The following is a 72,089-nucleotide window of genomic DNA, read 5'->3' as shown; positions in this document are numbered from 1 at the left end:
GGGGGAAAAAAAAAAGGAAATATAAAATATTCCTTAGGGAGAGATACTTGAATGAAGTTACTCACTGAGCTAGTTTGGCTTATGTGACTGGAGTTTTCTGGAAACAAAGAAAACAAAACCAAAATCACAGCCACTTTAGATTTAAGAAGTGGGTACAATCCTTTGATCCTATAATCTCACCTGGCATGATTTATCTAAAGAAAATAATCCCATATTCAGAATTATCTTTGTGTACAAATAGATTCATCCCAGTGTTATTTATATAAGTTAAAATAGGGAATAATCGAACATGCTCAGTAGAATAGTTAAATTTTGGTGAGTTCATAAGTAGCTTTTACCCGTAGTGTTTATAGCAGATTTCTATGATATAGAAAAGTGGCATGAAGTCAATAATACACATAATGTATGCAATTTTTTATGCAATACGGTCTCAATTACCTGCAACGTATGCTAAGAACTGAAACATCTCTACATCCACACAGCTAACCATCTACAGTAACATGACAACTATTCCGTGAAGCTCTTGTCCAGGAGGAAAAATGTTTCAAGTAACTTTATTATTTCAGAAATTTACAAAAAATCCATTTAAGTGAGCATCAAATGGTATTATCAGATGGCTGTTTATTACCTAAGGCTCTTCGAAATTTTCACTTCATAACCCTTACCATGCTTTTCCTACCAATCCTTACCCAATGATCCTTACCCAATTCTAATCACTCCTCACACTGAAAGATCATTCTTATAAATATTCCTACCCCTCACACCCCACCCCCCCAAAAAAAATACTATTAAGACTCTGAGAAGGTAGTGATTTTGCCTGCCGTGGTAAGCAAGAAACTCAGCTTTGTCTTATCAACAGGTTTTTTGGGTAAAATGTTATGGGAATCCAGCATTTGCAAATATCAAACAAAAAAGGTAGGAAAGAAATACAACAGACTCTTAACATAACAGTGGTTATATCTTAGGCAGTAGGCTTATATGTGATTTTTCTTTTCTTTTTTAAAATAGTAAAATGATGTTTCACCAGTTTAAAAGAAGTTAGTAGTCAAATGTATAATCCTAATGAACTTCCTGTTCTAGTTTTCTTGCCATCCCTTCCACACCATTAGGGCACAGGGAATTTAAACTTATTTTAAAAGCAATCCAACATGGTGGCTCAGCACACAGACTTTGAAAACACAGTGCTTTCTATCTTCCCTATATAATTTACTTTTGTGACGCTGATAATTATACTCTAAAGCCATCCCTGCAATAATTGATGATGCACAAATATGTATCTCCAGCCCAGACCATCCAATGAACTCCAAACCCATATATCCAACTGTCAACTTGATATCACCAAGTGTCTAGAGCTGAGTCCCTGCTCTTCCCCCAAATCTGTTCCTCCTCCAGGCTTTCACATCTCAGTTACTACTGGCAACCTTGTCCTTCCAGCTGCTCAAGTCAAAGAAGTTGAGGTGATTTCTGAGTGTTCTCTTCCTCTTATACTCATTTTTCATGAACAAATGTTGGCCCCATCTTCAAAATTTATTCAGAACAACACCTGTGCTGCTACCACCCTGGTCTAAGCCACCATCATCTTTCACTTGGATTATTGTTAATAGTCACCTGACTGGTCTCCCTGCTGTGCCCTTGATCCTTTGAGTTTGTCATTTCTTTGCTGGAAAACTTCCAATGGCTTCACATTTTACTCAGAGTAAAAGCCAAAGTTCATACAAGATTTATAAGAGTACACATTCTCCCTCCCTCCCTTCACTGTTATCAGCTTTCAGACCTGATCTTGAACACTGTTTGGCTGGCACACTCCACCCCAGGATCATTGGCTTCTTTGCTATTCCTCAAAAACCCTGATCCTTTCTCAGAGTCTTCACTCTTGTGGTTTTCTCTACTAAAAATGCTCCTCTACCACATACTCACATGGCTCCCTACCTCATCTCCCACAGCCCTTATTCATGTTGTTGTTGTTGCTGTTAGGTGCCCTCAAGTTGATTCTGACTCATAGAGACCCTATGTACAACAGAAAGAAACACTGCTCAGTCCTATGCCATTCTCACAATCATTGTTATGCTTGACCCCATTGTTCCAGCCACTGTGCCAATCCATCTCATTGAGGATCTTCCTCTCTTTTACTGACACCTATGGTCCCCTCCGTCGTCTCCTACAGCCCTTATTCATAACAGAATTAGATTAAGATTAGATTATTCTGGCTTCTTTTAAATAATTTTCTCATTCTATTTGTTAAACACAAGTAAAATTTTGCTGAAGATAATTCAAAAGCAGTTGCACCAGTACATCAAAAGGGAACTGCCAGAAATTCAAGCTGGATTCATAAGAGGATGTGTTACAGGGGATATCATTGCTGATGTCAGATAAATCATAGCTGAAAGCAGAGAATACCAGAAAGATGTTTATCTGTGTTTTATTGACTGTGCAAAGGCATACAACTGTGTGGATCACAGCAAATTATGGATAGCATTGCGGAGAATGGGAATTCCAGAGCACTTAATTGTGCTCATACGGAACTTGTACTTAGACCAAGATGCAGTGGTTCCAACAGAACAAAGGGATACTGTGTCGTTTAAAGTCAGAAAAGGTGTGTGTCAGGTTTGTATCTTTTCACCATACTTACTCAATCTGTATGCTGAGCAAATAATCTGAGATGCTGGACTATATGAAGAAGAATGTGGCATCAGCGTTGGAGGAAGACTCACTAACAACCTATGGTATGCAGAAGACACAACCTTGATTGCTGAAAGTAAAAAGGACTTGAAGCACTGGTGAAGATAAAGGCCACAGCCTTCAGTATGGATTACGCCTCAACATAAAGAAAACAAAAATCCTCACAATAAGCAACATCATGGTAAATGGAGAAACTATTAAAGCTGTAAAGGATTTCATTTTATTTCGATCTATAATCAATGCCCATGGAAGCAGCAATGAAGAAATCAAAGGACACATTGCATTGGGCAAATTGGCTGCAAAAGATCTCTTTAAAGTTTTAAAAAGCAAAGATGTCACCTTCAGGACCAAGGTGCACCTTACCCAAGCCATGCTGTTATGTGAAAGCTGGACAATGAATAAGGAAGACTGAAGAATTGATGCCTTTGAATTAAGGTGTTGGTGAAGAAGACTGAATATACCATGGACTGCCAAAAGAATGAACAAATCTGTCTTAGAAGAAGTACAAGCAGAATGCTCATTAGAAGCTACAATGTTTAGACTTCGTCTCACATACTTTGGACGTGATATCAGAAGAGACCAGTTGCTGGACAAGTAGAGGGCCGGTGAAAAAGAGAAAGATGCTCAATGAGATGGATTGACATAGTGGTTGCAACAATGGGCTAAAGCATAATAATGATTGTGAGGATGGAACAGGACGGGCTGTGTTTCTATTGTACATAGGGTCACTATGAGTCAGAACCAACTCAACGACACTTAACAACAACATTTGTTAAAAATCTCATTCACTTAGAAAAGTCCATGGCACCTCCTCAATGATTTTCCTTCCCAGGCTAAATCAATCAGTCTTTGCAGTAAATAAAAGGAGCGCTTGTTTGTCTTGTTTGTTTTTTCAAGCTCTATCATAGCACTTATCAAGTTCTGCTGCATTATCACAATTAATGCTGTTTGTTTATTTCTCCTACAGAGTGCAAGCTCTTTGCCTTTGGCTGGGTTCTGTAGAGAAACAAAACCAGCGAAGTGCATAAATATAAATAGAGAGATTTACATCAAGGAAACAACTCCCACGATTGTAGGGGTTGGAATGTCCCAAGTCCTTGGATGAGGATAGAGGCCTTTCCCAATTCACAGAGCCACAGAAGCTGGTGAACCCAAGATGAGCAAGTCAGAGAGCAGGGCTCCCGCTCACAGGCTGTGAAGGTCAAGGAATCCCAAGGTCAGCAGGCAAGACTGCAAGGTTTCTCCTGATTCATGTAGCTGCAGGGACTGGCAAACCCAAGATCGGCAGATTGAGGAGCAGGACTCTTGTTCACAGGCCATGAAGATCTACGAATCCCAAGATGGACAGTTGAGCTGCTAGCTCAAGTCCCAAGAACCAGAGGTCAGACAAGAGACAGCTGCTGGATCCAGAACAAGCCAACAACCTTTGCCAGGCAAACAGAAGGAAGTAAGGAGTGAAAGGAGGAGAGAGAAAGGCTGAGGGGGCGGTGGGCCCCCACAGGTCCCACCCTGCCAGTACCACTCAGCAGATTCCATCATGGGGGCAATCACATATCAAATTTCAACAGGGAAGTGATTATAACATTATACAACTGCCAAAACACTGAGAATCACTGTCCAGCCAAGCTGACACATAATCTTAACCATCACACTCTTCTCAAACAGAAAAGTTGTCTTACTTTTCAATGTGCTTCTGTAGGACAAAGTTTAGTACATTTATTAAATGTTTTGAGCAGAAGTATAAGAAGTCATCTCAATGATTCCCACATTTTTGACAGTACAATCTGACATCATTGCATAAATCTGTACTAGGCACTTAGGATTGCAAGTCACTGTTGCAAGAACTTGGGATCTAGTGAAGAAATGGACTGACAAGATCTTTTCCAATTACATGATGTTGTACTTACGTTAAAAAAAAAAAAAAAACAGAAAATTAAGTTTTACAGCTTCTCTCAGGAGTAATCTCATTATGTTTAAAGTCAGGACAAACTACCTTGGTTTCCTAGATTCCTCCTGATATGAGAGAATTCCTAATTCTCTTTTCCAGTGAGAGGTTCTTGTCGAGAATTCTCCATTCAAAACAAATGTATTTGTCACAGGCCTTAAGGAGTTTATGACTTTAAATCACTTAAAACGTTGTACAAGCAATTAAATTAAATGTATAATAAAGTGTATACCCTCGTGGCAAGGGGAAACAACAAAGTGAGATGTTAGCACGTTGACCAAGGAGTTGTTTTAAAAGGCAAAATGAAGAAAACAGAATGGCTTAACATAGGAAAGATGTAGAGAAGGAGGTGAAGTGAATTTTTCCCTCTCTGCCTTCACCAGGGGCTATTCCATCCAGCACCATTTGCTTATTCTGGATGTTTCCATCTCCTCCAACCTCAAATTAGCTCAGGCTCTGGGTTTGGTTAATCTCTCTGGTGTCAAGATTGTGCTTCACAATAGGTGTGTGTGTGTTAGTGTGCTTGCACACATGTGCATACACATGTGAGAGAGAGAGAGAGGAACAGAAATTATGAAGAAGATATCAGGAGTGTGAGGATAAAAGGATTTTGAATTAAAAATCTATTTAATTACCTGCAACATATACTAAGAACTGAAATCTTTCTACATCCATAGAGCTTATTGTCTACATTAATATGACTTTGCTATTCCAGAAAATTCTTGCCCAAAAGGAAAAATGTTTCAAATACCTTTATTGTTTATTTCTGGAATTTTACCAAAAGCCTATTTAAATGAACATCAGATGACAATATAAAGGGACTGTTTACTTTCTAAGACTCTTCAAAATTCTCACCTCATAATCCTTGCCTCCACAAACTGATTCAGGCACACTTCTTACATCCCATCATTTGCCACTTCATGATTGAATATCCTACTCAATAGCTACAGGAAGTTCCTCACACTTCCTTTCTCTCTCTGTGTCTTTCCCATACCTTCATGCCTCTTCCCAGGTTATTGTTTCCACAAGAACTTCTTCCCCAAAATCTTCTGTTAGGAGAATTCCTATTTGGTCTCCCCTAATTACGACCTAGTTCAACCATTCCCAAGCTTTGTTGTTGTTGTGAGGTGCCATCAAGTTCATTCTAACTCATAGTGACCCTATGCACAACCGAACAAAACACTGCCCGGTCCTGTTCCATCCTCACAACTGTTGCTATGCTTGGGCCCATTGTTAAAGGGGTCTTTTGTAGCCAATTTGCCAATGCAGTGCATCTTTTGATTTCTTGACTGCTGCTTCCATGGGTATTGATTGTGGATCCAAATAAAATGAAATCCTTGACAATCTCAATCTTTTCTCCATGTAACATGGTGTTGCTTATTGGTTCAGTTGTGAGGATTTTTGTTTCTAACAATTCTACTGCCAATAATTTTCCCTTTCAGTTGATTGGAGATCCTAGATTCTTCATTAAAAGCACATCCAAAGGAAATAGTTACACAAGAATGAGACAAGGATTTGTGGTAGGAATTGTTCTGCACATATTCAAAGAGGAAAGCCGGTAGCAAAAGCAAGTGTCCTAACTAGGGTAGCTCTGGCTTTTGATTACAAGAGATACTCTCTGTTAGCAAAGAAGACATAAATGTGAGGTTTGGAAAGCCCCATAAATAAAACATTTCTCTTCTTCTCAAGACTCATTTCCAACTACTCCTTTTGTCTTAACCCTTTTGCTTACAGGTTGTGAAACTGCTACATCTTTCTCAACTCTATACATCTATTCTTTCTCCCCAGAATTCCTATTTTCACATTATTGGCCTTCTGGAAGAAACCCTGGTGGCATAGTGGTTAAGAGTTATGGTTGCTAACCAAAAGGTGGGCAGTTTGAATCTACCACGTGCTCCTTGGAACCTCTATGGGGAAATTCTACTCTGTTCTATAGGGTCGCTATGAGTCGGAATCGACTTGATGGCAGTGGGTTTGGTTTGGGCCTTCTGGATAATTTCCAAGGCTCCAAAGGGTCAACTATTCCACAATGCCTTTTCTTATCCTCACTGCAAACCTCTGTGCCTACACTGCACGCTGCACAGATTTCTTGAAGGCACCTGTTTGCACATCTATACATATTTAGACCTATTAGAAAGTTTTGATCTTCTTGAGAGCAGGAATTATGCCTTTACATTCCTGAGCACCCATCTCACCATGTGGCATATGGTAGGTACGTGTGCAATAAATGTTGGCGGCACGAAGAAATGAAGGACTGGTAAACTTTGCCTCTAGGCAATTTGAAACACAACACTTATGGTCCAGACATGAATCAGGAAATATAAAAATTAAGATATAGGTTCTGAAATAGTATTCTGCAAGGGGAGTGGCATCCTTTCCCACATGGAACAGTAATTTTTAAAAAATTAGTGACAATTATTGCAGAACAAGAGGCAGTGAATACCTGGAGGAAAGCCTGGGGGTGGGAAGGACTGAGGTACCCAACGTGGCAGCACAGCTTCATTCTTAAGAAAGAGTTCCATGCCATTCTCTTTGCAAGCAAAGATGATGGCGACCAGTCCCAGCTGAGCTGGGTGGCAGGGGAACGGACAGGGTTTAGGAGGGTCTTTTGAGTAAAACCCTCTTCACTCATTCTGGTCTAATCTAATTTGAGGGGCCCAGCTTGGTTAGGGAGAACAAAACCACTCAGGCAAGAAGAGTCAAATATCCTCAGCAAATATTGGCAATGCTCATTTACTCTTCATTGGCCCAGCACCCCAAAGGTGGGGGAAGACAATTCCAGCCCAGAAAATATAATTAGTCAGCCTGCTGGTTTGGGCTCTAATTTAATCTGGGCAGCTGTGCCAGGAGCCTGTATTAGCATGACACTAGGAGGCGGAGAATATAATTACTGAGCAATAGAGAAGGGGAGGAGAAGTGGGATGGTGACCAGTGTGTGCCTACGCTGGAGGATGGGGGGGCGGTGATGTCATTGAAGGGTGAGGATTCACTTGGGAGAAGGCCATAGGAAAAGGGCTCTGTCAATGGATGGATGGTGACTTTAATCTGGTTTTTGAGAAATTATGTGTGTGGTTTGCGGCTTGTGTGTGTGTGTGTTGGGGGAGGGGGACCTTGTAGCTAGGGGCTAGGCCACTCTGCATGACAAAGGTGACCTTGAAAGTTGATGGATGGGCTTCTTTGGTTACCCTGGAGGGGACGGGTGAGAGGGTGTTGGAGCACGTTATAGCTAAATTCGAGACAACCATTCTTACTTTTTCAGTGGCTTTGTCCAAATGAGGAAAGCAGAAATTTGCACATTCATTATCTCCCTTTTGTCTAAAGCAGAAGAAATATGATTTAAAGAATACTCCTAGTGGTTAAGAGCTCAGCTGCTAATCAAAAGGTTAGCAGTTCAAATCTACCACGCACTCCTTGGAAACCCTATGGGGCAGTTCGACTTGACAGCAATGGGTTTGGTTTCGGTTTTAGATGATTTCATTCACACAGAAAAGCTTCCAGGTACTAATTTACTTCCAGGGTATTTTTTGCTGGACTCTGAGTTAAGCAGTTTATACTTATTGTCTAAAGTAGTTCTTTCAAATCTCAACAAAGTATTTGGTATTATAATCTCCATTTCACAGTTTAGGAGACTGAGGCTCAGAAATGTTAAATAAATTTCCCAAGTTCATATAGCTAGTAAGTATTGAAGGTATAATTCAAATCCAGACCTGTTTGTCACTAAACTCTATCCTATTAGCCAGCAACCCTAAAATAGACACGACCCCTCCATTTACATATGGGGAAACCGAGGCTCCTAGTTGTGAAGTAATTTGCACTTGCTCAAAATGTGAGTTAGTATTAGACTGGAAATAGAATTTAGATCTCACACAATACTATATAGAGAAAATATGGGAGGAAAGAAGAGAATATTTTTTTTCAGGGAAAGAGTCAGATGTCCCGAAATAAATAGAAATAGAAACCAGATTTCTTCATCCTCAATGCTCTTTTCACTGTCAATAATAAGTGAGATAATAACAACTAAATCCTTTGCTCACTCACTACGTACTAGGAGACATAGTAAGGTTTATATATTCTCTTGTTTCATTCCCACAATTCTTTAAGATGGGCACTACTAATAGCCCATGTTACATGAGAAGATTGAGCCTTCAAAGCTACCTGTTGTTGTTAATTGTTGTTGTTGTTATGTGCTTTTGAGTCAATTCAAACTCATAGCAACCCCATACAACACAGTAGAAATGCCCTATAGAGTTTCCTAGGCTATAATCTTTCTGGGAACAGATCACCAGGTCTTTTCTCCCTTAAAGCCCCTGATGGTTGGAACCACCAACCTTTTGGTTAGCAGGTGAGCAGCTAACCATTGTACCACTAGAGCTTCTTTGTTAGTTAGTTGCTCTCAGATAGTCTCCTATTCACAGTAGCTTTACGCTTAACAGAATGAAACGTTGTTTGGTCCTGCACCGTTTTTATGATCCTTGGAGTCCCTGGGTGGTACAAATGATTAATGCAGTTAACAGAAAGATTGTGGAGGTTTGAGTTCACCACAGGCACCTTGGAGGAAAGGCCTGGCAATCTACTTCCAAAAACTCAGCCATTGATTTTAATGAGATGGAGAAACAAATCACCAACTTCATATGGAAGGGAAAGATGCCCCGGAAAAGTGAAGCATAACTGGAAAAGAAGAACAACGTGGGAAACCTCACACTACCTGATTTTAGAACCTATTATACAGCCACAGTAGTCAAAACAGCCTGGTACTGGTACAACAGATACATAGACCAATGGAACAGAATTGAGAATTCAGACATAAATCCATCCACATATGAACAGCTGATATTTGATAAAGGCCCAAAGTCAGTTAAATGGGGAAAAGAAAACTTCTCTTTAACAAATGGTGCTGGCATAACTGAATATTCATCTGCAAAAAAATGAAACAAGACCCATACCTCATACCATGCACAAAAACAAACTCAAAATGAATCAAAGACCTAAATAGAAAATCTAAAGCGATAAAGATCATGGAAGAAAAAATAGGCACAATGCTAGGAGCCCTAATACATGGCATAAACAGCATACAAAACATTACTAACAACGCAGAAGAGAAACTAGATAACTGTGAGCTCCTAAAAATCAAACACCTATGCTCATCCAAAGACTTCACCAAAAAAGTAAAAAGATTACCTACAGACTGGGAAAAAGTTTTTAACTATGACATTTCCGATCAGCGTCTGATCTCTAAAATCTACATGATACGGCAAAAACTCAACAACAAAGAGACAGATAACCCAATTAAAAAATGGGCAAAGGATATGAACAGGCACTTCACTAAAGAAGACATTCATGTGGCCAACAGATATATGAGGAAATGCTCACGATCATTAGCCATTAAAAAAAAAAAAAAGCCATTAGAGAAATGCAAATTAAAACTAAAATGAGGTACGTCTCACTCCAACAAGGCTGGCATTAATCCAAAAAACACAAAATAATAAATGTTGGAGAGGTTGCAGAGAGACTGGAACACTTATGCACTGCTCATGGGAATGTAAAATGGTACCACCACTTTGGAAATCAATTTAGCACTTCCTTAAAAAGCTAAAAATAGAACTACCATACGATCCAGCAATCCCACTCCTTGGAATATATCCCAGAAAAATAAGAGCCTTGGCACAAACAGATATATACACACTGATGTTCATTGCAGCACTGTTTACAATAGCAAAAAGATGGAAGCAACCAAGGTGCCCACCAACAGATGAATGGATAAATAAATTATGGTATATTCGCACAATGGAATACTACGCATCAATAAAGAGCAATGATGAATCCATGAAACATTTAATAACATGGAGGAATCTGGAAGGCATTATGCTGAGTGAAATTAGTCAGTTACAAAAGGACAAATATTGTATGAGACCACCATTATAAGAACTCAAGAAAGAGTTTAAACACAGAAGAAAATATTCTTTGATGGTTACAAGAGGCAGGAGGGAGGGAGAGGAATATTCACTAATTAGGTAGTAGATAAAAACTATCTAAGGTGAAGGAAACGTCCACACAACTAGACTAAACCAAAAGCAAAGAAGTTTCCTGAATAAACTGAATGCTTCGAAGGCCAGGGTAGCAGGGGCGGGGGTTTGAGGACCATGGCTTCAGGGGACATCTAGGTCAATTGGCATAATAAAAATCTATTCAGAAAACATTCTGCGTTCCACTTTGGCGAGTGGCACCTGGGGGCTTAAAAGCTAGCAAGTGGCCATCTGAGATGCATCAGTTGGTCTCAACCCACCTGGAGCAAAGAAGAAAGAGCAACACCAAAGACACAAGGTAATCATGAGCCCAAGAGACAGAAAGGGCCACATAAATCAGAGACTACATCAGCCTGAGACCAGAAGAACTAGATGGTGCCCGGCTACCATCGATGACTGCCCTGACAGGGAACACAACAGAGAATCCCTGATGGAGCAAGAGATACAGACCTCAAATTCTTGTACAAAGACCAGGCTTAATGGTCTGCCTGAAACTGAAAGGACCACAGAGGTCATGGTCCCCAGACCTTCTGTTAGCCCAAGACTGGAACTATTCCCAAAGCCAATTCTTCAGACAGGGATTGGGCTAGACTATAAGATAGAAAATGATACTGGTGAGGTGTGAGCTTCTTGGCTCAAGCAGATGCATAAGACTCTGTGGACAGCTCCTGTCTGGAGGAGGGATGAGAAGGCAGAGGTAGACAGAAGCTGGCTGAACGGACAGGAGGAATACAGGGTGGAAGGGAGGAGTGTGCTATCTCATTAGGGGGAGAGCAACTAGGAGTTGTATATAAATTTTTGTGTAAGACTGACTTGATTTGTAAACTTTCACTTAAAGCACAATAAAAATAAATAAAATTTTTTTAAAACCCTATGGAGCACAGTTCTACTCTGACATATATGGGCTCGCCATGAGTTGGAATCAACTCGAGGGCAACAGTTCCAAGGCTATATGTATTAAAAAAAAAAAAAATATGTATAGCCTGCCCAAAGTCAAAAAGCTGGTTAATGCCAGAAGTATTCAAATCCAGGCAGGCATTTCTCTTAATCACACTGCCTCCCTGTGAAGCTTACCGCTTCTTAGGCATCATCACAGCCTTCCCTCTGTGTCCAAGACGGACCTGAGAGATTCATTTACTCCCAAAACCAAACCAAACCCGTTGCCGCTAAGTGGATCCCGACTCATAGAATTTACCCCATGAAGTGAGGTTAAACCTCACAGATCCACAGAAATCTTTATGTCAAGCCTAAACCAATCTGGTTTAAGTTTCTGTTTGTCGATGGCTTTTGTTTTGTTTTTGGAGATTTTCGGGGGTGCGATGGTGGCAAGAAATGTAAAGATTTATGGGGATCTTTTTCTTTATGCTTAGAGTTAACTTGCCCTTGGCTTTAATCCTTCCCTTCCCCTGCCAGGGCCTGCAAAATTATTCTCTGCCCTGCTCTAGCTGCCTCTGGTCTTATAATAAAAAACTTGAGAAGGAGGAGCCTGGTTCGTCCTGTTCTTTTGTACCTTAAGATCCTGTTACTGCTGTGGCTCTCTTTTTCCCAGGCAAAGACATTTTCGTGGGGCCTGGAGAGCCACAGGGAAGAAGAAGGGAGGATAAAAGCTAGCTTTCTTCCTCCCCAGGGAGGCAGAGAGGGAGGCTGTGCACCCAGGGCCTATGGGGAACAGAGGTAGGCAGAGGAGATGGCCCTCGAGGCTGCCTGTCCTGCTTGCTCAGCTGCTGAGCATCTGCCTTCCACCTGGGAGTGGGTCTTCTCTAGGGTCCCTGCCAATCTCTGGCAAGAAAAGCCAAAAAGGGCACAGATGTGTCCCGAATCCTGAAGCTTGCAGGCACCATGGGGCAGCTCTACAGCCCACGCACAGGAAGCCAGGAGAGGCATCTTGGCATTACACCTCTCCTCACCTACATCCTCCACCCCCACAGCTTGCATTCCCTCTGTTTTTCCCTTACTCCTCCAAATCTTCTTCTATCTCCTTGACCTTCTGAAATTCTATTCAACCCTGGACATCCTTAATTAAAAACTACCCAATCTAGGAAGACTCCCTTGTTTACCTATTTATGTCCTAAATCCATCCAGCATTCTGTGCTCCGAATTAGACAGTCAGGAGTTGTTCAAATACTCCATACCAAAAAAAAAAAAAAAAAAAAAAAAACAGATGCTGTGGAGTTGATTCGGATTTACAGCAACCCTATAGGTCAAAGCAGAACTGCTCCATGGGGTTTCCAAGGACCGGCTGGTGGATTCAAACCGCCGACCTTTTGGTTAACAGCCGACTGCTTAACCACGGCACCATCAGGGCTCCAAATACTCGATAAGTGGGCTAATTTATCAGTTTGCATTAGGCCAACCCTCTGGGCAGTGGCAGTCTCTGATTCCCACCTAAACCACCAGCAGGGTTCAGAGACTGGGTATAGGCTGCCTCCTGGTGGCCTTTTAGAGTGTAGCAGTTTGGATAATTTGAGTACAGCACAGGACTGCAAGGTGGGAAAAGTCAGGAAGCACAGATTCGGCTCTGAGTTTCATTTAATTCGACTGTGGGTCGTAGTGGCCACTTTCTAGATTGTTTTGAGGATTAGAGTTAAGATATATTAATTTTTTTCCACACTGTACTCTCAATAAATTACAAACATAAAATATTACACTGGAAAAATCCTTAAAGACCGTATATTTCCATCTCATCGTTTTATAATTCCAAAAACCAAAAACCGTTGCCGTCGAGTCAATTTCGACTCATAGTAACTCTTTATAATCAGGAATCCAAAATCTACAGGGAGGCAGAGCAAGACCTAGAGACCAAGATTTTTGACTCCTTATCCCTTAAAAAAATTTTTTTTATCCCTTTATCATGCAGTTAGAAACAAGTTCCAATGAGTACAGTAAGAATTAAGGTGTGTACTTGTAGGACACTTTAAAAAACCTGTTGCCATCAGGTCAATTCCAACCCATAGCAACCCTATACAGCAGGGTAGAACTGCCCCACAGGGTTTCCAAAGGGTAGATGATGGATTTGAACTGCCGACCTTTTGGTTAGCAGCCATATCACTTAATCACTGTGCCACCAGGGCTTCTGTAGAACACTCTAAGTAGTTTAAATCTCATTTGTACCCACGTCCTTGTTTGCTTGTACCTTCTGAGGTAGGCAGGGCAAGCTACTAGCTCAAAGTAAGGAAGAGCCAGGAAGGAACTCTGGAGAAGAGAAATACTCCCTGCATGAAGGAAGAGGAGGAGGATGGTTGTGGCAGAGAAGAGATGTTTCCTCAGATGGCGTGGAAGGGAGAAATTTGCTTTTTTGCACTTTGGGGTGGTTAGGCTTCGGTTTCACTTTCTTTTGTATGTGAATCACTTCCTTCTAGATTCTCTGTCTGTGCTTCTCTTAACTTCAGTCTCTTTCCTTTCTCCTCCTTTGCCTCTGCCTCTTCCTCTGTCTCTTTCTAAACCTAACACGGACAGCTCTTCTTGGAGCTGAGACTCCTGGGCAGACCAGGCACTGGGGTTGACACATACACCATCCCGCCTTGCATCTCTCCCTCTGATCAGAGGATGACAGTTATGCCACTTCCTCTGATGAATTGACACAGCACTGACGAAAGATTTTAATGTCTTTCCAGAAATCCTGGTTTATTGCCCTCCGGGGCTTAACTGGGCTCTGCGGGACGCACTTTCCTGCCCCTGTGTCCCCTCTGCCTGCCAGTGTCTCCAGTCTACTGTGGCTTTGTGAATACTGTTTAACTTTGATGGAGTGTCCTCAGACCTTCAGGGCTTCTGTTTTGTAGTGATGAGAGAAATGGCCTAAGCTTAGAAAAAAGCCTCCCTTCCTCCTGTCTGTTATCCCTGCCCGTTTCTCACCATAACCTGAGTTCAGCCTTGAGACGTTAACCTCACACTCACCCTACCTTTTTCTTCTTATAGCAAATCTACAGTGACCTCCAAATTCTGCCTGCCGTTGTGCCTTTCAAAGCCTATAGCTTTTAAGATCTTAGAGTATTGGCCCTAAAGACCTCAGTTTTAAATGTTCCTTAAGCCATTGAGGTCACTACCTCCCTGACCCTTGCTCCATAGGTTCTCCAGGGTTCAACTCACCTGAAATGCTCTTTTACCCTCAAATTTTTATTACTTTTCTCTCCTTTTTTTTCCCCCCCTCACCACCAATTACACCATCTATGAGTGTTTCCTTTTTTTTTTTTTTTTTAAACCAAGTTTCTGGTATAGAAAGGAACCCTGCTAGCAGCCCTTTTTTCTTTTAGGTAGGGATAGATATCAAGTTGAAAACTATCCCCACATTTCTTGTTCCTCAAGTCCTTGAGGGTTTCCTAGACCCAGAAGGCTCCTGATTCCCATAGGCTAAATCCTCACCCCCTTCTTCCTTCACTGCACTTAGACCCACATCCTATGAGCCCCAGGCTCTGTCCTCTTCATGAGTTTGTAAAAAGCTGAGGCTCACTAAGTGAATCACACTTGAGACCACAGTGGGGCGCTGTGCTTCAAAAGTTTCACAGGCTGTCAGAAGGGAGCGGAACACAGGCTAACTGGTAGTCGAGCAATCCTGTGTTCACGGCCATCCGAGTACAATAAAGTTGTAGATGTTATTGCTGAATCTAGAGAAGACAGAACTGAAGGGGATGTAGTGGAGGATGAATTTCCCAAAACTAATTTCCTTGAGATGATCCTCAAAAAATGTAAGTAAAATAAAATAATCGGTAGACTGGATACTTTTGGGAAATAGAATACCCCTTCCTTTCAGGAGAGTCACAATTCATATCAATTTATTAAAAACCCAAGAAATTGTGCCTTAAAAAGCAGGTTTACCCTTCTTTAACCCACTATTTATCAAAATTATTCAATCACATTAGAGAGTAAGATCTCTGATAGTATTTTATCGTGTTCATCTTTATACTGCCCCAGGGTCTAATTTATTTTCTGATACAGAATAAAATGTAATTTGAATTGAATTATAATCTCAGATCTCTGAAGGAATACCCTCTGCAGAGGCCTGTCACAAACTCTTCTTTAATTCCACTGGGCTTACAAATAGGAAAGATAAGATTTAAGACATAGCAAGACGGAAGGAACTTCCCTGCAACTCACTGGAGTGATTCAGAGAACAGGTATGTTAAAAAAAAGTTAGAGAATCTCATTTTTTGAAATCATTTACCTTCAGAATATAGAAGCCAAGAGAAGGTACAAGATAGCCTTGGTAGACCCTTTTATATGCCTGGAGAAAGGTCAGAAAACCTTTCATTATCTTAACCACCGCTTTCTCCCCCTTAATTCCATCCACGCTCTCTCCCCACTAGTCTTTGGTAAGAACTGAGACTCACTCACTCCAACTCCCACATCAACAATCAGGGGGAACAGAATCAGTGAAAAACAGGCTTTTGCAAACCCCAGAATCTGAGGAAGGAGAAGGCTGAGAGCTGAGGTGGAAGCACATAACTTGCATTTGGACCCGGGTAGAGGGGCCCAGCTGCTGGGCCCAGAACAGAAGCTGTGAGCAGCAGCTTCTCCATCACGGGGCAGCCTCTAGTGGCAGCTGTCCTGGCACTGCCCCCAGGTACTGGGCAACCTGCCAGCTGAGCACTCAACTCCTCTGCTTCAGAACTTGTGCCCAACTCTAGCCCAGCTGTTTGATGAACACAAAACTGTTCTTATTTATCAGTGCTACCAGGCTACATATCTGGAGGACAATATCACTTAGTAGCAAATTTTACTTGGCTTTTCAATGCACAAGTTTTTTGTTGTTGTTGTTTATACATTTTCTATTACCTTTACAATGATTTTTGCCAAAGATCTGCTGCTTAATATTTTCATTTTCTATAATACACCACACATAGGTATAAGAGGGTAGAGAAAAATAGATAGTATAGTTATTATAGATTTCTAGAGCCAAAGAGAATATTAGAAAATATCCCCCATTTTGTTAGAAAAGGAAACTGATATTCAAATAAATTAAGAGACTATGATACAGCTAAAGTCTGGCTGCTCTTTTACTCCCAGTTCAGTATTTTTACTAAATGCCATAAAACACAAGGTAGGACACCCTGGAATGACAAACTGACCGTGTGATGAGGCACCAAAGTGCTGAAATACAGAGGCAGTAGAGAGCTAACTCATTATCCCATTTAGCATACGGGTTTTTTGTTTTTGTTTTTGTTTTTGTTTTCTAACCAAGGGAAAAATGAACTAGATAAAAAAAAACCTTCTGAAATCCTGAACTGCATCTAGTACAAAAAGGACAGTTGGCTGTGTTTTCAGGAAGTGTGTGGAATATTTAAAGACGTTGTTATCAGGTGCTGTTGAATAGATTCTGACTCAAAGTGACCCTGTGTGACAGAGTCAAACTGCCCAATAAGGTTTTCTAGACTGTAATCTTTACGGCAGCAGATCACCTGGTCTTTCTCCTGAGGAATCAGTGGGTGGATTCAAACTACCACCCTGTTGGTTAACAGCTGAGTGCTTAACTATTGTACCACCAGAGATCCTTGTCAAAGATATAGAGGCATGTCACATTTTCAGAGGATGGAGCAGGAATAAGATTGGGAGAGAAAACAAGAGATTGGGAGAGAGAGAGAGAGAGAGACTGTAACTAGCGAAGAGGACAAACATAGAAGATTCTCTTCTTCTTAGAATCTTACGCTTCACCCTCGTCCTGCAGCAACTGCTTGCAAATGAAGAAAACCTTTCTTTAAAAAAAAAAAATCACAAATAGTAATTTTCTTTTTTAATATTAACAATCTTCAGAAATTTAATTGTGAAATAGTTCGTTAGTGAATGAGGTAATTTTGACAGATACAGACACATAACAAATACAGATATATAACATGTTGGATAAATTGAAAACTGCTGTACCCAAGAGTCTTTAAAAAAAATAGCTATAATTTGTTGAGCATTTACCATGAGTCAGGCCTGGACTAAATACATACCTCTATTTATACAGCTTTGCAGCTACTCAAGATTTGATTATCCCCATTTTGCAGATGAGGAAACTGAGGCCTGGAGATGTTAATTAATGTGCCCAGGACTACAGAGGTACTCAGTGCCAGAGTCTGATTGCAAAGGCTGCTCTCCTAACCATGAAACTACCGAGGTTTGTCAGTGAGGGTACTATTGACATTTTGGCCAGGACAATTATTTCTCATGCTGAACAATCCCGCGCTTTCAAAGATATTCAGCATCTTTGACCCCCTAATAAGGAGCTAAATATCATAGTGACTTCCCATTGCTCTGAAAATCAAAATGTCCTCACGTATTTCCAAACTTCCTATTCTCAACACATTGAAAACAACTATTAAGAAAAATATTGCAAAATCCCAGAAACTTACAGTTAAAAAGAAGCTTAGAGTCTCAATAGTTTAGTTTCAGCAGTTAATTTGCACCAAAAAAAAAAAAAAAAGGAGAAAGAGAACCAGGGGATGCTGGTTGTTGTCAGGTGCCGATGAGTCATTTCCGACTCATAGCAACCTTATATACAACAGAATGAAGTATTGCCTGGTCCTGTGCCATCCTCACAATCACTGCTAGGTTTGAGCCCATTGTTGCAGCCACTGTGTCAAACCGTGTCATTGGGGGTCTTCCTCTTTTTCACTAACCCTCCACTTTACCAAGCATGAAATCCTTCTCCAGGGACTGGTCCCTCCTGATAACATGTCCAAAGTATGTAAAACAAAGTGTCACCATCCTTGCTTCTAAGGAGCATTCTGGCTGTACTTATTCCAAGACAGACTTGTTTGTTCATCTGACAGTTCATGATATATTCGATATTCTTCAAACATCATAGTTCAAAGGCATCAATTCTTCTTCAGCCTTCCTTATTCATTGTCCAGGTTTTGCATGCATATGAGGTGATTGAAAATACCATAGCTTGAGTCAGGAGCACCTTAGTCCTCCAAGTGATATCTGTGCTTTTTAAAACTTTAAAGAGGTCTTTTGCAGCAGATTTTCCCAGTGCAATACTTTATTCTATTTCTTGACTGCTGTTTCCATGCTCATTGATTGTGAATCCAAGTAAAATGAAATCCTTGACAACTTCAATCTTTTCTCCATTTATCATGATGTTGCTTATTGGTCCCGTTGTAAGGATTTTTGTTTTCTTTATGTTGTGGTGCGATCCATACTGAAGGCTGTAGTCAATCTTCATTAGTAAGTGCTTCAAGTCCTCTTCACTTTCAGCAAGGAAGCTTGTGTCATCTGCATATCGCAGGTTGTTAATTAGCCTTCTTCCAAACCTGATACTTCGTTCTTTTTCACATAGTCCAGCTTCTAGGATTATTTGCTCAGCATACAGATAGAACAAGTATGGTAAAAATACACAACCTGATGCACACCTTATCTTATTTTAAACCATGAAGTATTCCCTTGTTCTGTTTCAATGAATGTCTCTGTTCTATGTTATGGATTGAATTGTGTCCCTCAAAAATATGTGTCAACTTGGCTGGGCCATGATTCCCATATTGAGTGACAGTCCACATTTTTGTCATCTGATGTGATTTTCCTTTATGTTGTAAATCCCACCTCTATGATGTCGATGAGATGGGATTAGCAGCAGTTATGATAATGAGGCAGAACTTAATCTACAAAACTGGATTGTCTCTTGAGCCAATCTCTTTTGCAATATAAAAGGTAGAAGTGAGCAGAAACACATGGTGACCTCATACCACCAAGAAACAAGAGCCAGGAGAATAGTACATCCTTTGGACCCGGGGTCCCTTCACTGAGAAGCTCCTCGACCAGGGGAAGATTGACGATAAGGACCTTGCTCCAGAGCTGACAGAGAGAGAAAGCCTTCCCCTGGAGCTGACACCCTGAATTTCAACTTGTAGCCTACTAGACTGTGAGAGAATAAATTTCTCTTTGTTGAAGCCATCCACTTGTGGTATTTCTGTTATAGCAGCACTAGATGACTAAGGCAGTCTATGTACAGGTTCCTCATGATCACAATTAAGTGTTCTGGAATTTCCATTCTTTGCATTGTTATACATAATTTATTATGAGCCACACAGTCAAATATTTTTGCATAGTCAGTAAAACACAGATATACATCTTTCTGGTATTCTCTGCTTTCAGCCAAGATTCATCTGACGTCAGCAATGATAACCCTACTTCCTCATCCTCTCCTGAATCTGGCTTGAATTTCTGGCAGTTCCTTGTTGATGTACTGCTGCAATCATTTTTTTAATTATCGTCAGCAAAATTTTATTTGCATACGATATTAATGATTTTTTTGTTATAATTTCCACATTCTGTTGGATTGCCTTCCTTTGGAATGGGCACAAATATGGATCTCTTCCAGTCAGTTGGCCAGGTAACTGTCTTCCAAATTTCTTGGCATGGATGAGTGAGTGCTTCCAGCATTGCATCCATTTGTTGAAACATCTCAATTGGTGTTCCATCAATTCCTGGAGCTATGGTTTTTGCCAGTGCCTTCAGAGCACTTGGGTTTCTGTCTTAAATGCCATCAGTTCTTGATCATATGCTACCTCCTGAAACTGTTGGATGTTGACCAATTCTTTTTGGTACAATGACTCTGTATAGTCTTTCCATCATCTTTTGATGCTTCCTGCATCATTCAATATTTTGCTTATAAAATCCCTCAAAATTGCAACTCAAGGCTTGAATTTTTTATTTAGTTCTTTCAGCTTGAGAACTGACAAGTATGTTCTTTCCTTTTGGTTTTCTAACTTCGGGTCTTTGCAGGTTTCATTATAATACTTTACTTTGTCTTTGAAATCTTCTGTTCAGCTGTTTTACTACATCATTTATTCTGTTCATTTTACCTACTCTACATTTAATAGCAAAATTCAAGAGCAACTGAGTTGCATTCACTGTCAAAAAGAACATTTCAAAATCTATCCTGAAGTACAATGCTGTTTAAAAAACTAACAAACAAACAAACCGGTTGCCATTGAGTTCATTCCAACTCATAGCAACCCTACGGGACAGAGTAGAACTGCCCCATAGGGTTTCCAAGAAGCATCTGGTAGATTCGAACTGCTGACCTACTGGTTAACAGCAGAGCTCTTGACCCCGTCGCCACCAGGGCTCCATAATGATGGCATGATAGGATAATATCCATATGCCTACAAGGAAGACCAGTTAATACGACTATTACTCAAATTTATAAACCAACCATTAAGGCCAAAGATGAAGAAAATCAATATTTTTACCAACTTCTGCAATCTGATATTGATCAAACACGCAGTCAAGATGCATTGATAATTACTGGAGATTAGAATGTGAAAGATGGAAACAAAGATGAAGGATCAGTATTTCAAAAATATGGCCTTGGCAGTAGAAATGACACTGGAGATAACCTGATAGAATTCTGCAAAACTAAGGACTTACTCATTGGAAATAGTTTTTTTCAACAACATAAATGGGACTATACACATGGACCTCGACAGATGAAATACACAGTAATTAAATCAGTCACATTTGTAGAAAGAGACAAAGGAGAAGCTCAATATTATCAGTCAGAACAAGGCCAGGGGCAGACTGCAGGACACACCATCAATTGCTCATATGCAAGTTCGAGTTGAAATTGAAGAAAATTAAAACAAGTGCATGAGAGCGAAAGTATGACCTTGTATATATTCCAACTGAATTTAGAGCTATCTCAAGAATAGATTTTACGCATTGAACACTAATGATCAAAGACCAGAAGAGTTGTGTGATGACATCAAGGACATCATACACGAAGAAACAAAAGTTCATTTAAAAGACAGGAAAAAAAGAAAAGATCAAAATGGATGTCAGAAGAGACTCTGAAACTTACTCTTGAATATTGAGTAGTTTCCATTCCTACATGTAAATGAATGTGCTCCCCGTGTGTGTTTGTGTGTGTGTGTGACAGAGAGAAACAATTACTATTTTCCTCATATTATACTTGAATAAAATAATGTTCAAAGAACTTAAAAATTGGCTAAGCCAAAAATTTTATTTAGACTTCTTTCTACCATATTATTATTGGTATATTGTGGATATTCAATGAAGCTCTCCTATTGGCAAAAAAAAAGAATTTAGGAACATGGTAAAGAGAGACCCAACTGTAGTTATAGCTGTAAAATTAGAACAAAGAGAATGAATACGTAAAAATCAGTCACATTTAAGACATTTGTGCACTGTCTTTGACAATAAACATTGTGGTAAATATTTATAATCAAGTGGCTCAGGGAAGGAATCAGAATAAGATCAAGAAAGAGAGATAGGAAAATAACTGGAATCATGCAACTCAAACTAAGAGAGGAAAAAGGATTAGGAGACATTGGAGAAGTGGGGAGAATTATGGTCAATAATACTGAATGCTAACCAAGGATGAAGGTGATTGAGGATTAGAAAAAAACATTTTATAGTTCAATAAGGCTTGTTGGAGCTGAAAGCCAATAAATTGAAGATATTGTCAAGATGTAACAGATTTTTAAAAATGCAACCTTAAAAAACTCCTTGGAAAAACAATGTTTTATTAAAAAAAAGAAAAACTTGAAAGTGGATTGAACATAAAAACCTGTTAAAAAGTCAATACGGAAAAACTTGTTTACAATGGTATGAAGTATTTGAAAACAAGCTTCTAGGAAATTTACTAGAGTGTGAAAGAGTTATAAAAAGGGATCTTCTCTGGCTCAAATCCCTTTCAAATGTGTGATAGAGCTATATACATCTTCTCTGAGATAAATGTGACAAAATTTTTGAGAGAAGGCCTTCCCATTTTTATACACTCCTCAAGGACAGAAAGCTTTATTTACAACAGCAAGGTTTCAAGTATATGTTAGGAAGACTTTCCCATACACACAGCATTTAATGGGCTTTTTTACCTTTTCCTAAATAGGAAGTGATCTGCTGTTTTGTAAAGACCAAGGCAGTGCTCTGATAGGAAGGGCTCCTAGCTTTGAGCTCAGTGAGTTTAGATATTTTGTTCTTCCAGTCAGTCTCCTGAGCTAGAGCAAAGGATGTGGCTTGGGTAAGAGGCGGGGACTGTGCGTATGTGTGTTTATGTGTGTGTGTGTTTTCTCATTTCCGCTTCCCCTTTTCAAACTGGCAACAGCAGTTGAATGAGGACAGAAAGAAAGGCACAATATACAATATGATACTTTCTCACTGCCTTCAACTTTATCCCTATACCTGGGAAGGGGCTTGGCCCAGCTGTGAGAACCACCTCTCCTCAAACTTGGCTCCCTCCCAGTGGACAGGTAAGTACAGCTTTCACCTCAGTTTTAAGGCTGTCTTTTTTGATTTAGAAGGATGCTAGTAGATGGGATAAAATAGGTCAGAGAGAGGACCAGCTGTGCAGAAAAGGGAAAATTGAGAGAAACACTCCCACACCCTTGACCTCAACCTTAAAAAAATTCATAACCATGCCTTTCAGAACAAGGAGGTCCCTTTACTTTTTTCCGTTACCTCTTAACAAAGGAACCCTGGTGGTGCAGTTGTTAAGCACTCGGCTGCTAACCAAAAGGTTGGCAGTTCATACCCCCCAGCGTCTCCATGGAAGAATGACGTGCAGTCTGCTTCCATAAAGATTACAGCCTTGGAAGCCGTATGGGATGGCTCTACTGTCCTATAGGGTCGCTATGAGTTGGCATTAACTTGAAGACAACAGGTTTGGATTTTTTGGTTTTCTTAACAGAGAGGTAATTCTAAAGTCACAAAACATGGGTTCCCCGGATGACCTGAATTAATATTTAGACATTTTTCTCACCTGAGAAGTTTCTTGTTGCACGTGCTTTTGTTGTAATTTCAATCTGATTCTAACTTTGAAAGTTCTTAAGGACTAATGTCTCCTAGTTTCATTGCAGATCCTATTCTAGTGCCCATCACTCTGACAATTGGGAATGCCTAATCTAAATTAATTTTGCTTTCTGTGAATCTGAACTCTTTCTTCAAAAGCTATAGAAGAAAGTTGTTGAGATTAACTTCAGCAAGATACATTGAGTCTAGACATGAGGGAGGATTTGCACAGCTAGGCAATGTCATGCCAAATTAACTGGGAGACTAAAGATATAAAACCACCTGTCAGGATTGATTTTCAGGCTATCTCAGAGATGGATAGATGGATACGTTAACCTTTCAATGACCTGCATAATACTAGGCGTCTGTGCTCATCAAGGGGTCCCTAGGTGGTGCAAATGGTTAACGTGCTTAGCTGCTAACCTTAAGGTTGGCAGTTTGAGTCCACCCAGAGGCACCTTGGAGGAAAGGCCTGGTGATTTACTTTTGAAAAAGCAGCCATTGAAAACCCTATGGAGCACAGTTCTAGTCTAACACACATGGGGTTGCCATGAGTCAGAATCAATTCAACAGCAACTGTTTTGTTTTTTTGTGCTTGTCAAATACCACTTGTCTTAGTGGTAGCCAGGCTGAACACATCACCACCTACATGAGTTTTGGGGAAGGTACAGGAGGTGGAAAAATACTCCACGATGGGGTTTTCCCATGGCCCTGCTATGCTACTGAGCTCACCAGTGGGTGGGGGGAAAGAGGTGTGTCCCCAGGGCAGATCAAGGACAAGATAAGAGAACCCCACAGAAGTAATTTGGCAAGACCCTAAGGGTGTGGAAGAGATACCCAGGAAAGCCCTAATGACTCTGTTTATGACAAACGGTCCCTGAGTAGAAAGGCAAGGGGACTTTCTGGACTGTACAGGGCAGTGCCTAGGATAGGAAGTTGGAAACTTTCATCTTATGTGTCCAAGCTTCAGGCTCAACAGTTGTTACCCTGGAGCGGTTAGAACTAACTAAAGACCTGGTGTGATTCTCCAGTGACATGAGGCATTATTAGGAAGAGGAGGAAAACCCATTGCCATCAAGTTGATTCCGACTCATAGCAACCCTATAGCACAGAGTAGAACTGCTCCATAGGGTTTACAAGACTAGAAATATTTACAGAAGCAGACTGCCACATCTTTCTCCTGCAGAGCAGCTAGTGGGTTCAAACCAAAAGGTTGGCAACAGAGCACTTAACCATCCTAGCACTAGGGCCCCTTCCAAAGGAGGGAAAGCCAGGTTTATTATCTATCTCTGCTAAGAATACTATCAGAGATCACAAGCTAAAGCTATATAACAGGAAGGATGTGAGGAGGTCTAACAAATGATTTCTTATTCACAGGCACCCAAGGGAGTTTAGAAATTCTTTACAACCATACTAATAACACTTTCTCATGTTTCATTTGGTGTTTTGAAAGATGCAATTCTGTAATTAAGAATTACGTAGTGGCCAGGGAAACCCAATGCAGCCATTTTCAGTTCAAGGTTTATAATCTGGACTCTGAAAGAAAATGAAGAGGGTTTGGTCCCAGCACAGACCATGAGTCACAAGGCCCACTCCGGGCTACAGTAAAGGGAAAAAAATCAGACATTTGTTTCCACTTGCTGATTGACAACTGTTCTGTTTTCCACTTAAAGTTTAAGACCAAAGTGGGTTTTCCAGTAACTCTGTGCTCTGCCCACACCCAGGCCTAACAAAGAGTGAATTAAACTCAGATTTTGCATTGAGATTAGAGTTCAATCAAATGAGCTAAGAGATGAGGTTCAGAAGAGGTGGTGCAGATATAGAGAAAGAAAACAGAAAAAAATAAAAATGAGCATATATAGAAAGAGCTTCATTACCAAAGAATTAGCAGTAAAAAATTAAAGATGTAAGTTCACAGCACTAACTCAATGGTCGAAAAATCTGCTCATTCTCTCTCCTGCCTCAAGACTGAACCATCTGTAAACCACCCCAGATGAACGGCTGTTTCTTGTTCTTAATGTCTTTTTAGCCCGTAAAGATGAAAACATTTAGTGTGTCTCAACACTGGGAGCTTACAGTTACTTTTTTCCAAATGCATAAGTTTACTATTTCTTTCAACAGTTTATAAGCCTTCCATTACACTTATTGAACATTGTGAAGGTGGAAGCAAAGAGGAGAGAAAAAGAGATCTCAGATGGTTTTATTTAGATATTTGTTCGGCTAAACTTATTTGTGGGGCAGAAGGTGTGCGCAGAGAGGGGAAAAGGAGTTATATTGATCGATGGGCGTTTATCTTGGTATTATTTATCAGATAACATTCTCCTTCCCTGGATCAATGGAGCACGCTGAATCTCTCTGTCATTGTGCTCCACTGAAAACCTCATGGAGCACAGTTCTACTCTGACACACGTGGGATCACCATGAGTGAGAAGTGAATCAAGGGCAACTGGTTTGGTTTTTGGTTTTCTTTCCTGAAATAGGTTGAACTGTTCCCTTAGACCATAGAAATCTCAAAAACAACTCTTCATCCCTGCTCAAATGGTATACTCAGAGTCATTTTTGTTCTGACGATCTCCCAAAAAACAGCGACATAGAGGAGCGTTAGAAATTAGAAACTTATTTCTAGTCTGTGAAGGAATGTGAGAAACTTTGTGGGTTGGGGATGTGTAAATCAGGGACAATCAATTTGGCTTGATGTTGAATTTGTCCTGTCCACAAACAGAGAAATATAGGTTGTCTAGAGTCCCCCATTGTCCTTTGCAGTAGTCTTGGTGTGTGTGTTGCTCTGAATGTAGATTTTTTGCACCTCATCATGGAAACTCCGTTTCCTTTTTCAGTCCTCCCACACTTGCTCTCATTCTCATCTCCAATTCACAAGCACTGCCTTGGTGTGTAAGCACAATAGTGACCGAGGAGAAAAGAGGTCTTTCTGAGTACATGTCCGTGGAAGGAGTCCCAGAGTGATGAAGACAAACCCCGTTTAAGCCTTGGAAACCAAATGGGATGAGAAAAAAGCCATATAATATAAACAAAGAAAGCACAAGTCTGGGACTCATAACTTGTGTGTTTGGATCCAATTTATACCACTAACTTTCTTTGTGACCTCAGACAAGTCTCTCTCTTCCTCTCTTTTGCTTTCTTATTCTGCCCTTCAGTTTCCTCAACTGCAAAATGAGTGGTCAAAACTCAGATCTCTTTCAGCATCAGGTAAGAATAAAGGACCTGTTTGTTGCTTATTTTTTCATTTCTGCTTAACAGCACCAGCCCCTTTTCATCATCTGAATTTTACATACACTGTGGTACCTTGTTGCTCACCTTTGTTGCTCCTTCTTTCCTTATTTCTGAAAATGTTCCAACTTCAGTCAGACTTAGGCTGAAGGGATATTATTGATAATAATAGTTATCATTTATTAAGTACCTCCTATTTTTTTTTTTTTTATGTATCAGGGGCTTAGTATACATTATTCAATTTTAACTCCCAATAACCCAACAAGTTTGTTACATTATCTGTTTTACATATGAAGAAAGTTTGATATAGATGTTGTTGGTAGTTGCTGTTGAGTTGGTTCCAACTCATGGTGACCCCATATAAAACATAATGAAATGTTGCCCTGTCCTGCGCCATCTTTACGATTGTTTGCATGTTTGAGGGCATCGTTGTGGCTATTGTGGCTGCCTTCCAACATAAGGGACTCATCTTCCAGCACTATATTGGATAATATTCTTGTGATCTGTAGGGTTTTCATTGGCTAATATTTGGAAATAGATCACCAGGCCTTTCTTCCTAACCTGTCTTAGTCTGGAAATTTCACTAAAACCTGTTTACCATGGGTGACTCTGCTGGTATGTGAAACACTGGTGGCATATCTTCACGCCCCACAGAAACATGCAAGCCACCACATTATGATAAATTGACAGATAGGCAGTGGTCAGATATAGAGGGGATAAGTACTTTTACCAAGGACACATAGTCAATAGGTAGACAGAACTGGGATTCCAACCAAGACTTACTCTTATTCCAAGGCCCATGCTCTTTCTACCATTTTACTTTTTATGAACTTATAAATAAAACTCTGGACTTAAGATAATAATAATACTAAGCATAGGCCATTCTTAGTGAGCCCTTTAAAAATATTCCATGGTGAAGCATCTGTAAGCAGAGATGACATTTAGTAGATACAAATCAGTAGGCCCATCCCGTCACTATTGAGTCTATTCTGACTCATAGCAAAGCTATAGGACAGAGTAGAACTGCAGCATAAAGTTTCCAAGGAGTAGCTGGTAGATTCGAACTGCCAACCTTCTGGTTAGCAGCCATAGCTCTTAACCACTTGGCTACCAGGGCTCCATAACCATTGTTAAATAGTGTGAATACCATAACCAATCTGAAAAAAGTATATAATTCCAGGCAGTCTTTCTTCTGTCAACTAGAATCTGGTGGGCCCTTGCTGCTACAACCACTCTGTAAGCTGGAGAAAGCCAAGCTTGCTTCATAATCACCTGCTTGGACTGGAGAAGGAAAACTGTGTTTATAAGACAAACAAAGAAAGTACTTTCTTACTAAGATTATCACGAAGTTAAATATAAATTACATTGGGTATATGCTGCCTTTTCCATACTAAACTATAAGACTGAGAGTTTACATAATCTATAAAATGGAGAATTTGTTAAAATAATTTCTTCTTTCCTTTATCCCAAATTACATTTACCACTGACACTTAGATGGTGATACTAGGTTATTTTCTCATTCTGTTATTAGTGAAAAGACTATACCACGTGGAGTCAGACCAACCTGAGTTTAAATCTCAGCGCTAGAAGGTTCTAAATATGTGACCTTGGACAAGTTGCATAGCTCTCTGCACTCAAGGAACAACAATTAGCTCAAATGTGGTTAACAGGATTAAGTGAGGTAGCTTGTAGGAAGGTTTTATGGATAAATTTTATGTTAGGCATCCTAATTACTTATTGCTGTGACTTTATCTGTCTCTTGTCTGTTGCTTTGACTTGCCCATGTCAACGTGTAGTGTATCTCAGGCTGCATCTCTAAAAAACAGAGGCTGGAAGTATGTGGTGTTCTCAGTGTTGCATTAATGACATACCCCTAAAAGTTCTCTACTGCTACTACAGTTATTGCTGATGATGGTGATTTTTGTTGAAAGATGCTCATTTCGCATGTCTTAAACAACTCCCTAGTACTGAACCACTAAAGATAATTTCTCTTATCCAACCTCAATGCTGTCTACCGTAAATCCTGATTTTCACTATAACATATTCAGAACAAGGAGAATTCGCTCCTCTGCTACCTGGTTGTAGTCAGAGTCCAGAACTCTTGGCAGATTGTATAGGATTTGGAAATTGAACCTCTAAAGAAATATAGGAAAGAGGAAAGGTAGCAGAGAGGAAAAAAATAAGGCTTTGGGGTGATTTAGGCAAGAAGCAAGAGAACTGGTATAGGGTAGGAAAGTAGGGAGAGATGATAGGAGGCTTCAGACTTCACCGAAGATAGATTAAGAACAATATTATAATATAAACCAGAAGCAAGAAAGATGGTAATCAGATTCCAGAAGGGACTTTTGCTTAAGGAAAACTTGAGTGGAAAACTCTGGCGAAAAAATAGAGAGAGAGAGAGATTTATTTATTAGATACGAGAATTTGATAATTTAAGCCTTATAAATTCAGTTAGACTTGGGTGACCCCTATGTTATATCAATAAAGGATTGGCAAGACTATGTCCTAGGCCTTTTCCTATTTAGTGTATGACATACACTAAATATATGCATTAGGATCTGAGACTATGAGGAAAGTGAAGTGCACTTGTCCTAACACACATACTAAAACCAAACCAAACCTCTTGCCATCAAGTCGATTCTGACTAATAGCGACCTTATAGGACACAGTGGAACTGCCCCATAGAGTTTCCAAGGAGAGTCTGGGGGATACGAACTATCGACCTTTTGGTTAGCAGCCATAGTATTTAACCACTACAATCACACACATGCTATCTATCACATGCTAATTTCTAGAGCCAGTGTGATTCTTACTCCTACGCAGGTACAGCATTTACTGGGCCCCTTCTGATGCAAAGTCCTGTGCTAGCCCTGAGATGGGTTGAAAGGAGAGGTTGCAAGGATTGGTGCATAATGATGAGAAAGGTAGCCATTTAACCACCTTATTGAATATGTTGCAGGCTCTTGTGCTAGTTGCTTAAAGTAGGTAAAAGGGAGGAGATGACTTGACTGGAACAAATTTATAACCACTGGTACTGGAGATAAATTTAAACAACTTTGAGTTCCACCAATTAAACTTTCTAAACAGTGAAACTGATGTCCAAATAGAAAATTTAATTGATTTGCCAGAAGTCAGTTAATTGGGAGGAAAGGTTGGAAGAATGTCCAAGTGTCCTGATTCCTAATCAGTACTTTTTTCACTGCACTAAACCCCATCATACTTACATGTATACTTTTGTATAACTTACTCGGAGAGACTTCACCATGCTTTGCTATTATCCTTCACAGCTATCTTGACAGCTGAGCTATTTTGACAGCTGTGTGCACCCGTCCCTGGGTTCTTCCCGACACTCTCACTGCTGAAGTGCTCATCTGATAATCATTTGTCACTTCCTCTAGATTTCCAAAAATACCCAGTTTCTTATCTCCCAGCAGCATAGTTTCCTTCTGTTACCACTAACTAGGCACTCTATTTCTCCCTGCCACCTAATATTTCTGTACGTAGAATATTGCCATCTAATACCCAATAAACAGGTCTCTACAACCCAAGTCCAGTAGAGACAGGGAAAATTAGTTTATTCAATTCCCCAGTCCTGTGTCTAGTACATCACAGTTGTAAAGGTAAGCTTAGATATACCAGGGCTGGCTTTATGGAGGAAGGTGATTAAGATCTGGGCTTTGCAGGTTGAGTGGGGGCAAAGACGGAACAGTAGGTAAGGGGAGAGAAAAAGAATATGAGAAAACCAAAACCAAACCAAACCCATTGCTGTTGAGTTGGCTCCTACTCATAGCGACCCTATAGGACAAAGTAGAACTGCCCCATAAGGTTTCCAAGGAGCAAGTGGTGGATTCGAACTGGCGACCTTTTGGTTAGCAGCCATAGCTCTTAACCACTACGGACTGGGATTAATAAGGAGCTTATGGATTTTCAGGGGAAATTCACTGTATGGGTGTGATATATTTTGAAAGACGTGAGAGGAATGTAGAATAGATTCATATCACAGATGTTGAAAATCTAGTAGAAGCCTTCATCAACTATCTCAGTTACTGAGATTCTGGCACTCTGCTAGGCATTATGGTGGTTCAGCTGTAAAATGCTAAGTCCAGAAATTTATAGCACAGGAAGCATCAAATTTTAGGGCTGTAACATTCTTGTTGGAGACTCTGGGTGTTGCAAACAGAATTTGCTTGGCTACTAACCAGAAGGTTGGAGGCTCAAGTCCAGCTAGAGGTGCCTTGAAATAAAGACCTGGCAATCTGCTTCTGAAAATCCTTTGGAGAACAGTTCTATTCTGCAACACCTAGGGTCACCACAAGTCAGAGTTGATTTGAGGGCAACTGGCTTTTTTTTTTTTTTTTAATATCCTTGTTGAAAAACTGAAATTGGGGAAAAGAATTGAATTTTCAAGGTTATACCATTAGTGAATTGAGGAGTAAGGTGTAAGAGTTAGACCCTTCCTTCTTTCCTTCCTTACAAATGAGGACAGATATTGCCAGCTGAAATTTCCTTTGGTTTGGATGAGGTCCATTTCCTTTGGGCGTTGAAGACAATAGACAAACCTTCTTTGACATTTTCTTCTTTGGCTGACTAGAACATACCCATTAAATAAATTATTTCTAGCGGCAGTTTCATTCTTTATCACCTCCTAACAGCTCTGACCGAAGGACATTAGTCATTTCTGCTGTCCCTGTCCCATTTTCTGGCTTCCCCATGACATAGCTTAATTGAACCATGTAACTTCCCCAGCAGCAATGATGAGAAGACATAGGCAGTGGACAACAGGCCACGTGCCCAGGGTTAATGAGCAAAGTCTCCTAGTGCCAACTGCTGTACCTCCTGGGAGAAAAATACTTCTTGGCCTGGACCTGAAACAAAAGAATTTATATCAGATTATAATTATGTATTAATTTTCTCCTAATATGCTTTATCTGTAGCAAACAGAGACATCTAAAGCAATTTTATTGTTTTAATGCGTTTCATGATCAAGATGTTCTTTTCAAAAAGAGCTTTTTTAATGCCTAAATTGTCGAGTGCCTCACTAATGATTGTGTTTTTAAGTGTTTAAAGAACAGAAATCTTTGGTATCTGGCACTTTTCTTATTTATTTGTTTCCTTTTTATTCTCCCTTACCCCAACAGAGTAAAATTGTAGCTATGAGGATGAAGTCGTTTATAGAAACTCAAAGGAAAAGAAAGTGGAGTGTAATCATCACCTTTTACTTATTCACTTAAGGGGGTGTGAGGGTGACAGATGGGGAGAAGGCAGGAGGACAGAGTTAGACTCCACTGAATATACATTAACCTCAAGACTTTTTAAGCTGTATTTGGACAATTGAATGAGTCTTCCTCTCTTTCTTCCTTCTTGAATAAGTGCCTAGTGCCATCATTATGTATCTTTTGAAGGAATCTTCATACGAATAAGTAAATGAAACAAGACGTAATGCAGAGGTGTTGATTAGGCGCTGTTAAAAGAAACATAAATCTATAGGGTCAGAAGTTGCGCTGATAAACTGAAGGATTAATTAAGTTGATTAATATGGAAAATCTCCCTGGAGAAAATCATCTTGCTCTATGACTTAAAAAGCAAATATGTGTGGTATTGTATGTTTTGGGCAAGAGATTCTCCAAGGTTCAAGCTATGTAACTTTGAGCAAGTTCTCTTAAAAATGAGGAACACTATTTTTTTTTAATTCTTAGAATTAAATGAGATAATGTACGCATAATGCAGAACACTCAGGGGACAAGAGAAACTCATTAAAGGTGAATTAGAGTAACTCATTCAAAATATTTGTTGACTGCACATTGAACTAGGTTTGGATAACCAATAAAATAAAAGGTCTACACTCATTGACCTTACATTTCATTTAAAATTATACAAATCATTTATAACTGCAAATTGTTATGAATATTTGAAGGAAAATGTAGGAGGTTATGAGAGGCTATGACAAGGGACCTAATTTAGACTGGGATTCAGGGAAGCTGTCATAAAGAAATGGCTTTTAGGCTAAGACTTGGAGGATGAGGAACCGTTAGCCAAGTGCCCTGTATGTGTGTACAACAGCGCCAAGGTAGGGAAGTGTATAACATGGAAGAGGAAATGAAAGATGACCTGTCTGTTCATGGTTCTATCAGTATATTACTTCCCAAGCACACTTACTTAGACTAAGGGAAAGGGACCTGGACTTGGTTTGCTAAGAGAGGTGAAAGGCCTAAAGAGAAGTCCTCACAAGGAAATATTTACTTCACCTCTTTTCCTTAATGTTTGAATTTCAGTTTTCATGCTACTGCTAAAAGAAAATCAGATCTTCCCTTTGGGAGTTTGTTGATAAGCCATGGATACCTCTCTTTCTTCCCCTAGAATAAGTGCCTAGTGCCATCATTCTGTATGTGACCTACCGCTAACAGCGTTTCCCATTCCTCTAAATGCAAGACAGAAACCAGAGACATAGTTTGTTATTATTATAAATCAAGGTGGTATGGTGGGCATAAGGGAGTGTTTCAAGCAAGTGGAAGGAGCCGGCTCCTTCCTTCCAGATCTCTCTCCTGCAACAACAGCTCAGGAGAGAGGGGAATGGAAGAGGCTCAGAGGAAGCTGGACCAGTGGGCCTGCCCTAGATAATAGCTTTGTGTATGTATGGAAGCCTGGGGAGGGGCAGAGAGGGTAGTAGCTGCAAGGAGAGAAAGGAATGGGTTGGGCTTAGACCGTGAGAAGGGTTGGTCAGGACTAGCTCTTCATTTAATGAGTATGTTGGAAACAGCCGTCTTTGTTGTCCTCTCCCTTCTTTTAGCGGCTTTCTCCACCTACCTTTATTTCCTAACAGCTACCTCTCATAACTGCCTCATGAATGAGTAAATTAAATAAGAAATACAGACTTTGCTGTTGATTGTTGTTGTTGTTAGCCACCTTCAAGCTGGCCCCTGCCACATGGCAACCCCATGCACCACAGAACAAAATGCTGTCTGAACCTGTACCAATCCCATGAGTGATTGCAGATCGAACCTTTGTGATCCATAGGATTTTCGCTGGCTGATTTTTGGAAGTGGATCACGAGGCCTTTATTCCCAGTCCTCCTTAGTCTGGAAGCTCTGCTGAAACCTGTGCAGCACCATAGCAACACTCAAGCCTCCACTGACAGACAGGTGGTAGCTTTGCACGAGGGGCATCAGCCGGAAATCAAGCTCAGGTCTCCTGAACGGAAGGCAAGGATTATGAAATATAAATCTTTAGGGTCAGAAATTGCATTGATAAACTGGGGAACTGACCAGTTAATAAGTTAGAAAGTGAACATTCTGAGGGTCCTGACTGCTAATTGCTTAAGGCAGTGTCTCTGCCTTGTTTTAACAGTGGGACTTTTTTTTTTTTCCTGAGAGAAATCCTATATGAATTGCTAATGTATAAGGTGTGAAACAAAACAAAACAAATCAGAACTAAAAGAAACAAACGAAATCCAGAACTACTGTGGTTAGAGTGATATCCTGGTGTGGGACCTTAAACAATCTGCTTAACCTTTGAGCTCCTCATTTATCTTTATGAGGATAAAATAGAATGAATTTTATATATTGTAAATTTATAGATATTTTCATTTCAATCGAGGATTCTGAGATGTAAAATTCTCAAAGGTTAAAAAAATTTTTCTAACACATTTCAGCTATCATGAAAAGCAGAGATTCTTTAAGCCAGAAAAGATTTCTCAATGCCCCTTAAATCATGTTTGAAGTTTCCAGACTTACTGATTTGAAAGACTTGCCTTGATATTCAGATTTTTCAGAGCATTCCTTTTTTTTTTTTTGGAAGAAAGAAGATGGGGTAGGCATCTCCTCCCTCCTCCTGAATGGGCGGAGAGGTCAAGCTTTTGCTAAGAGACAGGAAGATTGGGGCGGGGGGGATGGGCAACCCTGACAACAGGTGCTTTCTGAATAGAGGATGAGGGACCTGTCATTGTGTTTCAACTCTCAGGACGTCATCACGGCGGTAGGAGGCCCTGAAGTCTGAGCCAGGGCCATGGAGGGCTCTGTGCTGAGCCCCACGTCCTGGGAGAAACGGCGGGCCTGGCTCCGTCAGAGCCGTCATTGGCAGACCCAGGTGCTGGAAGAGGAGGCTGCAGCTGCCCTTCAGGATGTCTCAGAAGCTGAGCCTTCCAGTCTGGATAATGTTTTTCAGGAAGGTAGGTGGCTGTTAGACATCAGCTGGTCTGCCATGTTGTCTTGTGGTGGAGGAAATGCTACAGCAGACACAGGTCTGCAGAGAGAGGGGCAGTAGGTTCTCTTTGCTGAGGAAAGTGGGCCCACAATAAGGCTCATTTTGATTGTTTTGAATAAGTTTAAGGAAAGAGGCGTCAAATAATACTTATGTGGAAAAGAGACGTAGGATTAGAAAAAAGAGCAGGCCAAGTTTTTAAATCATCCTGAGAAAGTGTCTCTAAGAACTGAGGAAGGAGGAGGGCCTCTAAGAATGGTTTGAGGGTGCTTCTATTCTGTTTCTGTAGCAAGGTTGCACTCCATCTGGATACCTGGACTCTGACCACAACTCTGTCACTAACAAGCTATGTGACATTTGGCAAGTCATTCTCCTGAGCCATAATTGTCCAATTGAAGTAATGGTACCTGTTATTGTTCCTATTCTATTCCTATTACTATAGTACCTCTCAGAGCTTCTTTTAGGTTCAAGTGAGATCACAGACATAAAAGTAAAAAAAAAAAAAAAAATTGTGTACGTAAGGGCTATGCTTTTTGGTTTGTTTGTTTTTAAAGCAGAAGAATCTACCCCCTGCCCCCAAACCTTGGAGAAAGGAGAGCAGTGAGCCTAGCATCCCGGGCATTTTCCAGATTCCTGGGAGGAAAGGGGTAGGGAGGCAGAGAGAGAGGAAATATGTACTATTTTTATATATAGGTATATTACTCTCAGACATTAAAGAAAACTTATATAATAATAAGCTGGGGGTATGGAAGCATTGTAGAATGGGGTGAGTTGCAAGGAGGAGATCTGGCTTCTTTCAGCCCTCACAGTGATCTGGTGTTTGACTTTTCTAGGGAGTCCCATCAATAAGATCGAAGACTGGCTGCAGGATTGTGGGTAAGTACTGGAAAGACAAGGGAATTAGATGAGGTTAATGGTTGGATGTTTTAGTAGGCAGTGGCTCTTTGGAACTTGGAGGCAGGGGAGTGGGTTTGAACTGGGCCTGGGGATTAGAACTGAGGTTGAGACTGGGATGTTGTATGGTTTTGGGGTGAGTGTAGAGGCTCAGGGCTGTAAATCAAGTATGGCTTACCACCCTCCAATCTTTTGGCCAGGGACTTTTGGTACCACCCAGGGGCTCCTTAAAGTCAATTAGAGGTTGTCAATTAGGATGGTGGTAACAGAAATGTTTGTAGGTTTTTGGTGCATAAGAACTGTCCTAGGATATACAATGGTTCACAAGATATGTACTGGAGAACCAATTGGCTCAGTAATGTCTGTATTTCACTAACTGCTCTGAGTCTTTCAACAGTTATTATTTGCACATTTACTAACTGTCTGATTGTCTGAATGGTCAGGAGGGGTGTCAAGTAGCTTAAAATATGCTCCTTGACTTCAAATACACTACATTCTAGTTGGAAAGAATAAGCTCACAGAAATAGAAGATTGTAAGCTCCAGAAAACACCTTTCCTTACCTATCCTCTATAAAGATAAACCCTGAACCAAAACTTATGATGAAAAGACAGTCTGGTGAATAGGAAGGCTCCAAGGTTTGAGCCTAATTCTTGTGCTAACTACCTGTGAAACTTAAGCAATAACTGAAAATCTTTCTGCTGCAGATTTCTCACTGTAAAGTGGAGGGGCCAGATTAATAAATTTTCAGAAGTTTCTTATGATACTTAAATGAGATGATATATGTCCAAGTGCTTTATGCTCTGTAGTAGTGCATGAGCAGTAAGTTTACAAAGGAGGCTCTTTATGCCTACTTTAAAAATTCACAAAATAATTTTACATATCCATCCATCCATCTACCCATCTATCAATCTATCCAAACATCTATCTATCTATCTGAAAAAGTATGCCCTGAAGTGATACACAATAGCTCTAGGAAAGAATGGGAATGAAATGGGATTTTCGTTATGTATTTAATATTTTATTTCTGTTTTTATTAATAGGGGTTTGAAATAAATATAGAAAATGCTTACATGTCTGAAAATAGGGTGGCAGGTGCATGGGTGTCTGCTATAGTTTCTATACTTTTCTCTATGTTAAAAAATCTTCAATATCTAAGATTCTTAAAGGCCACAAGGAAGTATATCAACATCATGTAGGTTCAGAAAATATTTCCAATTTTTTTCCATTTTCTAATTCTCTCTAGTAAGTACATAATACTTTCTAATTGCATGGGAAAAAGAATAAAAATTAGAGAATAACGATGATGACTGATAATAATGAAAGAACATTTGAATTTTGATAATAGACCATAAAGAAGATAGGAGAAAAGGCATTGTAAGTATGAATTCCTGACTTAACACAATCTTTGATTCTCAGGCCACCAAGACCACAGAAGGAGAATAGACAAGGAGCCCACATTCACTGGGTATCTGTCCACGTTCTTGCCAGGTGTTCCTAGAGGCACTTTGCAAACTATTTCAAGAACACATAGCTTCCATTTTTTTTCCAAGGCCAATCTCCATCTAGTAGCAAGTGGGTTTTCTTTTCTGACAAGTTCTCCAGAAACAAGTTCACCAACTTTAGTGTCAATGCCTTTCTAATATTGTGCAATTAGATCTAGTGATAGACCTTCTGCTGCTAGTTTCTTTTCAAACTGTACCTCTCCTTTTTCTTTCTCCTCTTAAACTCTCAGGGAACCTTCTAGGGCCTGAATGTGTTCCTTCTGAATCATCAGAGGCAGAGCTGAAAGCCTAAAATTCATCCGTATGGGATTTTGCTTAAATGTATGCAGAGAGACATCTGTGGAAACTGCTGAGGAAGCGAAAAGCAGAAACATGTTTCTTTTCACAATCCAACTACCCTCTCTATAAATTAGGAACTGGGTGTACAGGAGGAGCAGAACCTTGGTTTTTCTATTTCACACTTGAAATGCTGTTAAAAGACCTTTTAATGCAAAGGCGGAGACAGAGAAGCAACTATGGATCTAGTCCCTTTTCACTGATTTTATGGTATAGGCAATAACAGGTGAAGGGCCTGGACTTTGATGATGACCATGAAGTTTCATGTGATGATGCTTAGCAAGGAGGCATCAGCAGATCCAAACTCCTCTCCACAGTGCTGTGAAGACTGGGTAGATCTCACGTACACATAGAAAAGCCTACTACTCCAAGGCTTATCCTCAGCTAGAACTTCTAAAGACCCAACCAAATCTGTTGCCATCAAGTGGATTGTGACTCATGGCTACCCCATGTGTTATAGAGTAGAGCTGCTTCATAGGATTTTCTTAGCTGTAATCTTTATGGAAGCAGGTCACCAGGCCTCTCTTCATGGCTCCACTGGGTGGGTTTGAACCACTAACCTTTCAGTTAGTAGTTGAATGCAAACCATTTGTGCCACCCAGGGACCTAGCCTTTATTAAAAAAAACTATAGAAATACCCACCAGGGCTCACATGACTAAAGATGAGAGAGGTAGGATGGACACCCAACAAAATACTTGTATTCTTATGAATAGTAGTGAGTTTTGCTTTGGGCAAACCAGGAATTTTATCAGTGGTATTTTTAGTATAAATTTTATTAAAGTGTAACATGCTTATCAGAAAGTTATCAGCAGCAATTTTTTTTCCTTTTAGGATAAGTTATATTGACATATACTTACTGAAAACTGAGCAAATATTAAATAAACAGCTCAATGAATTTTCAGAGGGAATATACCCATGAGACCAGAAGAAGAAGATTACCAGAACTCCAAAAACTCTTTTCCTAATCCCTTCCAGTCACGACCCTGCCTCCACACAAGGTTAAACAATACCCTGACTTTCAACATCATAGATAAAGTTTGGATCTTTTGAGCATTGCGTAAATGGAATCATACAATACGTAACTTTTTTTATGTGCTTCTTTTGTTTGTGAAGTCCATCCTGTTCTTGCATGCAGCAATTCATTCTTTTTCATTGTTGTATTTAATTGTATGCATACCATACTGTTTATCCATTTTTAAATAAATGGATATGTGGAGTATTTCCAATTCTGGGTTATGCTTCTTTTGGGGTGAGCACATATGCAGGCATTTCCTTTGGGCTTATACCTAGGAATGGGATAGCTTTATGTTTTAATTGTAGTTATGGTAATAGTAGACCTTAGTAGCTACATCACTATTTAGCTACAACACAAGAATTAAATGCAGTAGTAAATATCAATATTCTGGCAGTCGATATATATATATATATATATACACGCACACAGTGTTTTTTAGTAGTAATACCCAAAACCAAACCCTAACGTTACATATTATGGTATATTTTATAGTGTTATGTTATAATAAGGAGCCCTGGTGGCACAACGGTTAAGCACTCTGTCGCTAACTGAAAGATTGGTGGTTCAAACCCATCCAGCAGATCTACAGAAGAAAGACCTGGCTGTCTGCTTCCATAAAGATTACAGCCTAGAAAACCCTATGGGGCAGCTCTACTCTGTCACATGAGGTCCCTGTGAGTCAAAATCAGCTTGATGGCACCTAACAACGACAATGTTATAATATCTTTTAACGTAATTATGTATCAGGAAGAGTAATATATATATATATGTGTAGTTCTAGTTGTATTATTAGGATTATCAATTATTACTTAGCTTGGGTATCATTTCACATTTTGTGATGTACATTTTCTCATAAGGACATACAAAAATTCCAATTTTTGGAAACATGGTTAATTTTTTTCATTTGTCAGTGGAAGGTATGAGCAAAAGATGCCTGTATATGTACTGATTCATTTTGTAAAATGTAAGCACTAGATCTGTTGTTGTTGTATGCTGTGGAGGCAGTTAGGGCTCACAGCAACCTTACAAGGCAGAGTAGAGCTGCCCCGTGGGGCTCCCTAGGCTGAAATCTTTACGGAGGCGGATCACCAGGTCTTTTCTCCCACAGAGTGGCTGGTGGTTTTGAACCACCAGCCTTTCCCTTATCAGTCGAGTGCTTAACCGTTGAGCCACACGTATGTTTAATTAGTAAACCCATTCCTATTAATAAACATTTCTTAAAATGATACTGCAGCAGCTTGAGAATTATCTGGAAAGCAGGAGACTGATAAAGGAAAAAAGCCAAGACTGAAATCCAGGGCCTCCAGACTCGGTTCAAAGCTTTTTCGCAGACTACTTCACTCACCTATTTTGAACAGGGTTTTCCTTCTTGTGAACTGAATTGTTGCTCCCTACCATTTATGCTGACTGCTGTTTGTTCTTCTGGCGAAGATGGTAAATGTTCGATAAGATCGTATCTCAAAATCTAAAAACACGATTTCTAACCAGGATGCAGTTTCTGTTATTTCCTGAAAGAAAAAATATTCAGCAAAAGCATGGCTCAGAGAGGAGGAGGAGGGTGTGGGTAGATGAGATAAGTTCCTAAAGCTTTGGAAAAAAACCCTGATATTTACATTCGTGATGTGAAAATTATGGCACCTGAATGCCTGCTTCTATGAATGTATTTCCCCAGTTTTGCGACTATATTTTTTCTACTCTATTTTACCTGGAAAATCATTGATAAATCAACTTTAAATAATGTGATTAGGACAATCTAAAATATCAGTTCTGTCCCCCTTGACAACCTCTATGAATTTGCGCCAAACAAGTAACCCCTCCATATTCGTAAGGTTTTCACTGGCTAATTCTTTTCAGAAGTAGTCTGCCAGGTCCTTCTTCCTGGTCTGTCTTTGTCTGGAAGTTCCGGTGAAACCTGTCCACCATGGGTGACCCTGATGGCATTTGAATACTGGTAGCATAGCTTCCAGCATCACAGCAACACACAAGCTTCTGCGGTATGACAAACTGACAGATTCATGGGGTTGTGCACAGGGTCCCTATGAGTTGGAACCAACTTGATGGCACCTAACAACAACCACAACATTAGTTGTCTTAGTTGTCTCCAGTATAAGAGCAAATGAAATACTTATAAATCCCATTGCAAGGTTATGTGATGTGTGATACATTAGAAGAAAAGTCACTTGCAAAGTGGTATCATTTCAACCTAAGATTAATTTTGGGTCTTAGGTACTCTGAAGAAGGGTTTCCTGAGGAAGCAGGACAGTCGATCTACAATGGTGAGTGTAGTCCCTCATCTTTCTCCTATTCTTCTACCTGGGTAGTAATATGGCTCTGTGTGTGTGTGTGTGTGTGTGTGTGTGCACATGAATGCACATGCATGCCTAACAATGTCCGAGTGGCTTTAAACATCAGCGGTCACAAGAAGGCCCAGAAGATGCCGACAAAAGCCTAAGTGCCTGCTCAGAGTCTACAGGCTCACTGATACTTAAAGGTCATCTTCTGTTACTTGTTTCTCAACTAACAACTATTGCTACAGGAAAAGAACTTCATAAAATGTGTGCATTTATGTGTGTGTGTTTATGTTGATAAGTGCAAACCAAGGTGCTTACTCTTTGAGAGGGGGTTGTGTTCGTGACTGTGTGATATATACGGCAGGTTAGTTACAGGTGAGTGTATGTGTATTCCTTTGGAATCTAAACACGAATGTGATTTCTGAGGTAGTATATTTGTAATCAAGGAGCCGTGGTGGCACAACGGTTAAGAGCTCAGCTGCTACCAGAAAGTTTGGCAGTTCAAACCGCCCAGCAGCTCCACAGGAGAGAAGACTTTTCAATCTGTTCCCATAAAGATTACAGCCTAAGAAACACTATTGGGCAGTTCTACTCTGTCCCATAGGGACACTATGAGTTGGAATCAACTTGACAGCACACAACAAACAATGTATTTGTAGTCAGAGTAGTTTTCAAACATGTGGTTATCTGGTGTCATTGTGGGGTCATACAAGGCTAAAGACATGTGTAAATGTTCATGTATGCAGTTGTGTGTGTGTGAGTATGTATATCCTAGACTGCTTTTCTGTAACCTTTGCCCAATTATTTAACAGGGTGCCCTAGCCATGGGACCAGCTTTGAGGATGACTTGACCCTTGGAGCAGAGGGTAAGAGGCACAAAGTGTAAGAGGGTATACTTTGGATGAATTGAAGATAAGGTGGAAGGAAAGAACTACTGAAAGAAACAGCCCATTCCTGGGGTCTTATATGTAGGGAAAGCCTCATTATGATCTAATGTAAAACACAGAAAGGGTCACATGCCCAGAAACAAATCCTCAGTCTATCATGACACCTGCTGGCCCATCAATGGAGCTTTCCTTTGGCCCCGGAGAAAATAACTTAAAATCATTATTACATTTGTTGCCCAATGTCTTTGAAACTATTTCCGTGTAGGCAGTCCCAAGCACCTTAGAGCACTGCACTGCAGGAGGATAAGGGCTTGAATAAAGGAATGAGGCACAGCAACCTGCCAGTGTCTCCTGGGACATGTAGAGACTCACATGATGGGACAGGAAGGATCACTAGCCTGGAAGGTTGCATAGTCTGTCCTCATTCAGGGACTGTTACCCAGAGCAGCAGTCATGGGTCAGATGTATAGAGGCCCAGGGCCAGCTACTCTCTGCATGCCTCACTCTTTCCAGGGCCATGCTTGGTGATCTTGAGTTGCCCTCAAAAACAGCAAATTTCACAGAGTCCAGCTAGTCTGTAGTAGTGACAGAGGCCAATTTTCCTTCTAACTTGCTCATTACTTTTCTGTTCCTTGTCCAGCCACACTGTTGGCCGCTAATGGCAAACCCTTCTCCAGGTAAGTTCAACCAGTGCCGGATTACTTCTTCAGGAGCCAATGAACTGTGGTAGGTATCAGGGGTAAAGAGATAAGAAACAAAGAGCTAAATAAAAGTAGAGAGATAGATTTTCCAATCAGCAATGAGGGCAGAGATTGAGTTTCCTCAGCAAAGGGTGAAGATATCTAGCAGGAAGTGACTATGCCCAGCAGAGGGTGCCTTGAAGCCAAGGTGCTGGTTTGTGTGACATCAGTTCTGATCCCTGCAGGAGTTTCCTGGAGACAGCCCGGCCCTGCCAACTACACAATCTTGGCTGCAGTTTGGCCTCCAGCAGCATGACTGGTGGAACCAACAAGACTAGTTCAAGGTAGGAACTAAGCTTGTAGCAGGGGTGGGAGGATGGGAAAGGTGAGAAACAGAGGAGAATGCAACCTAGAGCCATTGTCTATTTTTTCTGGGATATCGTATTGGAGCCTTTTATGTAGTCACACCCTTGAGAAGTGTGACTATGTTTACTTCAAGAGTAGTGGGAATGCAGAAAAGTCCACTGCTCAGAGATGGATGCTATGTGTAAAATGCAGGTGTCTCCTTCCACTGAGCCTTGTAGCCCAGGAGGTATAGCACTGGTACCGTGGCAGTTCCTGAACTCATAGTAGGTGCTTAATAAATAATGTGTTGATTAGTTGACTGATTTCTTGATTGAGTGAAGCAAAGAGATATTCATGTATTCAAGCAATTTTGGATACCCTGATGCAGGCCAGACAATGGGTATATGGAATTTGAAAAGATGAAGCAGACAAAGAGCCGGGCCCAGGAACTCAACAGTCTAATGTTGTTGTTAGGTGCCGTCAAGTCGGTTTCCAGCTCATAGCAACCCTAAGTACAGTAGAACGAAATGCCTCCTGGCCCTGCACCATCTTCATGATTGTTATTATGCTTCAGCTCATTGTTGCAGCCTCTGTGTCAAGCCATCTCATTGAGGGTCTTCTGCTTTTTTGCTGATCTTCTACTTTTTTTTCTACTTTACCAAGCATGATGTCCTTCTCTAGTGACTGGCCCCTCCTGATAACATGTCCAAAATACGTGAGATGAAGTCTTGCCATCCTCACTTCTGAGGAACCTTCTGGCTGTACTTCCTCCAAGACAGATTTGTCCGTTCTTTTGGCAGTCCATGATATAGTCAACATTCTTCACCAGCACCCTAATTCAAAGGCATCAATTTTTCTCAATCTTCCTTATTCATTGTCCAGCCTTCACGTGCCTATGAGGCAATTGAAAACAGCATGGTTTGGGTCAGGTGCACCTTACTCCTTAAAGTGACATCTTTGCTTTTGAACACCTTAAAGAGACCTTTTGCAGGAGATTTGCCCAATGCAATGTGTCATTAAATCTGATAGGGTGGACAAAATATACATACAAATAACTCTAAAGTAAGATGGAAAATAATAAAAACCACTGTGGTATAATGAAAAGTGTCCTGGGATTTAGAGTCAAAGTTTGAACTTGATGCCTGGGTCTGAAACTTATTAGTCATATTTAGTGATTTATCCTTACTGAGCCTTAGCTACACCCTAGATCAATTAAAGCATAAGTGGAACTCAGGTATCTAAATTTTTTAAACGGCAGTCCTTCTGTCCTGAAGTGATTCTAATATGCAGCCATCATTGAAACCACTGATCCAGTCCAATGCCTACAATTCAAAGACAGGGTAATTTTGTTCACTTTGGTGGCAAACATAAGAGTAGAGCCAGGGATCCTGACTGTCTAGCTATTAATTAAACAGGATGGCCTCTATTTGGATCAAAAAGTCCAGCACCTTTTCTGAAGAGAGGGACAGTGATTTTCAAAACCTCAAATAAACCACGGCTCTTCTTGCCCCATCGTTGTTTGTAACTCATGGTTATTAAGGGCTAGCATCTCCCAGCTTGATATTCAGATTAGGACGTAGACACAGGTAAGTGCCATAGCAAGAGAGAGAGCTTGATCCTCGGCAACACAAGATTCTGTCCCAAAAAGTGTACTGCAAAGGGGCCTACCTCTTATAATCATGTTTTGAACATACCTATATTGATTAATTGTTACCTCAGGGCACGAATAAAATGAGTTTTATGTTCATTATACACTCATGGATCAGCTGTTCCACACACCCACTGGGACAAGTCCACTGGCAAGTTGCAAACCACCTGGCAAAAGCCAGATACATCACAGAGAGTGCAAACAAGATCTGGCTGGTTAATAAACAACAGCAACCACAAAATTTCTTTGCATATATACTGGTTTTTATTTTTCAAACCCTTCTTGTATTTTCATGCATCGGTAATAAGTTGTTCAAAGTAATACACTAGAATCTCGTGCCGTTTTTATAACCAGGGATGGAGTCTAATTCTCATATTTCAGAGAAAGAATTCAGGTTCTGAGAAGTTAAAGCTTTTCTCAAAGAGTAGAGAAATGACCAGAAAGGAATCTGTCTCCTTACACTTTTTATTAGATGTCCTGGATTACCCTGTGTCTGTTTACCAAACTCCCTCCTTTTCCAGCATCTCAGAGATTCTGGACAAGGTGCAAGAAGATGCAGAAGACGTTCTCTTCAGTCTGGGCTTTGGCCAAGAAGACCACAAAGACAGTTCTCGGATCCCAGCCCGATTTTTCACCACCCCCTCAAAGGCCAAAGGCATTGATTTCCAGCTCTTCCTCAAGGCCCAGGTGCGGAGGATTGAAATGGAAGACCCTTGCCTAATGCTGGCCAGTGAGTGTTATCCAGGCTTTACTTCTCCCCCAACCTCCAGATTCACCAGAACTAGTTGCTGTCGAGTTGATTCCAACTCATGGTGACCCCGTGTGTGTCAGAGTCGAACCGTGCTCCAGAGGGTTTTCAATGGCAGGGTTTTCAATGGCTGGTTTTTCGGAGGTAGATCACCAGGCCTTTCTTCTGAGATGTCTCTGGGTGGACCTGAACTTCCAAGCTTTCAATTAGCAGCTGGTGCATTAACTGTTTGCACTACACAGGGACTCCAGCAGGGCTCAGTGTCCCAAAACCCTACACGTTCTGGTTTGCTACACTGCACGCTTTGTCTCTTGTGTCTATTTCCTTGTATTTTGTCTTCAGTGAAAATGGATAACTTTGGGTTCTGCTTCTTTCTAGAAATAGTCTTCAAGGGGCCTCAGGTCACTATTGCTTCTCTTCAGCCTTCTTTCCTTTAACTGAATCAAATCCGTACAATCTCTTTAAATTTTATTCCTTTTTTTTTTTTTCCTCAGTTGGAATGATAGAACGTTCCCCATTTATAGTCACTACATTCAATTCACTACCACCTGGGGCAGAGGTTCTCAACGTTAAATCTGTTGAGACATCCAAGTTTATAAAGCATTTATATTTATATTTATATTTATATTTATATTTATATTTATATTTATATTTATATTTATAGGCTTTACTTCCAGAGAGGGAGGGGCTCAGGATGTTTATTTTAAACAAGTACTCAGATGATTCTTATATATAATCCTCAGACTGAACCTAGGGAAACAATGCTTTAAGTTTTCTCAATATTATACTAAGGAAAGATATGGGAGGACTGTCTACCCTTATGTAGGAAAGAAAATTCTATTTGATTCTATGTATTAGAATATATTTTAAATTATATTTTGCTCCACCTTCAACATGATGGTATTTCTGACAATGTTGTTTCAGATTCTTTGCATTAGATTCACCTTAAAGGCTTAGGAAAACTGGATTCCTGGGCTCAATCTACCGCATCAAGGACTGGGTTGGAATATTTTTACATATGTTTTAGAGGATTTTTATGCACGCTAAAGTTTGATAATGATTTATTGAAATTATTTTGTGTGCCAGCTACACTATTAGGTGTTAGATTCTGTAAAAATAGCAGGTAGACCAGAGAAATATAGTTCTTGCCTTTAGGAAACTTACAGTTTAAGGGACCTATGGCTTATTACAAGGAGCCCTGGTGACACAACAGTTAAGCTGAAAAGTCGGTGCTAACCAAAAAGTCATTGGTTGGAACCCACAAGCCGCTCCTCGAGAGAACAGCATGGTGGTCTGCTTCCATAGAAATTTACAGCCTAGAAACCTGATGAGGTAGTCCTACTCTGTCCTATAGGGTCACTAAGGGTTGTAATTGACTCAACAGCAGTGAGTTTGGTTTTTTTGGTTATGATTTATTACAATATTTCCTAAGCATGTATGTACCTATGAATCACCAAGAGATATTGTTAGAATGACCGAGATGCAGTCTGAAATTCTGCATTTATAACAAGCTCCCAGGTGATATCAGTACTACTGGACTATGGACCACACTTTGAGAAGCAACAGCCTCATAGAACTGATGGTACTTGCCGTCTTACCAGTTGCCATCGAGTTTACTGTAGCTAACTCATGGTGACCCCGTGTGTGTCAGAGTGGAACTGTGCTCCGTAGGGTTTTCAATGGCTGAATTTTTTTAAGTGGGTCACCAGGACTTTCCTCTAAGGTGTCTCTGGGTGAACTTGAACTATCAATCTTTCTGTTAACAGCCAAGTGCCTTAACCATTTGCAATACCCAGGGACTCCAGAACTGGTGTAATCCATCTAAATTTCTCTACCCACCCCATTGCCCAGTAATTGCTATCTTTAAAATTTGTTGCCACCAAGAAGCCTTTTATAGCTCTAAATCCTTGTCAACTGTCCTGGAAAATGATGTTGGTTTTTCCCTTTGCATATTTGTCATCTAAAACAAACATTGTCATTTTTCATCTAAATCATGACATAGAAAGAAAAATTTTTCATTCCGTATAGAATTAATTTGGGGCTAAAAGAAAATATCTACTTGGGATTCGTATCCAGAAGTCAAAAAAGGGGACCCTGGATGTCAGATGTCTAGATGGGAGAGGCACTAGTAGGGAAATTGGCAGCTTCTCTCTGAATTTTAAGCTTAGGAGGGCCATTGAAGGGAAAATTTTAAGAGACAATTTGCTGATGGTCCCCAGACTAACCAACCACCTTCAACACTTGTACTCAGGCAGGTTTAAGCAAGTGCAAACACTGGCTGTGACTGCTGATGCCTTCTTCTGTCTCTACTCTTACGTATCCAAGACACCTGTCCAAAAATTCACACCATCCCACATGTTCTGGAATTACAACCCAAATGATGCACCATTTATTAGGATTATGGCCCCAGAGCCTGAACCACACTCACCCAGAGAGCGTCTCCGGAAAGCCATCTCCAAGATGTGCCTGTACACAAGCCCCAGAGACAGGCTATCACCGCCTCACAATTCCCCCAAAAGGAACAGTTTGGACCAAGTGGTATGGGAAGTGATGGACAGAGTGAAAGGAGAGAAATTGGTACTCCAGGAAGACCCGGAGTTTGGGCCAGGCCCACAGAAAGAGCCTGTGCCCTCCATCTGGGGTACAAAGCTTCCCACAGTGCTTGCAGCATCACAAACTCTGGATTCTAACCTCGAGGCATCCTGTTACACACATTCTCTGCCCAGAGCATATCTACGGTGGAGCAGTGACCCTGAACAAGCAAGGAGAGAGCTATGGGGCCTACAGACCACCAATGAGGAAGCCCATTCAGCCAAGAATGAGACGCTCTGGAAAAGGAAGAGCAAAGCAAGAAAGAGCCTGTTTCAGAAGAATCTCATGGTCAGGGATGGCAGGAAGGTCAAGTCATTGGACCTGCCCATTACCCAGCAGAAATGGAGGCAGAACCCAGACACACCAGACCTTCACCGATCCCTAACTCTGCAATTGCAGGACTCTTTCGACCTAGAGGAGGTGAGTGGGTTGGGCGTGAGGAAGAGGGTGAGAAAGAAGGGCCCTGGATTCTTGCCCAGAAAACGAAAGGTGAGGGCCCTGGAGCAAGAGGAATCCAGGCTTTCTGTCCTTGCCAGACATACTACTTCTTGAATTAAATTCAGAAATCTTTGAGAGAAAGAGACATGGACCCTGATTCTTAAGATAGGCCAGGTTTCCAAAGCTAATTTTCTAATTCCTCATCCAAACTGATCTTCACTGAAGGTACGCATCAAGCATGCCTGCCTCCATCATTTGTGGGTTCTGCACAAGCGTACAAAAAGACCTGAAAGTCCATGTTTAAATCTAGAATTCTCAGATTCTTAAGACGTCTGTGCTGAAATATGGCAGTGTGGGCAGAGCCACTTCCCAGCCTTGGCCTGCTCCCTTCTCTTCCCATACCCAGATCTGTCCTGCACCCTCAGGGGACTTGCACACACATGTGTAGACACAAAGCCTGCATATTCAAATGACACAGGGCCTAGGGGCATGTGCACATACTAGTGGAAAGGTCTGCCCTTAGGAAAAGAGATACCAGGTAAAACCAGTAGGAAAGATTCCTGAAGGCCACCTGGGCAGCACACTTTAGTACTCTCTAGTCTAGAAGGGGAAATATGGGATCCAAGTGGGCATGATCCCTCACCCCATCAATTCTTCACCCTGTGAACCCTCTAAAACTCAGGGCTCCTCTTGCATGGGTCCATAGATGGTAGGTACTGCCATCAAGTGCTGGGTCTCCTGTAAAAATCCTTGCCACAAAGAGAAGCTGTGATTATTTGCAACATAATTTGCATGTGTGTCACCTCTTATTGAATGTAGGGTGTACTTCAGCTCCTGCCTTCCTTAACTACCTTAGGTCCACAACAGAAGAGGCCAAGTCTTTCAAGTACCCTTAGCCTCCTTCCCCTACAGCTGCCAGCTGTCCTGCGCCTGTCCTTGCTCCCCTAAAACTGGCTCTGATTCAGCCCACTTGTATCTTGGTTACAGGTGCAAAGCAACAATGAGGAAGAGGAGAGCTGCTGGCCCAGCAGACCCAGATACCCCCACCTCTACCAAATTTCTGCTGGCAAAGACTCAAGAGGTAAGTGGGACTCTCTCTAGGGTAGCCAGTAAACCAGTTGCTGTCAATCCCAACTCATGGCAACCCTACATGTGTCAGAGTAGAACTGTGCTTCACAAGGTTTTCAAAGGCTGATTTTTTGGAAGTAGACTGACAGACCTTTCTTCCAAGGTGACTTTGTTCAATCAGTTTCAGGCGGCAGCAGCTGATAAAAATCTATTTCTTCATCTTTGGCCCTAGTGGTTGGTGTGTAAATTTGAATAATAGTCATATTAACTGGTCTTCCTTGTAGGCATATGGGTATCATCCTGTCACTGACAGCGTTGTACTTCAGGATAGATCTTGAAACGTTCTTTCTGATGATGAATGCAACGCCATTCCTCTTTGAGTTTTCATTCCCAGCGTAGTAGACTATATGATTGTCCGATTCAAAATGGCCAATACCAGTCCATTTCAGCTAGCTAATGCCTAGGATATTGATGTTTATGCATTCCATTTAATTTTTGACGATTTCCAATTTTCCTAGATTCATACTTCGTACATTCCAGGTTCCAGTTTTTAATGGATGTTTGCGGCTGTTTATTCTCATTTTGAGTCGTGCCACGTCAGCAAATGAAGTTCCTGAAAGTTTTCTCCATCCGCGTCATTAAGGTCAACTCTACTTTGAGGAGGCAGCTCTTCCCCAGTCATCTTTTGACTGCCTTCCAACCTGGGGGGCTCATCTTCCAGCACTAGATCAAACAATGTCCCGCTGCTATTCATAAGGTTTTCACTGGCTAATGCTTTTCAGAAGTAGGCTGTCAGGTCCTTCTTCCTAGTCTGTCTTAGTCTGGAAGCTCAGCTGAAACCTGTCCTCCATGGGTGACCTTGCTGGTATCTGAATACCAGTGGCATAGCTTCCAACATCACAGCAACATGCAAACCTCCACAGTACGACAAACTGACAGACACGTGGGGGATTCAATCTGTAGGCTGAGCAAATAATCCTAGGTGCTGGACTCTATGAAGAAGAACGGGGCATCAGGAATGGAAGAAGACTCTTTAACAACCTGCATTATGTAGATGACACAACCTTGATTACTAAAAGTGAGGAGGAATTGAAGCACTTACCGATGAAGATCAAAGACCATAACCTTCAGTATGGATTACACCTCAACATAAAAAGAAAACAAAAATCCTCACAACTGGATGAATAACCAACATCATGATAAATGGAGAAAAGATTGAGGTTGTCAAAGGTTTCATTTTGATTGGATACACAGTCAACACCCACGGAACCAGCAGTCAAGAAATGAAAAGACACATTGCGTTGGGCAAATCGGCTGCAAGAGCTCTCCTTAAAGTGTTGAAATGCAAGGATGTCACCCTGAAGACTAAGGTGCACCTGACCCAAGCCATGGTGTTTTCAATCCCCTCATATGTGTGGGAAAGTTGGACAATATATAAGGAAGACCAAAGAAGAATTGATGCCTTTGAATTGTGGTGTTGGCAAAGAATATTGAATATACCATGGACTGCCAAAAGAACGAATAAATCTGTCTTGGAAGAAGTACAACCAGAATGCTCCTTAGAAGAATGGATGGCGGGGCTACATCTCACATACTTTGGACGTGTTGTCAGGAGGGATCAGCCCCTGGAGAAGGACATCATGCTTGGTGAAGTAGAAGGTCAGCGAAAAAGAGGAAGATCCTCAGTGAGATTGATTGACACAGTGACTGCAACAATGGGCTCAAGCATAACAGTGATTGTGAGGATGGCACAGGACTGCGTACTGTTTTGTTCTGTTGTGCATAGGGTCACTATGAGTCAGAACTGTCTGTACAGCACCTAACAACAACAACAACACATGGAAACTTAACACCAGTCTCTGGGGTTGTGACGTTGGCATTGCTGTTTGTTTTCCTTTTAAAGCTTTTCTAGTTACCTATTGCTTTCTCAGCTATCTACTGCTATATAAGAGAGAAGTAAACTCAGAAAGTAGTGGCTTAAAAGAGCAATTATTATTTCTCATGGTTCTGTGGGTTGACTGGAGCAAAGGTTTGCTCAAGTATTATTTGTCCAGCAGATGTCAGCCTCGCACAAGAAAAATGCCAATATGTCAAGCAAAAAAAAAAGCAGCCTGTATATAGGATCTACATGGATATAATGTTCGGGCAAGCTATGCAATGCCCAGGACACCAGTTCCTCACACAGGCCTGACCTATCTTGGGCTAAATGTCAGTATCCAGAAATGTTAGAATCAAATTACCAGGGAGACAGTTTTAGGAGGAGTTGTATACATTTCAAGTAACTAGCTTCTATTTTCTGCCTGGGTGATGGGATTTCATTACAGTAGGAGAGAGACTGTGGTTAGGAATGCTGCATTTTGTTGATTCTAAGACACACATATTTTCACATTCTACCACCTATGAAATCAGCGTATGTCTTACAATTGGTAGTGTGAGCCAATTTAATGATCTTGTTTTGCCTCCTTAGTGGAATAAAAAATAATTATGAATCTTACAAAAGACAGTTTATCAGATTCAATAAAATTCAGTAACTTTAGAAATTAAATGCACTTAGTCTCAAATAAACGAGAAATGGGTGTTATAGATTTTCCTTCTGTGATTACCTGGAAGAATGAGACTGTCTTCTTCGTTGACACTGCCTTTTGGCTGAGGCAGAGAGTCATAATGGTTCCCAAATCCTCCCAATGTTCTAGGCATTTGTTTAATCACCTCTTTACAAAGCTATGAACTCTTCTCTCAACCCATTCCCCTTATCATTCTTTAAGGAGTCACAAGAAAGGGGGACAGCTATGAAAACAAGTCAGCACTGCCAAGATTAAAGCTTGTGTGGTGAATACGGAAGAGGGAGAGTCACCACAATCAAAGGCAGAGCCAAGTGAGGAAGTTCCTCTACTCAGCTCTACTGAGAAGCAATCCCACCTCTCCCTCCTCCAGAGTGTGTAATTATCTTCAAGAGATTAATTATTTCCCAGAATAACACTGTACCAAGTCACAGGTGTTGATCTACTACTCATTATCAGGGCTGAAGGAGTATGGATGTGGGTAGGAAGTGGTAGCAGCACCGAGAAGGAAGGGCCTGTGTGTAGCTGTACAGTCCATGAGTTGCACAAAGACACCCAGCTGAGGGAGTGAATAGGAGTTGGAATCCAGCCTACTTAGCTTGGCATATAAAACTCATGGGCCTTCGTCTTCCAGGAGAGAGCTCCTTTTTCTTTTTTAATTCATCTCCATGAGGGAGTGCCTTTCTATAATTATCACAATGGCACCTTTTTTGTTAAAAGAGGCCTTGGCCCCAATCCATCAGCTTTTTTCCCCTCCCACTCCCTCATTTAGACTCTGCCAAGGAAGAGATCTTAATCTTCCTCCAACTTTCTGGGAAAATAAAATGACTCTTCATGTTACTCATACTTGCCACCATGCCCAGGAATTTTTACTTCACTGCTTTTTCTATTTACACTCTGCTTCTGAAATTCAAACAGTTTGACCTTTGCCACATTTATGAGAGTCAGGGCCAAGGAGAAGGTTTTCATTTCTTGTCATTGTCTGTTTCTTTTACCAAATCTGAGGTAGCAAAGCCCAGCACATGTTCTATTTGTGAAATGACCATACTAGAGGTGGGAAGTTTCATTTTATAGTCAACTCTGTTGATGGCCGTGGGGAGAGACAGGAGAGGGTGAAAAGTCTGGTGCAAAGCACAGAGTAAGGAAGGAAACTAGTCAAATGGTGCATAACTCAAAGCGCTGTTTTTGATTTGTTGGAACCTACCAGGCGCTCCTTGGAAACTCTGTGGGGCAGTTCTACTCTGTCCTGTGGGGGTCGCTATGAGTCAGAATTGACTCGATGGCACTGGGTTTTTTTTTTTTTTTTATGTGAGCCTGGTAGTTACAGTTCAGCTCCCGGATGTAAGATTTTTCCTATGTGATAATATTAACAATAATAAGAAACGCATATATAGTGTTTATTACACATCAAGCACTGTCCTAAGCAAACTAACTCAGTTGATTAAACGAAGTAAGTCCTTTTTTTATTCTCTATTTTACAGATGATGATACTGGGGGCACAGTTACATTTTTATTCCATAACGTAGCTGGATATGTGAATCTGGGGATAAAGATATTCTTTTTGTTTGTTTGTTTGTTTGGGAGTAAAAGGCTTACTCCTAATAGGTGAAGGCATGAGAAAAAATAATTCACTCAGATGCATAGTATCTTAGTCATCTATGCTGCTATAACAGAAATACAAGTGGATGGCTTTAACAAAAAAATTTATTTTCTCACAGTCCAGTAAGCTAGAAGTCTGAATTCAGGGCGTCAGTTCCAGGGGAAGTCTTTCTCTGTTGGCTCTGGAGGAAGGGCCTTCTCATCAATCTTCCCCGGTCTAGGAGGTTTTCTTCACAGGAACCCCAGGTCTAAAGGGCGTGCTCTGTTCCAGCACTTCTTTCTTGGTGGTATGAGGTCCCCATTATCTGCTTGCTTCCCTTTCCTTTTATCTCTTGTAAGATAAAAGGTGGTACAGCCCACATCCCAGGGAAACCTCCTTTATATTGGTTCAGGGATGTGACCTGAGCAAGGGTGCAACATCCCACCCTAATCCTGTTTAACCACGGGCAGAGATTATGATCTCTAACACATAGGAAAATCACAAAATGGAGGACAACCACACTCTACTGGGAATCATAGCCTAACCAAGTTGACACATATTTTGGGGGGACACAATTCAATCCCTGACACATAGTAAGAAGCCAAGATATAAAAGGAATCCTTAGGAACATTACTATTTAAGGTAAATCAAGGAAAAAATATCCATAAAGGAGCAGCCATATTGTTTGGAAAAAGTAAGCAGTAAATAGAAGCCAAGTAAAGATTGTTCCAAAAATACTGTAATCTTCAGGAACATATGCCATAAAATATCCAGTAGGAAAGAGAATGCAAAGAGACCACTGGATTTGCAACTAGGCACTAGTTTTTTTTTTTTTTTTTTAATCATCAATAGCTTTGATAAGAGTATTTGTATTTGCATGACAGGGCTTTAAAATACTGAAGTAAGAAAAGAATAGGAAGTGATGAGAAGAAAGTAGGTAAATGGGTCAAGACACTCTAGGGCATGTGTTTTCTAGGATGCAGAAGATGCAAGCACATGAATGTTTGCTGAAGGGAAAGAATCGATAGTGAGGGAGAGGTGATGATTTAGCAGGTAAGGGATAATAATGGTGTGAGGCCACTGGAGAACTGAGATGAACTGAGATCCAAAGCACTTTTGGAGAGGTTACCCATGAACCAGAAGTACAAATCTTTGTCTGAGATGAGGGAAAAGGAGGACGGATAGGTATGAATATAGTTATATCTGTCACCAGGAGAGAAAGAAAGTCAAAGAAATATCTGCAGATCAGTTCCTGTCTTTCTGCTGTAGGATCATCTCTAAAAAGTGTGGGGCAGGGAATTTGAGAATAGTAAAGATTTGAGATGGCCACTGTGGGAAAAGGGCATGAGAAATATTTATTAATAGGAACATGTATTAATAGAACTGCATGTGACTAGTGCTAAGGCTCTGCTCAATGTGCGGAACACGGATTGGCAGTGGTTTTGTGATTTTCTCCAGCAGTCTCAACAATCCAGGTATAAAAGCACAAGAGGTAAACTCTTCATTTCCTTCTCACCTTGTGGTGAGAAGAGCAGAAACCCCAAGTCACATGACTCTGATGTTGCTGCCCCCGATAATTTTAAATATTACTTTTAGAAGGAATATTTCTTCAACCCCAGTACCCAAACTTGTCTTGAAAACTCATGGTGTGTTTCTTTTTAATTCCCCACTGCAGGCTTTCTGCATCATCACAACAGCACTTACTCTGACAGCAGTGGCTTCACAGAAGAGCCTAATTCCCACCTCTTCTCAACGGAAGATGTACTGCCCACAACATCTAGCTCCTGTTCTCTGGCCCTCCAAACCCCTGAGTTCAGTGGAAGAAAGGCAGAATGGTACAGTGGAAGGAAGACTGGATGGAGAGACTTGGAATCTGCGTCCTGATGCTCTCACAAACTGCATGCACAGAGAAAGGCCTTAGCCACGGCACTTCATTTCTCTGCACATCAGTTTCTTTGCTATGTGGGTATTAGAATACCTAAGATGAACAGCGGTCAACTGGGCAAAGACTTCATTTTCTCCAGGCATTGACATTGCCAAGGGCAGTTAGAGGATTAAAGGATGATCAAGTGTGAGGACCAAGAGATACTGCTGGAATATTCTCAAAGAGCTCAAGCTAAGTGAGGAAGGTGAAAGCCTTTTAGGCTCTGAAACCTTGGTGCAACCCACGGTGGGATTCTCTTTGAGCCTCAGCTCATCCCTATTTGGCCAGTTGCTGTGGAGAAGATTCCAGCTATGCGCCATAGGGTTTTCAATGGCTGATTTTTCAGAAGCAGATTTCCAGGTCTTACTTCCAAGCACCTCTGGGTAGACTCGAACCCACAACCTTTAGGTTAGCAGCCAAGTCCATTAAAACTTTGCACCATCCAGGAACTCCCAACCATATTTTCCCAATTAAATTTCAGGAAATGGTCCACAATACCAGAGTCTTATTTTTTTTCTTCTTGAGGCCTCATCTGAGGAGATCCACTCAGAGCCTCCCCCTTAAATCCAGATTCTCAGTCTAGCTCAGACTTTGTATCTTCATAGGAAAGGGAGAAGAGTGGCATTCAGGGTCCCTCCTCTTGGTTATTCCAAAATATTTACAGGATTTTCTGCTGGCAGAAAATAATACAAATAAAAATATTTTTAAAACCATGGCATGTTTTTATAGGTAATTAAGAGTCATATTTCATTTGTGCGGGGAATGTTTCAGGTTAACGAACAGGACTTGAGCACCTACAGTGCTCTATCAGGCAGGATGGGATACAGGGCATCTTAGACATGTTCTTCCCTCAAGAAAATGTTAGTAGAATGGAAGGGGGAAAAGGCACACACACAGGCATTTCCTATATTGTATTACTTGGTTGCCTAATAAATTGCAAAACAGCAAAGGCTAATGAGTAGGATTTGAGGAAAATCATAACCGGAGAGAGGGCAGAGGATCTGAGATTATTTCATTCAAAGAGCCTAAGAGACTAACAACCCTATGAGGCAGTTCTGCCCTGTCCTATGTGGTCGTTATGGGTCAGAATGGACTCGACGGCAACAAGTTTGTTTTGTTTTGTTTTTTGTTTTGTTTTGTTGAGACTAACAGCACATTTGACCCCGTCTTGTTGAGTAAATAGGCTATGGCAGCAGAATGAAGGAATTCTTACATTCAGCTTACGCAGCAACTAATACTAGATCCAAACCAAAACCAACTCCATTGCCATCGAGTGGATTCCGACTCATAGCGACCCTACAGAACAGAGTAGAACTGCCTCACAGGGTTTCCTGGGAGAGCCTAGTGGATTCGAACTGCCAACGTTTGGTTAGCAGCAGAACTCTTAACCACTAGGCCACCAAGGTTTCCTTAATACTAGATCAGGAATGGATAACTGAAGGTATCTAGCGAATGTGTAGGAGCGGGAGATGAGGATGGCATTCTGGAGGCAGGGTATGGACTAGAAAACCTCTTCTGTTCCCTAGAGGCTTCCTCAGTCTCCATCATTTCTGTCCACACAGCCCGTGAGGTGTAGCTATAGCAGGCAAACCTGGGCGAGAGGAAAAGAAACAATGCAGTTCAGTTTCTGTCCACCCACCCCCACCCCAGGCAGATTCTGAAGAACTGAGACAATGAGGCAGAATGGTTTGTGGAAGATTCTATTTTTAGCTCCGGAAACAGTAGCTTTCCCTGGTCCTCTCCCGCCTCAGCGCTCTCCAGCATCTGCCTCAGCTCCACCTCCTCCCTTCAGCTCCTCTGTCAGCGTTCCCAGCCCTGACTGGGAGCAGGTGAGTCACAGCGCGATAGCTGCCTATTCCCCCAGGGCAATCTGCAGTTCCCACCTCGCCTGTGTGAGTGAAGGGGACTGGGAAGCCAGCGGCATTGTTTAGGGTAAATAGACCCGTGGTGCAGTCACTGCAAGTAGACTTAATGCTCCCAGATCTGGGGTGCCGCTTGTTTGTAAGTCGTCAGACAGGTCCATCCATCAGGACAGCGAAGTGGTCACACCCCTATGAGCTCAGCAGGGCGGGGATTAGAGGTCTGAGAATCATAAAACATCACTGCCCGAAAGGACTGGTTATCCTATTTTAAAGGGGAAAAAAAAAAAAGCCTGTAGACCAGAAATTAATTTGGCCAAAATCACACTACTATCAGCCAGAACTACACCTCTGGTCCCCTGACCATGAGCCTGGAGCTTTTTTCTATTGCGTCAGTTCTCTGTTGTCCTAGCATTTCCTCTCATCCCCCTTCACCACCACTGTCCACTGTCCCGTTTTAGCGCTGATTTATCTCTGCCACAACTGCACCCTGGGTTATCTGGGAAGCCCATGTAAAGAGGACACACCAATCTGGGAGATATGATACCCACAGGAAACAGGCCGGAGCTCATACTTGTGGCTCCAACAAGTAAAGTGGCCAGTGTACACAAGTTCCTAAGTGAGTTGTAAGAGAAGGTTGAGGAAAGACAGGGAGCTGGGCTTAGTTTAGTGAGTCTGGTTCAAAGGAGAGTGAGGTGGTGGAGGCTTTAGGAGACAGCTCTTCTGAACTACAGAAAGACCTCTGGAGGCTGCTGGGTGGAAGAGCAGAGCGGATAGGTGGGGACCAGAGGAGCTTAACTGGCTTAGAGAGGGGGTAGGCCTCTTGAGTTGCTAAAATCCGAGGATTTGGTGGTTAATGTTGGGGAAATGTAATTCCACAACATTTCCTGCCAACCCAGAAAACCTCTCCACAAAAGTAGAAGAGAAACAAAACCATTTTATTGTGGAACACACATTAAACCAGAATCTGGTATGCATCACAGGCAATTCACTGAAGAGACTGCAAAGACAGAAAGAAATCTGACCCTTTATATAAGCAACCGATTTCATACGTGTTCTCAAGATAAATTATAACTGGCCTTCAATTTGGAAACCCTGGTGGCATAGTGGTTAAGTGTTACAGCTGCTAACCAAAAGGTCGGCAGTTCAAATCCACCAAAGGCTCCTTGGAAACTCTGTGGGGCAGTTCTACTCTGTCCTGTAGGGTTGCTACGAGTCAGAATCAACTCGACGGCAAGGGGTTTTGGTTTGGTCTTCAGTTAAGACGGCACTATTTATTCACACATCCCTCACACATACTTCATCCTAAATTCATTGAGTATTTGAAGGTAGCGACCTGTGTTTGCTAATTACTTTTATCCAAAGGAAAAATACACTTCTCGTATCTTTATGACAGGAGATAGCTTTGTAATTTGAAGCAGGGTGCCAGCCAAAGTTAGGCTTCTACCCTCACACAGAAACTGGGAGACAAAAGTACTACCCTCCTTAGTTGACTACATTTCAAAGACATGTTTCTGAAGTCCTTGAAACATTCCTGAGTTGTAAAACTAGCAAGAGGCTTATTTAGCTTTTTAAAAAGGTTTATATACAGTTCAAAACTGAAGAGAAAGAATCTGCAATCACAAGTTTTCTAAAGTAAGCCAAACGCAATGTTGTTGAGTTGATTCCTACTCATCCAGACCCATGTGTGTCAGAGTAGAACTGCACTCCGTAAAGCTTTCAATGGCTGCAATCTTACAGAAGTAGATAGCCAGGCCTTTCTTTTGTGGCTTCGTTGTTTTAGCCGGGCGTAAATCATTTGCACGCATGCTCTTAGAAAAGGGAGAGGGGGGTCTCTTTCCCTTTGTGCACCAGGAGGAAGAAAAAAAAAAGGTTTTTTTTTGGTTTTTGTTTTTGATTACACTTACCCTGTTTGTTGTAGGGTTAAAAAAAAAAATCAAAGTTTAGAAAGCAAAAAGAAAGTTTTATTTGGCATATATTCAAAAAGGCAAAAGTGGGAAGTGGACAAGCATGCTGCCAGACCTAATGTCTGCCAGAATCCAAGGAAACATTACAGAATAAACAAGAACGGGAAAATGGACAAGCATACTTAGCCACAGCCATGTCTGCCCAAGTTCAGAGAATATTACAGAATAGGCAAGAATAGGAAAACGGACAAACATGCTGCCACAACCATGTCTGTCTGAGTCCAAAGAAAGTCAGTCATCAGTATATATTTACATTACAAATGGGCAAAACCAATGAAAGATTTACCTTTTCACAAATTGGCTAGAAACTGTGATCCTACGTTTTAAATTGCCTTTCTTAACAATTACTGGTACAGGTTTCAGTAATTTATAGGAGGGTCTTCATTGGTCCAACGAATTTCTATTCACTAAATGCTAATAGAAAAATATAAGAAAGGAAAGTATTTTGTGTTCTGTTTTACATGAAAGGTTCCCTAAAGATATTTTCCAAGATTATTTTAGCTATGGTCTTTATATCTCAGGGCCCAGTTGATACGTCCTTGTGAGGCCTTGTGAGCTGGGTCACATTCTCTATGCTCAAGGACAGGGAATAAAGATGCCAATATTATTTCCTAAATCAACCCTTACAGTTATTTTGAGTTAGCCCCTCCCAGGCATCAGTCTCTAGTTAGATTCAACCACAACTCAAGAGTGCAGTGAGGTTGGAACCCTAAACGTCAGGGTCCTAAACTCATGTAAAGAGACATACTTAAGTCAGTCACAAACCAGCTGTATGGTTTAGTCAACGTATTTAACTTCTCTAAGTTTTCAACTTTTGGTCTGTAAAAGAAAGATACACATATCTGCCTTGCCTAGTATACAGGGTTGGATCATTAAGTAACAGTGTAAAAGTACTTTTAGCACAGCAATGTCCAATCTGGACAGGATTTACATGACACAGGAAGCCCTGACTCATGGCATGATTATGGCATTAAAGTGAGGAAGTTGGACTAGAATCTAGCTGTGTGACTGTGGCCAAGTTACTCAACTTCTCTGTGCCTCAGATTCTTCAGTAAATTTTAGATAGTAATAATTTTCACCTCATAAGGTTGCTATGAGCATTAAATGTGTTATTCTACATAAAGACCAGAGAAGACTGTCTTGCACATATTAAGCACTAGAGAAGGGTTTGCTGTTATTAATGCTACAAATAACGTTTCTTCCATTTCTAAGGTTCATTGATTCTTTGGGGCATGTTAGCCCTTAGCACAGGAAAACAATATTTGCTCATGAAATGACTGCAAGCCTCAATTTCCTGGGCATAAATGTGTATTTTCTGGCAGTCTTCCCTGGTCAGCTTTCAGTCTCCAGCCAGTTTCCTGCCCTTGTTCAGCACACATCTGGATGCTGCCTGTTCTAAGGCATGCACAGGTCCCCTGGGTTCAGGAAATAGGAACTGATCTCTACAAACCAAACCAAATTCATGACATAAATCTTTTAGGGGCAGGGAAGGTTAGATCTGGTACTTACTAAAGTATAATCCAAAATCACTGTGGATTATCTGTTGGTTGTCATGATCATTTCCCCTGTTTTAAAAAAAATTGAAAAACCTGCCATCAAATCAATTGTAACTCATCGCAGCCCCATTGAACTGAATGTCAGAATAGAACTGTGCTCCACACGGTTCTGAACAGCAGCTTTTTCAGAAGTAGACTGCCAAGCCTTTCTTCTAGGGTCTCCTTGGATGGATTTAAACCTCCAACCTTTAGTTAGCAGCCAAGAACCTCAGCTGTTTGCACCACCTGTGAGTTGAAATCGACTCAACAACAATTGGTTTTGAAGTCCCTGGGTGGTGAAAATGGTTAACATTCAGCTGCTAACCAAAAGGGTGGGGGTTGAGTCCACCAAGAGGCACCACTGCAGAAAGGCCTGGCAATGCACTTCCAAAAATATCAGCCATTGAAAACCCTGTGGAGCACAGTTCTACTCCAACATGGGTCAGAATCTACTCAAGGACAACTGGTTTATTTCCCCTGTACCCACCTCTTTACTGGGGTGGAGGGTGGGAGATAATGATCTAGGGGGTAGTCAGGGCAGGTCTTTCTCAACCCATCTTTCCTCAGCCGTCTCTTCATGGGGACAAGCTTCCATATCCAGAGGGCTATGAGGGGAGAGCTGAGCTTCGATGGCAGAAGGCTCCAGGCAATTTCAATGAAGCTGGTTTGTAAAAATCTTCTGACCTGAGAAAATTTTTTTCTCAGACATTTAGTGCATGATAAAGTTAATGTTTCTTAACAATATGTAACAACCTTCTCCTTCCACATGCAATTCTCTGACCATACCTGGTCACCAATAAAACCATCACCATATGGAAACCCTGGTGGCGTAGTGGTTAAGTGCTATGGCTGCTAACGAAGAGGTCAGCAGTTGAAATCCACCAGGCGCTGCTTGGAAACTCTGTGAGGCAGTTCTACTCTGTTCTATAGGGTCGCTATGAGTCGGAATCGACTCGACGGCAGTGGGTTTGGTTTTTTGGTTTGTATATCCAAGCAGGTGATTTCTGTGCACAAAAACAAACAACGTGGCTGCATATGTTAACACAGTCGTGCACTGCTTGGTGCACACACCACACCTCAACCAGACTGGTCTGCCCAGCCTGACTTAGCTCAGCCCTGGAGGCCACTTACTATTTCAGTAAACTTTATCAAACCCTCACTCTCTATGGGCTTCTTTTTCATTGTTTGTTAAAAATGGGCATAAGAAAGTGAAAGCTGCGTTTCTCTCAGAATTATTGTTGTGGAGATAGGTAAAAGAATAAGAGTGCTTTGTATACTGTAAATCAAAAATATATATATTTATATATATGATAGAAGACGTTATATTATTCTTTTAAGTTTCAGTTTAAGACAGAGGGTGCTCGGGATGATGACCTGACTCTAAGAAGTGCGTTTTTATTTTTTCTACCAGATGGTAAATCTAAAAGATTTATTTTATCTGTGTTTTTTTTCTAGTGTTATAATTATTGACTGAACTATATCAGCTTAACAAATCCAAGCCAGGTCTTCTGTTCAGTTCTTTTACTTCATCATTTCTTCCTTTTGCTTAAGTTGCTCAAAGTTCAAGAGCAAGTTTCAGAGTCTCTTCTAACATCCATTTTTGTCTTTTCTTTCTTTCGTGTCTTTTTAATGACCTCTTGCTTTTTCGTGTGTGATGTCCTTGATATCATTCCACAACTTGTCTGGTCTTCGGTCATTAGTGTCCAATGCATCCTATCTATTCCTGAGATGGTCTCTAAATTCCCCCATGTGTCTGTCAGTTTGTTGTACTGTGAGGGCTTGTGTGTTGCTGTGATGCTGGAAGCTTTGCCACCAGTATTGAGATACAAGCAGGGTCACTCACAGCAGACAGGTTTCAGCTGAGCTTCCAGACTAAGACAGGCTAGGAAAAGAATTAGGCAGTGAAAAACTACTGTTATACATGACAGAAATTAATTACTATTACTAATACAAAAATTAAAACAAGCACCAGTCAAGTTCCAATACTACATGTTGGATAGTAATTTTTAAAATGTCGTGTGTTTGTACAATACAGTTCGAACTGTCTAAAATAATGGAAATTTGTTGGCATATGAGCCTGAGAAGTCCAGAGGTAGGGCTGTCTTCAGGTGAGGTTTGCCTTCTTTGATGACGGTTTTATTTCCAGCTAGTCTTCCCTTTCGTAGTCCAAAAATGGCTACCACTCAATCCTGGGCTAAATACATCTTTGTTTTCATACAGCATGAAGCTTGCATCTCTTCCCCCAATTTTGGTATAAAAGCCTTGGGCTTCAGTCTGATTGACTCAACCTGTGTCACTTGCCACTCATCCATCCCTTCACCCCTGAACAATCACTGTGTCCCAGGGTTTGAGATTCGCTGCTTTGTTTAGGTTTCAGTCACACGTTCCACCCCTGGAGTCCTGAGTCGAGTCAGCAACCCCAGAAGCACAAGGAGCTACTTGGGGAAAAAATGGACATTCAAGTGAAAATCAGGGTGCTCTTACCCAGAAAAAGGGCAATACATGCTGGGCAGCTAAACCAGCAAATACTTACCAAAGGCACTGCATGTATTTCACAACGCTTCCCTAACTTTTTGTGATGAGATACTCCCAACAGCACTGTGAAGTGGGTCTTAGTTGTTTTACATTTTTCAAAAATAGGAAAATGAAATTAGAAACATTATGTAACATGTTTGTAAGACCACCCAGTTAGGAGAGGTCAAGAGCTCCCATCCGCAAATAGCCATACCTATCAGTGGCTCACAAAAGTGACCATCTAAAATGAATTTTCCTTAGCAAAAGTGCCCAGTGTCACTTGTATGTGTTGGACATGAAGGGTGGAATTATCATCAAGTGTGAGATCCAGATGCTTTCTTGGGAGGAAAGGAGCAGATTTGAGATTGCTAAATTTTTCAGTGGAGCATAATGCCAATATCAATTTTTGTCTCTAAATTAAATTTTCTTTGCCAGCATTATTTTATCTATAGACATATACCTCAAAGCGTACATTAGCTGGTCAAAAATGGGAAAATTAATATAAACAGGCTAGTGTTTTCCCACATAATTTAGTGTGCCCAGAGATACTCAGATGTAGTACCTGGTAATGAAGTGGTGTGTGTGTGTGTGTGTGTGTGTAAGTAATTATGAAAATTACAGAGTTATGAAAAATGGGCCAGTTTAACAGAATTCGTGGGTTTGGGAATGAGGAAAAGTGTACAGATGCCACAAATTAGAAGGAACACTGTTAGGGACCTGACTGTGGGTCAAGCATCTGCAGAAAAAGTAGAAAATACTTCTTATTCAGCCTCTTTTATGTTCTCAGTACTGCATAATATAGTCCTCAGCCCAAGGACTGTACACAGGTAAGTAGACTTCAACACACTTTTGTTGTATAAGCTCACCTATACAATCTTTTTTACCCATTTTCTAGATTTATTAGGCTAGGAATGTGGGTGCCTTTCAGAATTGTCTTACATGCAATATAATGCAAAACCTGGCAAGACTTTCCACTGTAGTCATGAACTAGAATAAGAAGAATCCAAAACTTTGGGATTAATAGGCGATAGCAGCACCATTCAGAGTGCCTATTAATAGAGAGAGAGAGTGAAAGAACAACGAGAGGGAGAGGTAGAGGAAGAGAAGAGAGAGAATAATAACAAACATGGTTTAATCTCTCCTCTATGGTCAAAAACAATTTTGAATTATTTTGAGAACTTGCCTTGGGGTACAATATATTCAATTTTACTCAAGGTTCTTTCGAAATAGATCCATCAAGAATTTTTAAGTAAATTATTATATACATGTACGTTAAGTCTATTTTATTAATTAAACATTTTAAATCCTTATGGATTTTTGATTGCTCATTGTAAAAATGGCGTGGCAAGGACATCTGACATTCCCTAACTTCATAAGGAGGAAGGAGAATCAAGATCGACAGCCCAAGGCTGATTCCTATGAGGCAGAGGTTCCACATGCCTCTACCCTCCAACCTTTTTACCAATTTTTACATCAACCGTCCCTCCTGGCACACTCTCTACTTCTCTGTTGAGTTCAGTAATTTATTACACGGCCACACAGAACTCACAGACAATACTCACAAGTTATTAGAGAACTAACAGGTTACAATTCACATTCAAGAACGCTTAGGATACAGTTCTTCCATCAAGACAGCCTCTTCTCAGCCAAGCCATTTCTCTGGCCCCTCGGCATCTGCACTACTTGGGCAAATGTTACAAAACTCTTTTAGCTCTGGTGATAAGTGCCTGAAGGCACCCCATTCCACCAGGAAAACTTGGCTCAAAGGCACTCAGTTTTCTCACTCCTTGGACCAGGAAGCCCACTGCACTGACTCCTGCCCATCTCCTGGTTCTGCCTCTGCTGCCACTGCTTCTCTGCTGCTGCTTCTCACCATCTCTTGCCGTCTCCAGTGTTACAGCTCTTTCTCTCTGTCTTCTGGGCCTAGAAGGTTCTCAGTGCAGGGATCCCAGGTCCAAAGGAAGTCCTCCACTCCTGGCTCTCCTTTCTTGGTGGTGGTGAGATCCTCCCTTACCACTTCTGGGATGGCTGATTTTAAGCCTAGTGCGATGGCAAAGCTGATGACCAATCCCTGCATTAGGGTTCCATATACCTTATTTGCATGACCCCACCCCCATAAGGGTGTCATTCACCTTATTTACATTATTAGCAGATATCCAATCCCTTTGGTGAGCCACAAGCACCTCATTTGCATAATCCTACCCAGTCATTTGGTGGGAGGAGTTAGAAAGACTATGGCTAGAAGGGCCATATTAAGTAATTCCCTGCACTGCAGGCCACCCCCTGGCTCTTCTGGCCATTGGCCCTTTCATACTTGAAAGATTAACTTCTCCCTTCCAATTATTTTACCCATCCAAAATAGTCAAGGTTACTCAGGTACCAGCCATTCAGGTCTGCTGCAGGTGTCCATCTGATCTGGTTGAGTTCTCCACAAGTTCATCACATCTTCTCCATCTCTGCCTGTGATAAAGTTTAATCGAGAGATTATTCCCTTGCTCTGAGCTTCACAAAAGTATCAGCATATCAAAACCTATAAGGAACTTTACTTCAGCCCCCCCTGTACTCCAGCAGTGCCTCCCCCTTAGTCCACTCTTTCACAATTACAGCTTCTACAGTTACAGTTTTTAAATCATAATTAACCCTGTTAATAATCAACACTCATAACTAACTCACATAATCCTATCCACATCTTCTCCCACCTTATTATCCCCAGACCCATCAGGAAGAAAGGAATCTATTCAGTGGGGATCCTCCCTTGACCTCATTTAATGTAAGTACACTCAAGAAAGCCACTTCCCCCCATTTTAGATAGTCAATATTTAAATTGCCCATCCCTATCAAACCAATACTCTGAGGAGACAAGCATGTTCCTTGGTCTAAGAATCTTCTGTTCCAGCTGGAACTTTGAGCAGCAGCATCCATAAGCAAAGTCCAGTCCAGAGCAAGCCATTAAATTGCAGCAGTCTATACCAGCTCATGGTGTCAAACATCTTTCTCTTCCTTTGGTTGGGTTCTGGTCAGCTCATCCCTAATCCCTGTGGGCTAGGTCAAAGTGTACCAGCCATAGGCTCGGGAGTCCACACACCTCCTGGCCCTTCAGACCAGCCAGCCCTTTCTCTCTTTCTCATCTCTAGCTCACATGGGCTAGGTCAACAGGCACCAAAGCAGCACATCCAAACTCAGCCCATCTCTTCATTGCTGTACCTCCCCCACTTCCACTCATTGAGTGGTCCCAGGCGGTCACCACAAACAAGCATACCAGGCTGTCTACTTGCCGGCTCCTTTTAACTTCTGGTTCTAGAAGGTGGTTCTTCTGATGAGCACTGACTTTTCCTGCCTCAGTGCACCCAAAGGCAAATCACTTGCTCGAAATTCAAAAATCAAATCAGTAATTTTCTTTTTTTTTCCTGCAAATCCTTCAGAAGAAATCTCCTATTCTTTCAGCTGTTCTGGGTGTGTTTGCACGTCTTCTCAAATGCAAATTTCCTGACTGGAAAGATTCTGAGTAATTCCCCAATACTCTACATATAGGGCTACTACATTCAAACCAGTACCCTGTGTTTCTTTTGGGAAAATCCTACTTCCCCTTTCAGCTTATCCAGTCAAGTATTGGCTGAAGGCAGAGTTGCACGTTCTCTGGTATCTTTTATACCCAATATTCATTTCTATCATATACTTAGGTCTGCTTTACAACACTAAAAAAAAACAACACTAGGTAGGAGAAATATTCAATATCCATGTTGCTGTTGTTGTCAGATGCCGTCGAGTCAGTTCCAACTCATAGCGACCCTATGCACAATAGAACAAAACACTGCCAGGTCCTGCACCAGCCTCACAATCAGTTATGCTTGAACACATTGTTACAGCCACTGTATCAATCCTTCTCAGTGAGGGTCTTACTTCTTTTCACTGACCCTCTACTTTACCAAACATGGTGTCCTTTTCCAGGGACTAGTTCCTTCTGATAACATGTCCAAAGTCCTCGAGATGAAGTCTTGCCATCCTTGCCTCTAAGGGGTGTTCTGGCTGTACGCCTTACAAGACTAATTTATTCTTTCTTTTGGCAGTCCATGGTATATTCAATATTCTTCACCAACACCATAATTCAAAGGTGTCAGTTCTTAGGCTTTGCTTATTCATTGTCCAACTTTGATTGAAAACACCATGGTTTCAGTCAGGCGCACCTTAGCCCTCGAAGTGACATCTTTGCTTTTTAAGACTTTAAAGAGGTCTTTTGCAGCAGATTTGCCCAATGCAATGTGTCATTTTATTTCTTGACCTTTCCTTCCACGGGTATTGATTGTGATCTAAGCAAAATGAAATCCTTGACAACTTCAGTCTTTTTTCCATCTGTTTATCATGATGTAGCTTATTGGCCCAGTTATGAGGATTTTTGTTTTATATTGAGCTGTAATCCATACTGAAGGCTATAGTCTTTGATCTTCATCAGGAAGTGCTTCAAGTCCTCTTCACTTTCAGCAAGCAAGGCTGTGTCATCTGCACAACACAAGTTGTTAATGAGTCTTCCTCTAATCCTGATACCCCTGTTCTTCTTCATATAGTCCAGCTTCATGGTATATTTGCTCAGTATACAGATCGACAAATTATGGTGAAAGGACACAACACTGATGCACACTTTTCCTGACTTTAAGCCACACAATATCCCCTTGTTCTGTTGGAACCATTGCCTCTTGGTCTAAGTACAGGTTCCTCATGAGCACAATTAAGTGTTCTGAAATTCCCATTCTTCAAAATGTTATCCATAATTTGTAATGATTCACACAGTTGAATGTCTTTGCATAGTCAAGAGAACACAGGTAAACATCTTTCTGGTATTCTCTACTTTCAGCCAGGGTCTAACATCAGCAATGAAATCCCTGGTTCTACATCCTCTTCTGAATCCAGCCTGAATTTCTGGCAGTTCCTTGTTGATGTACTGCTGTAGCCAATTTTGAATGATCTTCAGCAAAATTTTACTTGCGTGTGATATTGATGATATTGTTTGATAATTTGCACATTTGGTTGGATCACCTTTCTTTGGAATAGGCATAATATCCATAATACATTCAAATAAACAGATAACCCTTTTTAAAACTTTCCAGTTTCACCTTCTCCACCCCTTGATTATGTTCCCATTCATACGCATATGGACTTGGGCTTCTGACTGGGTGGAACCAGCAGGCCCTGGCACCTTATCAATCATCTTGTTTAATCAACCTGGCTTTTGCCCCAGGCCACTTGAGATGTAACTTTTCTCTGCTCAGCTGCAGCATAACTTCTCTTACTTTCCTTTCAGCCATTACAGGTAGCAACAACCAAAGTAACTATCTAAGAATCAAAAGCTTCACTTCACACACCACTTCGCTTTTTCTCTCACAAAGTTCCATGCTTCCATGACCTGGAACCATTGCAACAAATACTGCTTCCGACACCAACAGTGAAAATGGCATGGCGAGGGTATTTGACCTCCTCTAACTTCACAAGAGGGAAGGAGAATCAAGATCAACAGCTCAGGACTAATTCCTATGAGGTGGAGGTCAGACATGCCTCCACCCTCTAACCTTTTTATCAATTCTAACACCAACTGTCCCTCCCACAGCACTTTCTACTTCCCTGCTGGGTTCGATAATTTATTGCAATGGCCCCGCAGAACTCACAGACAATACGATTATGGGGTTTATTAGGGAAATAACAGGTTACAATTCAGATTCAGAAATGCTCAGGATACAGTTTTTCAATCAGGACAGCCTCTTAATTAAAGAAAAATTGAGGTATCTAATACAATCAGAAATGGCCAGTTTGAGGATTGAGTGTGATTCTCTGCTGGTTCCATTTCCACCCTGGCAGCACCCATCTTGTGTACTGTTTCCAAGAGAGAAATGTCCAGTAATGATGATGCAACTATACTGTGGCCCCTCCCTGTCTCATATCTGTGTAATTGCCACACTGTAACCAATCTAAGAAAGAAATGTATATCCTTTTAAGCCAATCACCTTACAGAGTTTGGCACAGAAAGCCCTCCTTACAAGTTCTGCTACAGGAATTCATGCTTCATGAGTGTCTGCCACAGAAAACTTTGTATTGGGTTCCAGCCACTGGAAGCCTTACCTTAAAATGATCTATTACCAATCAAGTAATGCCTTTCGATGATCTAAGCCCATAATTACCAATCAAGTAATGTCTTTTAATGATCTAAGTCTGTAAATATCAATCAAATAACATGTTTCATATCCGTTATTCTTCTCCTATAAAACCTCACTGCTGAGTTGCCATTTTGAATTTTCTGGATCCCACTGCAGGGAGTTCAGTTTATTCCCAGCTCACGCTGTCTCTTTTCTTCCAATAAATCTCTCAATTTTACACTCATCAGAGTACAGATGGTTACTCTATAATAGTTACAAAGCTCTCTTAGCTCTATCGATGAGTGTCCAGAGGTACCTCAATCCACCAGAAAGCCTCCTGCCCAAAGGTGCTCAGCTGTCTTGCTCTGTGGGTCAGCTAGCCTAGCTCCAAGTACCAGGAGGCACCCCACTCTGACAGGAAGCCTCCTGCCCAAAGGCACTCGGCTTTCTCACTCCATGGGCCAGGAAGACCATTGTCAGTCTCCTGGTTCTTCTGCCTCTGCTGCTGCTGTTTCTTTACCATTGCTTCACTCTGTCTCTCACTGTCTCGGATGTTACAGCTCTCTGTCTCTGTCTCCTGGGTTTAGAAGATTCTCAGCACAGGGATCCCAGGTCCAAAGGATGTGCTCCACTCCTGGCTTTTCATTTTTGGTGGTGGTGAGACCTTCCTTTAACACCTCTGGAATGGCTCATTTTAAGCCTAGTGGAATGGCAAAACTGACTACCAATTCCCTCCTTAGGGTTCCATACACCTTATTAGCATGGTCCCACCCCCACAAGGGTCCCATGCACCTTATTTACATTATTAGCAAGCTATCCAATTACCTTGGTTGGCCACAGAGCCTCATTTTCATAGTCCCACCCATTAATTTGGTGGGTGTTACAAAAACTATGCCTAGAAAGGCCATGTTAAGTAATTCACTGCACCACACTTATTGAATTACTGAAAAATCTGTGTTAAATCCTGCCCTGTGATTGCGGATTTATTTATTTTGTCTTGTAGTTTTGTCAATTTTTCTTTCATATATTTTTTATCCTTTTATAATACAGGTTTTTTTTGAATAATATTTTATTGTATTTTTGGTGAAAGTATACACATCAAAACAGGTTTTCATTCAACAATTTCTACACATATTGTTCAGTGACATTGGTTACATTCTTCACAAACCAAGCTTTGCTCCCTACTGGTGTGATCTTGGGCAACTCATTTAACCTCATTGAGTCCTATCAACATCCTCATTATTTCTGCTTTAGTTGTTCCCTCAAATTTCTTACCTATGCTTTATAGTATTTGTTGTCCATTTGGTCTCATGTAGTAGTCAAGGTAAGGTCACCTGCTATTTAGCTATTCGGTGACTTGGGGACATAGTTTCAGTTCAAGGTTTAAAGATCATCTCAGAGAAATAATCTCAGGATTCATACTGTCTCAGTGGGTCCAGTGTAATTCTGGATTTTTTGAGAATTTGAAGTTCTGCTCCATGATACATGTTCGTGGCCTTATAATGGCACTTTCTGTGCTCAGCATTCATAGAAATAGAGCACATGAAGACTCACCATTTGTCTTAAGGGCAGTGGTTTTGTTAGAAAATTGAGTTTCTCAGATGGTTATCTGCCTAAATTTCTATACTACCTTTGTCTTCAAGGGGAAAAAAATTACTCACTACATACACCTAGGCCAAAATCAACTTGGTGCTTTTGTGGAACTGGGATGAGGAACAGGTCTTTTAGCATTTTGTAAGTTATTTTGTAGGATTCTTTTCTTTCATCTAAAATATGTAAATTTAGTGACAGGGTGAGTTCATCTCATTACGTTTTCCTCATTGTTATGAAAGGGGTAAACTATTTTATATTTTAAAATGGTATAAATGGAATTCTAGGAGTTCCTGTAAGAAAAGTTACCTAAATGGAGAAACAGAGAGAACATAGGCTCACATGTTGTTTGTTCTAGAAACAGGAAGTTTTCTGTATTGTGAATGATTCAGTTTTTGAAATAAGAAGTTGCATTGCTCTACTAGGTTTAGCAGGCACTTGGGCTAGGCTGTAGAGGTTACATGGATCTTCCTGAGTTTGGGCACAGCACCAGGCAAATTCAAAAACATGTTCTCCAAGCTGGGTAGGTCACACTGCATGCTTCTCTAGCACTTCAGACAAGCTTTTGCTGATATCTGTCACAGTATACGGAAACCCTGGTGGCATAGTGGTTAAGTGCTACAGCTGCTAACCAAGAGGTCAGCAGTTGAAATCTGCCAGGCGCTCCTTGGAAACTCTATGGGGCAGTTCTACTCTGTCCTATAGGGTCGCAATGAGTTGGAATCAACTCGGCTGCAGCGGGTTTGGTTTTTGTTTTGGATCACAATAGATATAATTTAATTTTTTTTTCTTTTTTTCTCTCTTATTCCTTGTACTCCTTGTACACAGCACTTAAGGGACTGTGTGTCATTTATATCTTCATATTCCTTTACCCTTAAACTAAATATTATCAGGCATGGTACCTGGCAATTTCTCAAGCAAGTAAACTTTAAATTAAAAACATGAATTATGAATACATTAGTTGAAGGAACTGAAACGATCTTCACTTTGGGACTGGTAAGTATCCTTTAAGAAAATGGTAAAGGACAGAGAAAATTGAGTCAGAGTTGAACATAGATGGCTTGAGATCCCAGAGCTTTAGAAAGCTGAAGACAACACAGAGTGGACAGCTGAGTCAGAAAGGACTCATATCCAGGGAAGACAGGAAAGCAGAATTTTTGTGACAATCCAGCGCAGCCCCACTCACCTCCACGGGCAC

General features: G+C 41.0%; 1 protein-coding gene across 4 annotated transcripts; it reads left to right on the top strand.

Moving 5' to 3' along the window:
* Nucleotides 1-15,267: 15,267 nt before the first annotated feature.
* On the top strand, nucleotides 15,268-56,015 carry TESPA1 (thymocyte expressed, positive selection associated 1). 4 transcript variants are annotated; one of them, XM_049883364.1, is made up of 13 exons: nucleotides 15,268-15,329; nucleotides 22,688-22,832; nucleotides 33,613-33,797; nucleotides 34,555-34,762; nucleotides 35,628-35,670; nucleotides 40,770-40,819; nucleotides 41,647-41,700; nucleotides 42,362-42,398; nucleotides 42,647-42,745; nucleotides 44,916-45,124; nucleotides 47,394-48,154; nucleotides 49,160-49,253; nucleotides 55,056-56,015. In XM_049883364.1, exons 4-13 carry the CDS (start codon nucleotides 34,600-34,602, stop codon nucleotides 55,262-55,264), a joined length of 1,719 nt encoding a protein of 572 aa, XP_049739321.1. In that variant the 5' UTR covers nucleotides 15,268-15,329; nucleotides 22,688-22,832; nucleotides 33,613-33,797; nucleotides 34,555-34,599; the 3' UTR covers nucleotides 55,265-56,015. The 4 variants fall into 4 exon arrangements, with proteins under 4 accessions (XP_049739321.1, XP_049739320.1, XP_049739322.1 ...); XM_049883363.1 differs by lacking the exon at nucleotides 33,613-33,797 and having other exon boundaries at nucleotides 15,269-15,329; XM_049883365.1 differs by lacking the exons at nucleotides 22,688-22,832; nucleotides 33,613-33,797 and having other exon boundaries at nucleotides 15,286-15,329.
* The last annotated feature ends 16,074 nt before the right edge of the window (nucleotides 56,016-72,089 follow it).

This window comes from Elephas maximus, chromosome 4 (genome assembly GCF_024166365.1).
Source record: "Elephas maximus indicus isolate mEleMax1 chromosome 4, mEleMax1 primary haplotype, whole genome shotgun sequence".
Lineage (NCBI taxonomy): Eukaryota > Metazoa > Chordata > Mammalia > Proboscidea > Elephantidae > Elephas > Elephas maximus.
The sequence above is the reverse complement of the archived record's forward strand: the minus strand, read 5'-3'. Positions and strand labels throughout refer to the sequence as shown.

What these genes read in the sequence shown, in the direction of transcription:
- TESPA1 (XM_049883364.1), top strand. Translation starts at nt 34,600, where the DNA reads ATGGAGGGCTCTGTGCTGAGCCCCACGTCCTGGGAGAAACGGCGGGCC. An exon ending in AGGACAGTCGATCTACAATG is followed by an intron (nt 40,820 to 41,646) that starts GTGAGTGTAGTC and finishes ATTATTTAACAG; the next exon opens with GGTGCCCTAGCCATGGGACC. An exon ending in ACCAACAAGACTAGTTCAAG is followed by an intron (nt 42,746 to 44,915) that starts GTAGGAACTAAG and finishes CTCCTTTTCCAG; the next exon opens with CATCTCAGAGATTCTGGACA.